This window comes from Pinus tabuliformis, chromosome 6 (assembly GCF_031772625.1).
Source record: "Pinus tabuliformis cultivar Carrire ecotype Pingquan chromosome 6, CPIR1, whole genome shotgun sequence".
Taxonomy (NCBI): domain Eukaryota; kingdom Viridiplantae; phylum Streptophyta; class Pinopsida; order Pinales; family Pinaceae; genus Pinus; species Pinus tabuliformis.
In genome coordinates, this window is record NC_142292.1 from 1,825,004,809 (window position 1) to 1,825,076,897 (window position 72,089).

A 72,089-nucleotide genomic window follows, 5' to 3' on the forward strand; every position below is an offset into this window, starting at 1 on the left:
CTCTGCTGGAATATCAAATGCTACCAGAATTTCCAGTCTGTGAGATTTTTTTGCTGAAACTTTAACTTCATCTTTATTCTTCTTTGGTTGTGCAACATGCTTAGAAGTGTCATCAGTTTTATTTTATCTGAGATTGCATCTACTTTGATGATCAGTGGCAATCATGGAATGATTAAGACTCACTTCATTATTCTGAGTATATGACATGAAGTCTTCGTAATGTCCTTGTGTAAGATAAATCATCCCTTCTTTGTCTCTAAGACAATTTATATCAGCACCTCTTTCCAACCCTTCAGCTTCTTCTTCATCTTCAAATATAACATTCTGTAAAGGAGGCTGCACCTTTTGATCTTCAGCATCTCCTCTTTCTCTCTACAGAATTTGAGGAGCATTAGGTCTTCTAAATTGCTTTCTATTTGGAAAATCAAATGAAACATTTCTGGTAGTAGATGGTCTTGATTCCATCTTCAACTTATACATATCAGTAGTCAATGATTTGACCATCTTGGTAAGCTCATCTAGATTAGGATCTATGTTAGAAGTTCCTAAAGTAGAAAATTCAACTTTTTGCTTTGTTTTTTCTCTGTCAATCCCTCCTCAGAGTCTATCACCTGCTAATATATTTGATTCTACCTCCAGTGCATTGTCCTGCATTTGTGATAGCGTAGAAGATCTTCTTTCTCTCAACAATAAGAAAAAGTTGGGATCAAAAGCACCAGCATAAGTGATTTTAGCTGAAGCTTCAGTAGGCTTGATTTCAATAGGTATCTTGGCATACATTTTATTGAATGTCTTAGAAAAATCAGAAACTAATTTTCCTTCATTTCTTTTGATTGCACCAAATTCTGTGATATAATATAAAAAGTCTTTTTGGTCACCCCATTTTCATAAAAATGTATCATCTAGGACTTCAATTCCAGTAATTCTACCAGTTGTCAAAGATCTGAACCATTTCCTTACATCACCCTCAAGACTCTGAACAAAAACTCTCATCCAAACATCTTCATGCTCAATGTTCAGATTATCAACATAAGCATAAAAATCAGCAAGATGTTCTTCAATTGTTACCTCCCCTTCACCATTAAAATCGGGCATATACTTGAGATAATCTCCTACAGGTAATGCATTCATAAGCCAAAGTAAAACTAAAGGAGCATACCTAGCAGCAACAATTGCATCCATTCGGTTAGGGGGTGGATTAGGACCTACCATGGTGTGAGTTACTAGGATTTGTGGAATAAAAATTGGAGTTACCGGGATTTGTGGAATAAAAATTTGAGGATTTTGAATAGTAGATGAGGAAGCACCAACACTCGATGTAGAGGCAGTTTGTTGACTGGAAAATGAGAGAGGTACAAATTTTTTTGTAAAATCATGAGACAGAATTTGTTATACCTTTTTAGGAATAGCTTTTGAAAAACCAAAAACGAAAGAAACAAGCTTTCACTTACTATTTTTTCTTGATTAGCTTCTCGGGATGAGGGACATGGTTTTTCAAAGGAGAATGTGGGTTTGCCCTAGTTCTAGCCTCACTTGGAGCTAGAACTTCTACAATGGAGCCACCAGGTGTAAAGTAGTCTAAAACGATAGCTGGAACTGTACACCTTAGAACCAAATTTATAACTTTGTCATTTACCCAAGGATAAACTTCAATTCGCCTCCCCGGCAATGGCGCCAAAGATGTTAGTGCAAGGAGTTACTCTTAGACTGCAAAAGGAGTAAGACTTACACATCATGATTTCATTTCAAAATTTAAAAGGGTTTTTTGAGTGGTGGGATGGCATTCTAAAGGGGTTTTGAAATGATTGAATTCTTCTTTAACTTTCATGCATTTGGAAAGTTATGGCAAGCATAAATTGTATGGTTAAGTGAGTAGTATAGGGGAGTAGAGGAAGGAGAACAGGTATCTGATACTTATCCTAAGAAAACTGAGTATCTTAAGACAGTCACCTCAACTACATAAAGCCTTATATCAAACTTTGTTTTTTGATAAGGAGAATAACAATTAGAAAGTAGGAAAAAGTATAAAGTATTTCACAAATATTTTGTGAAACCTTCACTAACAATTTCTACTTAAACTGATATTATGATTTATAGAAAACTGGATAGTAGATATGTCATCATTAGATCCTCTTAATGATTCTCACTCATACTATACAAGCTGCTATAATTTATGATTAGAAAGATTAAAACAGGTTTGACAAGGAAAACAACAATTAGGAAGTAAAAAACAAGTATAAACTATCTCACAAATCCTTTGTGAAACCTTCACTAACAATTTCTACTTGAACACATATTATAATTCACATAAAACTGGACAGTAGATAAGTCATCATTAGATCCTCTTAATGATTGTCACTCATACTATACTAGCTATTGCAAATCTCACAATTTTCCTACATTAATTCGGACTAACCGGGAATTCCGGTATCATATTACGCGAAACGGAAAGAACAACCGTCGGAATTAAATATCTACCTGAGACTGACACTGCAGACATGCTATAGGCTGTGGGAAACCCGAGTTATTTAAGATGGGTGGGGTATAGAACAATTGGATATGGCTATGGATGACATCTAGCAAACATGATCAACCAAAACGACTAATGATTACAACTTGAATTCAAATGGAGTTCATGACCTATCCAATCACGAAATCTCATGATTTGGATTTGATATTCCGCTGACATGACACGTGGATAATAAAAAACGGTTAAGTTTTTCCAATTTATTTTTAAAACGGGAAACGCTACCGGAAATTCCGTCAGTGTTGGAAAATTTAAAAAAAAAACAAGAAATAGCATAAAAACGGAAGGATTGTCCGAAAAACAGGGGAGACTGTCTGAATGAGAAAAACGGGCGCTACCGGAAATTCCTGTAGCGTTTTAATTTTTTTTTTAAATTTACAAAATTAATCCTAAAGATAAAAAATTTCAAAACCTACTCATGACTTAGCCTAGAACTGTGCTAACACAAGGAACTACTACATTCCAAAGATAAATATGAAGAAATTTGATGGTAATGATCCTATAACATGGATATTTCGAATGGAGAAATACTTTGATCTAAACGAGGTGGCATCCTTACAAAAGGTAAATATTGCATCCATGATTTTAGAAAAATAACATGTATGGTATCATTGTGTTTGTCAAATAAAAATGGATTATGTTATATCTTGGTCCATTTTTACAAAGGAGTTGATAACATATTTTGGGCATATTAAGAGCAACAAATTCTTTAGTCAATTGGTAAATCTTCAAGAAAAAGGTCCAATTACAGAGCACATCCAATAATTCCAAATGTTGAGTCTCAAAGTAAAGAATATTTCCGTGAACAATTTGTTGGACCTATTTATGGGAACTTTAAAGAAAAGCATCCAACATGAGGTGTACCTCTTTGAACCTAAATCTGTAGAGAAATGTTTCATTTTTGCAAGGAAAGTTGAGAGTAAAAATATGACCATAAAAAAATCAGCCACTAATAACTATAGCAAAGATCATGCTCCCTCTCCTAAACTAACAATGTTTAATGCTTAGCAAATGAATGAAATAAGAGCAAAGGGAATATGTTTCAATTGTGATAGGAAGTACAATAAGGGTCATAAATGCAATTAGAAGAAATAATTCTACATATACTCTCAATAGGAAAAATATGAAGAATTGGAACAATCACAAGATTTAGAGCTAGAAGACACTACTTCCAACAATATACTGTAATGCATTGACTAGCATCAATACTCCACAAAGCCTCAAGATAGGAGGATATATCAAAAAGAAAAAGGTAACAATTTTGATTGATTCAGGCAGTAGCCATAACTTCATCAATTACAAATTAGCATAACTTCTCAATTGTCTCATATATCTAGCACCAAAGTTTCAAGTAATGGTTGCAGATGGAGCCGCCATTAATTGTTCAAGGAAGCGCCATAGTATTAAGTTTAGTATGGTGGAGTGTTTATTGGATAGTCCCATGATTACAATACAATTGGTGGTTCCAATTTTGTATCAGAGTTCCAATGGCCACAATTATTGGGGATAATAACCTTTAATTTTTAATGTATCTTCATAAGATTTAATTAACAAAGGAAGGAAATTGAACTTAGAGGTATCTAAGGAAACCCTCTAAATTGATAAGCTCTAATGGAATGAAAAAAAAAACTCAAATGGGGGCACCATGGTGTAATGGCACAATTATGTTCATTAAATGTTCAAGCATCAATATCATCTATGTAAGTGGATCTCCATAATGCTATCAACAATCATCCTAGGGTTTTTGGATTAATGCCTAAGTGTCTTCCACCTAATTGGGATCATGACCATTGTTATAGCTCCAAATATCACCCTTGGTATTTGTGATACTTGGTTTATGGCCTAGAGCAACCCCTCCCTCCAAACTTGGTCCAAATATTTTAAAAACAGTATTTTACTCCCTAAACGCTACTTTTCCCTGTGATAAAAGTGTGTACACGTGGGTTAGTCTATACCCAACCTGCGTATATGTGTTAAAATACTTTAAAAATTTATATTTCCTTAATTATGGGCGGATTTCATGGGTTTTACCTGTTGATTACCTCCTAGTGCCTATGGCCCAACTGTTCCCAACTGTTTCCCAACTAAAAAACTAATTTGGGAGAAGTATAGAAAGACTTCAATGGGAAGGCCTTAAGGAGGGGAGAAATGATAGAATTACTATACTGAGCTTATCCTCTGATCAAGTCTGAAGTATCCCTGTGCTTCAAGCACTTCCCCAAGTTCAGGAAACCCTTGTTTCCTTGAGTGTTGGTATTCTCTTACTTGTTGGAGATATCATGGTATTGGTTATGGAAGGAGGCTGTTGAAGACTGGGACCGGACAGACCTGGAGGACGGTTCCACTTGGAGCCGGAAGAGGAAGACTCAGGTGAACTCTTTCCATGTTTATTATAGTTTTCTACAATAAAAAGAAACATTGTCTTGTTCCTAAGATCGACTTTTTTTATGCATCAGATGTTATTGTTATGGTTTATATATGAATGACTATTTTGATGTATAACTAACCATCTACTTATATGATATAAAGTTCATTTCACTAAAATTCTTTATCTATATACTGCTATGTGTACTCGAATTGGTCGATTTATAGGTTCAAATATCATTAGGAGTTGCAGAGGGTTTGGACCCTGGCTGGAACTGTTAGAGTCGGTCTGGTCAGCCCTTCGTCAGAGATCAAAGCTCTTTGTGCATTTCAATTTTAAGTGTCCCGCTTCATCCACTCAGCTGCATTTCGCTAGGGAAATGTCACGATCTGATGGAGAAAGTCATGCTACTCATTTCCCCTCATGTTGGGCCTCTACTGGTTTAGGTCTTGGTCCAAAATCAATGAAATTCATTATAGTCAAGGTCAGGTCCCATTTCAGGACAGAGTCATTTTTATGGTTTGATTCTAGAAATTCATCAGTTTGGTCTTTGAAAAAACATGTCCAGAAACAAGCCATGCAGGCCAAAGGGAGACCTTATACATCTATAATGCGGAAAGCTTCATCATCACCGCAAGAGACATCGACTCTTCTTCAAAACTTTGTTTTGAAGAAAAGTCAAACAATGCCATTTATAACAAGGTTTTCCAAAAAAAAAAAAAAAGTCACCAGTTGATTTTTCAGATATAGTCATGGATTTCAAAGCCAGATGCTCCATCATACAGTCCCTGCAAAGATGTGCCAAAAATTTCATCAAAAGAGCCAAAATTTTGAAGATGAAAAGCATAGTTTTTAAAATCAAGGAAAAAACAAAGTGCAAAACAAAAACATTATAAAGTGGGTTTTCATAGAAGGAAAAATCAACCCAGTTTCTCTCAAGCCTATAAATACATATTGTGGCCCAAAGCAAAGCCATTGTGCCATTGAAGACTTGGAAAGACATTGCAAAAGGTGGGAGAGTGAGATTGGTGAGCGTTCGAGTGAGTTGCGAGGCGATTTGATAAGCACGACGCATACCCCAGGTCGCGCAGCACACACACAGCACGCGGCGCACTGGCAGCCGCCTGCAGTGGAAAATTTGCAAGGGAGCGATGCATATAAGGCGCGCGGTGCACTGGGAAGAGCGCGTGGCACACACAGTCCAGCGGCCCAAAAATAGTGCCAAAACACGTCAACAGCTGGGAAAAGCAATCAAATCGACAGGTAGGGCTTGTGACATCCCCGCCCATCAAATTTTTGTCAAGAATATGCTATTTGTGAAGAGGTTGAATGAGATCCAAAACATATTAGCCATCCATGCCAATCATCCTCAAAGCAAAAATGATAATGGGGGTTTGTAAATTTGAAGAATCCACCAAGGTTTTGTTTCCCCTCGCCTTCTCCTCTCACTCCTCGTCATACTCACCTCTACTCCACCTTGTCTCCCAAAGAGAACCACCCTAAAACTGCCCCAAACCCTCTTCCCTGTTTCTCAAGAAAATTTGGGTGTTTTTGATAGTGCGCAGCGCACACACATGGTGGCGTGGCGCACTCATTGTGCGCGGCGCACTAGGAGTCGTTTCGTAGTTGAAATTTCCCACTGGCGTGACACACTCAAAGTGCGCGGCGCACTGGGCAGTGCGCGACGCACTGGGCAATGCGCGTGGTGCACAGACTTACAAGCCCGAAAATGTACCAATTTGCCTAAAACTGTATGAATGCCTATCAAACTTAAGAGGCAGACCAAACTACCTTCACTCTTGGCATAAATCTTGAGAAGAGTACCATGACTTGGAGGCTGTGAAAAGAATGCAAAATTTTCTTTTGAAAATAAACAAAGGGAGACACAAAGAAAACCAAGAAAATAGGGTTTTGCTACAGTGACCAGTGTTGCCAAAGTATCTTTCTAGCAAACCTCTATCATCTAATTCCCCTGTAGCATTTTCCCCTAATCATCACCCTAAAATCACTATAATCATATTCCTTTTTCCCCTTGCATTCCTATGGCTCAGAATTCAAACCCTACCCCATCAACCCTATACCCAAAATACTCCTAAATCCCTGATAACTTTCTCCTCTTAATCCCTATCCCTATTTCATCATTCCCCTCCTAATACTCCCTATTTTATTGTCCCCTTGGTGACAGATTTGCAGGGCAGCTATTAGTTCAGTGGGTTCAGAGGGCAGTGAAAAAATTCAGGGTGAAAACAGCAGAAATGGCATGGGGAACTTCATCAGACTATGAGGGGGAAACTCACTGTGACACAGCTTCAGGAGAATAGGCTCCCCGAAGACCTAGGAGCGGCAGACATGTCAGGGATGAACCAAACACCCTCACTGAGTTGCAAGCATGCCCTCTCGCTATGTCTTGTTTCCAGCACTTGGCATGTTTCGAATTTTGTTAGAGGGTGGCAAATGTCAGAATTCATCATGAGTTGGCCCGTCTTTTTGCACTTCACCTACATGGAGGACAGTCAATCTTGGCATTGGTCACTTTCACATTGACACCCGAAACCATATCAGTGGCAACAGGCATACCGAATGTTGGAGAATGGTGGCACAAGAAGATGAAGGTGGAGAGGGAACATTATGAGCCTTACATTATGGCCAGTTGTTTGAGTCAACTCATGAGAGTTTTCCCATTCAGATTTCTGAGAGATGATTATGCTCCGCTCATGAGACTGATCATGAAATACTTCAGTTGTGAGGGGAGGTTTTCTCGCCTTTATGCATATCACATCAGGTTTCTCATGCACTTTACCAGGGTGCGTATGATGAACCTCCCATTTTTCATTTGCAGGAACATAGAAAGGATGAGAAAGTTCATGCAGCACAAGACCCCTCGGCAGTAGCTCAACAGCGTGTATCACTTTCCTCTTATCCAGATTTTGGTGGACCATCAGCTGGGATTACAGGGCATTGCTTGGGAGGACTTCATCTTCCGTGACTTCTTCAGCGCCCCACAGGTAGTATCAGAGGAAAAACATGAGACAGGTGATCCTTCTCATCAACATGAGCACCATGAGACCACTCTGGTGCCATTTTCCATCACATATCAGAGAGGCTATCCGAAAGGCACCAGGCCTTTGTTTGCAGTAGCAAAGTGAGTGTTATCTCCACCCGGGGTGGAAGGGGCCTCGCTTCCTACATTGGCAATACAGGTATAGGTACGGGACAAGGGCAAGAAGCCCAAGCATGAGGAGGGGCCTTCAGGTGTGCCACCTGGTTAACAGGAGACCGGATCCATTCTCATTCGTGATGATGATGATACAGATACACGTCCACAAAATGCACAGCTGAAAGAGATCTTCCAGGAGCAAGAGGCAGAGATTCACTCCTTGACCCTCAAGTTGGAGATGGCCAAATGGAACATCAAGTATTTAGAGTAGAGGAACAAACAGCTGGAAGACCAGCATGTGATCATGGAGCTGCAGAACATCGGTGAGGATCACCTAACTGCCCAGCTGAGGGGGATTGAATTCACTTCATTGGAGCAACAGGTTATGGAGGATCGTGAGTCTGTTCTTGAGAGAGTTAACATGCACCTGGACAACATGCTGAACAAGGACGATGATGACAACACACTTCTGAGACACATGTCTCATCATTACAGGGCATGGAACTTGAGTTTGAGAGCCCAAATAAGGAGTTTGAAACCAAAACTGAGGAAAGCCACAAAAAGGGCAAAAGAGAAAGATAGGCTCAGAATCTTGGCTGAGGCTTCCTTGGCTCAGCAAGACACCTCATAGAGGACTTCCAGTCCAAATCTCAAAAAGTTTGGGCAAATTTTGGTCACGGGGAAATTTTTTTGGGCGAAAAACAAGGATTTTCTCCCTGTGCGCCGCGCACCTTGCGCGACGCTAAAATTCTATACCATAGATCAAGGAACGGCTTACATATTTGGATTTAGCATTGAAAAATACATCTACTGGTGTCCGAGCAAGAAACTTTGATAAGTTTTGGGTCTCCTAAAGGTCAAAAAACACCAAAAAATGGCCTCTCTGCCACTTTTTGGACACACAGAAAGAAGTCTTGGGAGAATGAAGTTTTGGAGTGGAAAATGAGCTTCAAATTCAGAAATTCCAGTGGGGTTAGAAAGTAGATAGGCCAAGATTTCCAACAAGCCCACTTGGGCACATTTTGGACACCTACAAGTGCCCCAAAATAGGCCCCAAAGTAGCGCGACACACAGAGGAAATTTTGCCCAGTTTGCTACCGTTTCGTGAAATTTCGGGTCGCGACTTCTCCAAGTGGGGCCCAGTCATCCACTCTTCGGTTTTTTGGCACCAAAGATGGCTTTTAAAGAGTTTTCTCTCCAGGTGGGCATCTATCCAAGTGGTGAAGAATGCAAAGGGTCACCACACGCCAAATGTCATGCTTGAGAGCATTGCACCTGTAGCTGACGGTTGGCTCTCCATTTCCATTTCGGAATGATTTGAGTAACTTCCCAACCCCTGGGCATTCCATCTCTTCTATACACTTTCTATATATTGTAAGCAAGTTATTTGCAAAGGGTTGGCTGGCTTGTAACTTCTGGGAAACTGTGGGAAAGAAACTTTGTTTCTGCATTGTATATTTTTACAGAGAATTAATGAAGGGTAGCGGCTCTGTTTCATGAGATTCATGTGGTTGTGAGTGTAGAAAGTGTGTCTCTTATGTTTCATATGTATCTTGTTATGTTCCATATTTCATTTCATATTCATTTCTGGTGAAATTTTTCGAATGAGATTAGGTAGAATTCAATTTTATTGCTCTACCTGTGGGAAAATTTCATGTTAGTGTTCATTCTTCTGTTGAAAAGGATTCATGTGGTCCATGCCCTTTTCACCCTCTTAATCAATCTCTCCATTCCGCCATATATTAAAACTAAATTGCTATGCTTTCCACCTACCTTGCCTCATGAAATAATCTGTCCCTTTGTGTTAAGTTCTCTGTTCATTGAGGTCCAGTGGTCCCATAACATCCCAGAAACACAGCCATTCATAAAAATCCCTCCTTATGTTCATTTTCACTTACTAGCCTAAGATAAATTGTTAGTTTGAAATTCATCTCATTCCTTTTCGTTCATCTATTCATTGAGTGTGACTCGGAGAGAGCCCTCTCCTATTCTGGTAGGGCTAGCTACCAGACTGAGCGTGGTTTGTGGTTACCCTAATTTCCACCTTCCTTAAGCCTAAGGCAGATTTAGGTGCTAACATAGTGGTGACTCCGCTGGGGACACAAGTTGAAAATCAAATCCCCTTGTTTCATAAGAATTCTAGGCTCCCGGATGATGGGCTTAGGATTGGATAGGCTGAGTAAGTTGGTTGTGTCCCATAATTCTTCTCAATAGCACGCTGGCTTCAAGACGACATACCAGAGCGAATCCGGACCCGGACCCTCCTCAAATTTATGAAAATCCAAATTTGATCCCAAGACTACTTCGTCAAGAAAGCCCCATAACCCCCGTGTTCAAATCCCCTTCATGTCCCGACATTTTTGAGTATCTTGAGGAGCTTGAGTTTGACGAACGATTTGAGGTATCACTGTTTGAATCTAAATCTGAAAAGGCTGTTGATTACACCGTCCCCGATCCATAATTTCTTGTAGACCTTGAGACAGAAAGAGCTAATAGATTGATCGATAGCTATATTGCCACACAACCCCAAACTCCAAGTGCAAGCCCCTTACAAACTGTGCATACTCCTCCAATGCCTCCAAGGCCAAATCCACCAAGAATGATGGCTGCCCATTTTTCTCCTCTTGTTCTGCCCCAAGTCCTAGATGACATGCCAAATGATTATCAAAGTAAAATTCCATTTTTTGATGGCACTCCCAACGGTATTACAGCTCAACAACATGTGGACAAAATGACAAACTTCTATGAACTTCATGAGATCGATGCGGAGAACGTGGCAATGAGGCTCTTCGTACAAACATTAACAGATGATGCGAGAAAATGGTTCAGAGGTTTGACAGCTGCAAGTATCACTACCTTGGCTGAGCTACAAAGACAATTTTTGAACAGGTGGGAAGTCAAAAAGAATCCCCTTCAAATTCTGGCCGAGTATGAACAAATCAAGCGGAATACTGGTGAGTCGGTCCAAGACTATTGTGTGAGATTTAATGCAGTCTACAATGATATCCCAGACCATCTAAAGCCACCGGTGGGACTAGCAATGATGAAGTTTTCGGATGGTTTTGATGCTGACATGGCATACCAATTACGAGAGAGAGAACCGGCTATGATGGAAGATATGCAGAAAATTGCAGTCAGTGTTGAGGCTAACCTGCTGTCCAAAAGAGCAAGAGCGAAAGCAGAGAAGAAAACCACAGTGAAAGAAGAATCTTCTTCAATGGATCAGCTGCTCAAAAAGGTGGAGCAAATGCTTGAAAGAGTGAAAATTGACAAGCCTGAGCCACAAGTTAGGAATCCTAACTTTCGTGGCCAGCAGCAGTAGCCACAATATAGGATAAGATAAAGAGATCAGTGAAACCAAGAGCATGTAGCGCAGCAGCCCATACAGACACCTTTGCAGCAGAATTTTGTGCATGGACCGGACTCAGATGAGGAAGGGAATGTAATAGGTGAAGAGAACCATCTTTTCACTCCAGATGAGCTGCCTACTTACATCACCGAAGAGGAAGAATGTGCAGTAAATTCAGCTACACACCAAGACACCGATTATATCCTAGCTAACGAAACCGTGTTGGAGGAAGAATTAGATGAGTACCAAAGAGGTTATATGAATGCCCTATCCACCCAACAACAGCAATATTCACTGAGGAACATAGATGTGTCGGTCAAAACAATTCAGAGAAAGAAGGATGGTGAGACATCAAAGAATGATTCAGCAGTTGCACAAAGGAAAGGGAAGGAGACGGTTGATCCGAAGAGCAGCAAATCAAAGTCAACAGAACAATCACAACAGCAAGTTACATCAAAAGAAAGGGAAAAGAAAGAGACTCCAGTCAAAGAGGTAGAAAAGACTCCCACTTTTAGCTTAGAGAATGAGATCTCTAAGTTAAAAATATCCATCCCTTTGACTGAAATCATGAAAAACAATAGCTATAGAGGACAGATTTCCAAAATGTTGAACTTGGACCCAAAGTCCGATATGGTAAATGTGGAGGATGATCAGCCTGAAATGATTTTTGGGCCAGCAACGAATGGTGAGTCTCCCGAGAGCAAGGTGCCACCCTTCTACATCAGTTTACGATTACATGACTTTGTGCTACACAACGCCATGTTCGATTCGGGAGCATCTCACAATCTCATGCCCAAGTCTATCATGGATAAGCTTGGTCTGGACATCACCCGGCAATATCACGATCTTTATTCATTCGATTCTAGCAGGGTAAGGTGCATAGGGCTTATCAAAGACTTATTTGTGAGTTTGGATCAGCTTCCTATGAAAAATGTGTTGATGGACGTAGTGGTAGCAGACATTCCTCCAAGGGTTGGCATGCTTCTTTCCAGGTCTTGGGTGGCGAAATTGAAGGGGACACTACAGCTGGATTTCTCCTATGCGACAATCCCGATGTTTGGACAGATGAGGAAACTATATTTGGAACAAAAGATGAACTACATGATCACAAGCAAGGAGAAACCGATCAATCATCCTGTAAACTATGTACATACAGATTTAGAGTCTTTTCTTTAGTTTTCAGATAGTTTAAATGAAATAGATAGTCAGATAGGAGAAGCAGATGACATTCCAGAGATAACAGAAAATTTTAGCGAGATTTTGAAAAAAGAAAGACAAGAAAAGCAACAAAAGATTGGGCAATCAGTTGAGGACAATGGACAGCAAAAGGATTTTCAGCACTTGCAAGAAGAAGAAGAAGGCTTATGGACCATGGATTTTGATGGAGTAGTCAAGAATTATGGAGTGGGTATTGGCATTTGGGTACGCAGTCCTTTCTCCGCCCCAAACAAAGTACCTAGCAGCGTGAGAGTTTTCTCCTACAAGTTAGCCTTCGAATGTTCCAATAATGAGGCTAAATATGAAGCTCTGATTGCTGGCTTGAAAATTCTTAGAAAGCTGAATGCAAAGAGGATTTCAATATATGGCGACTTCGAGTTAGTAATAAAATAGGTCAAAGGTGAATATCAAGCAAAACATCCTAGGATGCGGGCCTATCGAAATGCAGTTTTGGACACATTGAAGCAATTTTCTGAATACACCTTGACATGTGTGCCAAGAATCCAAAATAGTATCGCTGATGCTCTTGCCAAGGCAGCAAGCAACTTGAAGATCCCCATGAACTCCAGCAACAAATTTGAAATCCATGTCAAGCACCATCCAACCATTCCTGAAAATCAGTGACATTGGCAAGTGTTCCAAGATGATGAAGAGATTAAGGATTTTCTGCTCAACCAAGGCAGGTTCAAAGAAACCTTAATCGATGTGGAAAATGATGAAAGCAAATGGAATGGTATAGAAGAAGTGCAAATCAATCAAATGGACGTATTACAACTGAAGAATAACATCATTCCTAAAGGCTTTATACCCCTTGAGGAAATTTTCGATCAGGATGATGTTGCCCGCAAGCCAACTTTGCAGCCCACGGAGAAAGGTGTAGAAGAAGTTAACATTGGTACAACTGCAAATCCAAAATTGGTGAAATTTTCCAAAGCATTACCGCCAAAAATCAAGGACAAATATATCAATTTGATGGCTTCATTTGCAGATGTATTTTCTTGGGATTATTCTGATTTGAATACCTATGATACAAATATCATTTAGCACACCATACCTATCAAGCCCAATCAAAAACCATTTAGACAAAAGTTGAGAAGGATCAATCCAAAGTTGCTGCCATCCATTGAAAAAGAGGTAAATAGGTTGTACAAGTCAGGTATCATTGTGCCCATCAAATTTTCAGATTGGATTTCTAATTTGGTACCCATAAGAAATAAGACCGGTGAGATCCACCTATGCATCGATTTCAGAAATCTAAACAAGGTCTCATTGAAGGACAACTATCCACTGCCCAAGATGGACCATGTGCTTCAGCGAGTAGTGGGGGCATCTCGTATGTCACTGCTGGATGGTTATTCTAGATATAATCAAGTTGTTGTCCATGAAGATGACAGAGACAAAACAGTGTTCACCACTCCGTGGGGAACATTTCACTATGCCAAAATGCCATTCGATTTGAAAAATGCAGGTGACACATTTCAGCGTGCAATGGACTTGGCGTTTGCAAATGAGAAGGATGTTTTTTTGGTGTACTTGGATGACTTGACGGTGTTTTCAAAATCAGATGAAGAGCACATGCATCACCTTAAAATTGTCTTTCAAAAATGTAGGAAATGTGGTTTATCGCTAAATCCAAAGAAGAGCTTGTTCACCATGGAGGAAGGCAAATTACTTGGGCATATCATTTTGAAAGATGGCATCTGCACAGATTCAGCACGTGTCCAAGAAATTCAGCAAATCGATCTGCCTAGGAACAAAAAGGAGATTCAGTCATTCAATGGTAAGATGAATTTTCTGCATCGCTTTGTACCTAATCTTATGGAACACTTAAAAGAAATGACCAACATGCTTAAGAAGGACAACTAGGTGAAATGGATGGATGAGGCTTTAAAATCTTTCAACACGGTCAAATTGGCCCTTTCTTCAGCTCCAGTTCTAGTCAGCCCAGATTACACTCAAGATTTCATCTTGTTTTCATTCGCTTCTGAACACACTATGGCAGCAGTATTATTGCAAAAAAGGGATGATCATGAAATACCAATTGCATTCTTTAGCAGAGCTATAAGGGATGCAACGTTAAACTACAACATCATCGAGAAGCAAGCTCTGGCATTGGTGAAAGCATTAAAGGATTTCCGGGTCTACATTCTACACTCTCACATTCTGGCCTATGTTCCTAATACTGCTGTAAAATATGTTTTGGTGCAGACTGATCCGAAGGGAGAAGAGGAAAATGGATCGCAGCCTTGCTAGAATACGATGTGGAGATAAAGCCTACAATGCTGGTCAAAGGATAGGGGTTGGCGAAACTAATGGCTGAATCAAACTTGCATGCATTAGACATAAATCTGATCGCTGCCATGTCCAATGAGAATGAGGAAGGAACTTCAATTCAGGTATCTGAAATGTTTGCTTTGTCCCCATGGTATTCTAATATAATATATGTGCTGAAAAATCTATCACCACTGGCCGACATGGCTAGAAACAAAGCGAGAACACTTAAATTGAAAGCTGCCAAGTTTTGTATTTTGAATTCTACATTGTATTGGAAAGACCCCAGTGGCATTTTGTTAAACTGTCTGGTGGAAGAGGAGGCAAAGAAAGCTATGGAAGATTTCCACGGAGGAGAGTGTGGTGGTCATCTTTTTTGGAAATCAACAGCTAACAAAATTTTGAGAGCAGGGTACTACTGGCCTACTTTGTTTGCTGACATGCATAAGATGGTAAAGCACTGTCATAAGTGTCAAATTTTCGAAGGAAAATAGAAATTACAACATTTTCCACTCAAGCCTATCGAAGTGAGCACTCCTTTTCAGCGGTGGGGGTTGGATTTTATTGGGGAAATTCATCCCGCATCTTCCGGACAGCATAGATGGATCGTTACAGCCATGGACTACTTCACAAAATGGATTGAGGTTGCACCTACCAGACAAGCGATGGACACGGTAATCATCTCATTTCTTGAAAATAACATCTTGTCTCGCTTTGGTTGTCCAAACAAAATAATCACCGATAACGCAGCAGCTTTCACATCGAAAAGGATGGTAGAATTTTGTCACAAATACCACATCATTTTGGGTCATTCAACTGCATATCATCCACAAGGCAATGGACTGGCTGAATCTTCGAATAAATCTTTGGTCAAAATCATCAAGAATCTACTAGAGATTAATAAGTAGAGTTGGAACAAGAGGCTGGTTCATGCACTTTGGGCAGATCGAATCAGTCAGAAAAAGTCTATTGGTATGTCACCGTTTGAGTTGGTTTATGGAGTAGACACAGTATTCCCAGCCACCCTTACTGCCCCGGTGATCAGACTTCTTCAGGAGGCAGGCAGTGAGGAAGATTCCGTGCAGAGAAGGCTGAATCAAATGATCCACTTGCAGCAAACAAGAGAAGAGGTCTTCCAAAACACATCCAAGTTGCAGGAGAAGATAAAGAAAATATATGACAGAAAAGCTAAAGCGGAAAAATTTAAGTTGGATTATGTGGTGTTGAAGTGGGATGCAAGAAATTAAGAGAAAGGCAAGCACGGAAAGTTCAAGAATCTGTGGAAGGGTCCTTTCAAAATTGCAGCAAATAGCGGTCAAAATGCCTTTCTTCTGAAGGAAATGAACGGGGAAGACTGTCTTGGAGGGCCAATCAATGGTCGGCTGCTCAAGTAGTATCATTGTTGATCTATTAACGTTGCTTCCACTATCATTGTAAATACCATTTTTATTTCAATTTGGTTTCAGTATGTACAGTTAGTTTTTGATTTATTCCAATTGTCAAGTTTGAATCAATTTCTTGGTTACTCCAGTTTTGTAAATAAGTCAGAGTCTTGTGTTGATTATCAAAATGATGACTACATAGCCCAATGGACCAAGAGGCACTATCTAGCTCCTCCAGAGATCTGTTGTTCTTGGCACCTCCAAGGAGCTACCATCCCCCATTGAAGCCAATGTTAGAGTCGGTCTGGTCAGCCCTTCGTGAGAGATCAAAGCTCTTTGTGCATTTCAATTTTAAGTGTCCCGCTTCATCCACTCAGCTGCACTTCGCTAGGGACATGTCATGATCTGATGGAGAAAGTCATGCTACTCATTTCCCCTCATGTTGGGCCTCTGCTGGTTCAGGTCTTGGTCCAAAATCAATGAAATTCATGATAGTCAAGGTCGGGTCCTATTTCAGGACAAGGTCATTTTTATGGTTTGAGTCTAGATATTCAGCAGTTTGGTTTTTGAAAAAACATGTCCAAAAACAAGCCATGCAGGCCAGAGGGAGACCTTATACATCTACAGTGCGGAAAGCTTCGTCATCACCGCAAGAGACATCGACTCTTCCTCAAAACTCTGTTTTGAAGAAAAGACAAACAATGCCATTATAACAAGATTTTCCAAAAAAAAAAGTCACCAGTTGATTTTTCAGATATAGCCATGGATTTCAATGCCAGATGATCCGTCATACAGTCCCTGTAAAGATGTGCCAAAATTTTCATCAAAAGAGCCAAAATTTTGAAGATGAAAAGCAGAGTTTTTAAAATCAAGGAAAAACAAAGTGCAAAACAAAAACATTATAAAGTGGGTTTTCATAGAAGGAAAAATCAAACCAGTTCCTCTCAAGCCTATAAATACATATTGTGGCCCAAAGCAAAGCCATTGTTCCATTGAAGACTTGGAAAGACATTGCAAAAGGTGGGAGAGTGAGATTGGTGAGCGTTCGAGTGAGTTGGGAGGCGATTTGATAAGCGTGGCATATACCCCAGGTCGTGAGGCGCACATAAAGCATGTGGCACACTGGCAGCCGGCCTACAGTGGAAAATTTGCAAGGGCGCGACGTATATAAGGCGTGCGGTGCACTGGGAAGAGCACGCGGCACACACAGTCCAGCGGCCCAAAAACAGTGCCAAAACACTTCAACAGTTGGGAAAAGCGATCAAATTGACAGTTAGGCCTTGTGACATCCCCACCCATCAAATTTTTGTCAAGAATATGCTATTTTTGAAGAGGTTGAATGAGATCCAAAACATATTGGCCATCCATGCCAATCATCCTCAAAGAAAAAATGATAATGCGGGTTTGTAAATTTGATGAATCCACCAAGGTTTTGTTTCCCCTCTCCTTCTCCTCTCACTCCTCGTCATAGTCACCTCTACTCCACCTTGTCTCCCAAAGAGAACCACCCTAAAACCGCCCCAAACCCTCTTCCCTATTTCTCAAGCAAATTTGGGTGATTTTGACAGAGCGCGGCACACACACATGGTTTCGCGGTGCACTCATTGTGCACGGTGCACTGGGAGCCGTTTCGCAGTTGAAATTTTCCACTGGCGTGGCGCACAGAGTTACAAGCCTGAAAATGTACCAATTTGCCTAAAACTGTATGAATGCCTATCAAACTTAAGAGGTAGACCAAAATACCTTCACTCTTGGCATAAATCTTGAGAAGAGTACCATGACTTGGAGGCTGTGAAATGAATGCAATTTTTTTTTTTGAAAATAAACAGAGAGAGGCACAAAGAAAATCAAGAAAATAGGGTTTTGCTACAGTGACCAGTGTTGCCAAAGTATCTTTCTACCACACCCCTATCATCTAATTCCCCTGTAGCATTTTCCCCTAATCATCACCCTAACATCACTATAATCATATTCCTTTTTCCCCTTGCATTCCTATGCCTCAGAATTCAAACCCTACCCCATCAACCCTATACCCAAAATACTCCTAAATCCCTGATAACTTTCTCCTCTTAATCCCTATCCCTATTTCATCATTCCCCTCCTGATACTCCCTATTTTATTGTCCCCTTGGTGACAGATTTGCAGGGCATCTATCAGTTCAGTGGGTTCAGAGGGCAGCGGAGAAATTCAGGGTGCAAACAGTAAAAATGGCATGGGGAACTTCATCAGACTATGAGGGGGAAACTCACAGTGACACAGGTTCAGGAGAACAGGCTCCCCAAAGACCTAGGAGTGGCAGACATGTCAGGGATGAACCAAACACCCTCACTGAGTTGCAGGCATGCCCTCTCGCTATGTCTTGTTTCCAGCACTTGGCATGTTTCGAATTTTGTCAGAGGGTGGCAAATGTCAGAATTCATCATGAGTTGGCCCATATTTTTGCACTTCACCTACATGGAGGACAGTCAATCTTGGCCGGGGTAACTTTCACATTGACACCCGAAACCATATCAGTGGCAACAAGCATATCGAATGTTGGATAACGGTGGCACAAGAAGATGAAGGTGGAGAGCGAAATTTATGAGCCTTACATTAAGGCCAGTTGTTTGAGTCAGCTCACGAGAGTTTTCCCATTTAGATTTCTGAGAGATGATTATGCTCCGCTCATGAGATTGATCATGAAATACTTCAGTTGTGAGGGGAGGTTTTCTCGCCTTTATGCATATCACATCAGGTTGCTCATGTACTTTACCAGGGTGCATATGATGAACCTCCCATTTCTCATTTGCGGGAACATAGAAAGGATGAGAAAGTTCATGTAGCACAAGACCCCTCAGCAGTAGCTCAACAGCGTATATCACTTTGCTCTTATCCAGATTTTGGTGGACCATCAGCTGGGATTGCAGGGCATTGCTTGGGAGGACTTCATCTCTCGTGACTTCTGCAGCGCCCCACAGGTAGTATCAAAGGAAAAACATGAGACAGGTGGTCCTTCTCATCAGCATGAGCACCATGAGACCACTGTAGTGCCATTTTCCATCACATATCAGAGAGGCTATCCGAAAGGCACCAGGTCTTTGTTTACAGCAGCAAAGCGAGTGTTATCTCCACTAGGGGTGGAAGGGGCCTCGCTTCCTACATTGGCAATACAGGTACAGGTACGGGACAAGGGAAAGAAGCCCAAGCATGAGGAGGGGCCTTCAGGTGTGCCACCAGGTAAACAGGAGACCGGTTCCATTCTCATTCGTGATGATGATGATATAGATACACGTCCACAAAATGCACAGCTGAAAGAGATCTTCCAGGAGCAAGAGGCAGAGATTCACTCCTTGACCCTCAAGTTGGAGATGGCCAAATGGAACATCAGGTATTTAGAGCATAGGAATAAATAGCTGGAAGACCAGCATGTGATCAAGGAGCTGCAGAACATCCGTGAGGATCGCCTAACTGCCCAGCAGAGGGGGATTGAATTCACTTCATTGGAGCAACAGGTTATGGAGGATCGTGAGTCTGTTCTTGAGAGAGTTAACATGCACCTGGACAACATGCTGAACAAGGCTGATCACAAAAACACACTGCTGAGACACATGGCTTGTCATTACAGGGCACGGAACTTGAGTTTGAGAGCTCGAATAAGGAGTTTGAAAGCAAAACTGAGGAAAGCCACAAAAAGGGCAAAAAGGGCAAAAGAGCAAGATAGGCTTAGAATCTTCGCTGAGGCTTCCTTGGCTTAGTAAGGGACCTCATAGAGGACTTCCAACCCAAATCTCAAAAAAATTGGGCAAATTTTGGTCACAGGGAAATTTTTTTGGGCGAAAAACAGGGATTTTCTCCCTGTGCGCCGTGCACCCTGCGCAGCGCTAAAATTATAGACCTCAGATCGAGGAAAAGCTTACATATTTGGATTTAGCATCCAAAAATACATCTACTGATGTCTGGGCAAGAAATTTTGATCAGTTTTGTGTCTCCTAAAGATCAAAAAACACCCAAAAATGGCCTCTCGGCCACTTTTTGGACACACAGAAAGCAGTCTTGGGAGAATGAAGTTGTGGAGAGGAAAATGAGCTTCAAATTTACAAATTATAGTGGGGTTAGAAAGTAGACAGGCCAAGCTTTCCAACAAGCCCACTTGGGCACATTTTGGACACGTGCAAGTGCCCCAAAACAAGCCCCAAAGTAGCACGACGCACAGAGAAAAGCGCACGGGGCATAGAGGAAATTTTGCCCAATTTGCTCCCATTTCGCGAAATTTCATGTCGCGACTTCTCCAAGTGTGCCCGATCATCCACTCTTCAGTTTTTTGGCACCAAAGATGGCTTTTAAAGAGTTTTCTCTCCAGGTGGGCGTCTATCCAAGTGGCGAAGAATGCAAAGGGTCACCACACACCAAATGTCATGCTTGAGAGCGCTGCACCTGTAGGTGATGGTTGGCTCTCCATTTCCATTACGGAAATATTTTAGTAACTTCCCGACCCTTGGGTGTTCCATCTCTTCTATACACTTTCTATATATTGTAAGCAAGTTATTTGTAAAGGGTTGGCTGGCTTGTAACTTCTGGGAGACTGTGGGAAAGAAACTTTGTTTCTGCATTGTATATTTTTACAGAGAATTAATGAAGCGCAGCGGCTCTGTTTCATGAGATTCATGTGGTTGTGAGTGTAGCAAGTGTGTCTCTTATGTTTCATATGTATCTTGTTATGTTCCATATTTCATTTCATATTCATTTCTAGTGAAATTTTTCGAATGAGATTAGGTAGAATTCAATTTTATTGCTCTACCTGTGGGAAAATTTCATGTTAGTGTTCATTCTTCTGTTGAAAAGGGTTCATGTGGTCCATGCCCTTTTCACCCTCTTAATCAATCTCTCCATTCCTCCATATCTTAAAACTAAATTGCTATGCTTTCCGCCTACCTTGCCTCACGAAATAATCTGTCCCTTTGTGTTAAGTTATCTGTTCATTGAGGTCCAGTGGTCCCATAACATCCCAAAAACACAGCCATTCATAAAAATCCCTCCTTATGTTCATTTTCACTTACTAGCCTAAGATAAATTGTTAGTTTGAAAGTCATCTCATTCCTTTTCGTTCATCTATTCATTGAGTGTGACTCGGAGAGAGCCCTCTCCTGTTCTGGTAGGGCTAGCTACCAGACTGAGCATGGTTTGTGGTTACCCTAATTTCCGCCTTCCTTCAGCCTAAGGCATATTTAGGTGCTAACAGGAACTACCCAAACGAAGGACATACAGGTATGTTCATCCTCGCATAGTTAGTTTGTTTAAGCATGTTGCCTGAGTTGTATGCGTGTTTCTTGTTGTAGATTACTCTTGCTATGATAGGGTTCTGACCCAAAGCCCTAGGGGACTTATTCCCTTAACAGAATTGGCGACACCACTGGGGATAACAATCTTTTATTCCTAGTTTGGGTCGTTCAGTGTCAATCAGGGCTCAGTTCTTAGTTTGCTTGCTGTGACAGTATGCCTGCTCCTGTAGGAACTTAGACTTCAAGTCTGATCTTTTTCATCAGGCTTCATTTTTTATTTTTCTTGTAAAACTTCAAATACGCATCTTTTTCTGTTTACAAAAGTGTACACACGCTTGTTTCTATGAACTGAAACCGCGTATACGTGAGTTTATTTTGACAGAATCGCGTGTACATGCACCTGTGTAGGGACACAGTCGCGTATATAATTTTTGCATGCTTTTTTCAAATCTTTCTATCTAAAAAGATTTGTTTCTTGGTCTGTGTGGTTTCTGAGTGGTCAGTTTCTGTCTTCAGAATTTAATTATTCAGTGAGCTTACTATTTCAAATTCTCTCCTGCTTTGAAAAGTTTTGGCCTTGGTTTGCATTAGCGTGAGTTTTATGATTTGTGTTTGAACACACAAGGCTTCTTATAGAGGTTCTTGATTGTTCTGGTCTCCCAGAACAGAAGATTGTTTGCAATCTTCGTGTCAAACTTCATTATTGGTCTGCTTGCTTTGCTTCCTGTCATTTTTGTGGCCATACACTTTTCTTGCTTTTTGAAAATTTCTTGTTGATGAATTTAAAAGTTTGTCTTTCCTGATTTCTTGATCAGTTTCTCAAAGCTCTTTTTGCTGCTTTTTGATCATTTAGTGCAAGTTGAAACACTTTTTTTGTTCAAGTTTCCATTTGTGTTGAATTGGTAACTTACAAAGTTTCCTTGTTCTTTGTTTGCGGTCTTTGAGTCTTTGGTGGCATTTTGAGTGCTTTTGAAAAGTCGTTTTCATTACTTCTTGAAAAAGAAAAGTTCTTCAAAAACATTGTTTTTGCTTTCTTTTGCCGAATTTGATTTTGGTTTCCTTGGTTTTGTGAAAATGAATTGTGATTTTTCAAGATTTGCCTTGCTTATTTTGAGGAAAGTTTGTATTTGAAACTTGCATTCTCTTCAAATATTTAAGTTGGCTTATTAAAAAGTTTTAAACAATTGCTTTCATCTCTTTTTAGAGTAATCTAGAATTTCACATTATCATGTACACCTTGCATTAGGGTAGTTTTTCATTATTAAAGCATCAATAGTTTTTTAGTTTTTGTGAGTGTGAAGTCTGCTATAAGAAAAGAAAAGGAAAAAGTTTTTTCTTTATAGAAGTTTCTTAGAACCCAAGTAGAAGTTTCTTTTCATCGAAGAACAAACAAGTGCATTGCATATAAGTTGGTTTTTCATTAATTTCTTTTGCATCATAAAAACACCATTGGTTTCATTTCCATATTGTCCCTTGACTTAAAAGAACAGCCACTTAAAATCAAGCACTTAATAAAATAAACTAGAAGTTTTTATATTGTTAATCAGATACACCAACAAGTTTTAGGTTTATTTAGGGCCTTGGATTAGGTGAGAGGAGAGTAAACTCTCCAAGGCCATTCTAAATTGTAAAACATAGAAATTTGATTAAAGAGTGAAATCCAATAGCGTTAGGGAGACCAGGTGTTGAGCCTCAACCTTGCACTCATTTACATGTCCTCCCAACAGCTTTTCCCTATTCACTTCTCTCTTCTGACATCATTTCCTCCATCAACTTATTCAATTCATTGCATTATATGTCTTTTTAACATGATTTGTTGACTGTGCTAATGATTGACTGTTTGTTTAGAATTTTGGTACATGTTCAGCAATTCCGCAGCTGTTCAGAGATTCCGCAGCCTTTTTGTTGTTTGCTATACTCCACGTGTCTTCACAAGGAACGGGCCACATGGGCACGTTAGTATGGATGCATACATGGTTCGTATGCTATTGGTTGGGCCAAATCAGTCACGTATGCCCCCGGTCAACGCAGGAGTACCCACGGTCAAACAGTTAAGTTCCAGACGGTGGCACGGCTCTGCGTGAGCAACTGAGACACGGAACCACAGCTGGCACTTCCTCCACGCCACGAAGACAGCAAGGGACGGGATCTAACCATAGATTTACTCCCCATGATGACCGTTTCCTCCAAACATGCACGGAGTTGCCTGCGTGTTGCTGCGTAGTTAATTAGTTAGGACTGTAGTTGCTTAGTTTACGCAGAGGACAGTTTGTCCCTGTGCCTATAAATAAAGCGTTTGCCAACGCTTAGAGATTAGCTTTTTATTATTGTAATTGCTGTAATCATTTTGGTTGTAAAACTCTGTTTTAAAGACTGCTGTTACAGCACTTTTTCACTGTATTTTGACATGCTGGTTTAATATAAGAAGACTGTTTCTGCTCATCTCTGCGTAGCTGATCTTTAGCTGGTTGAGTGGATGGAGGGCCCCCATCTACCACAACCTATGTACAGTAGCATTTAACTTTATTTTCCTTCCTTTCTTTGTTTTCATTTTCACATGTACAATAATGTATAGTTTGATTTCTGCAGTTTTTCATTTCTTTGAACATGTATAATAATGTACAGTTTGATTTCATGCCTTTACATTTCCAGCACTTTTCAGAACTGATCAGTTTGTTTATGCAGGTGTGTTAGGAGCCCGGGATAGTGTGTTTTTATTTCTTTTTATCACTGATGGTATTTGAAGTTGTCTTGTCTTAGCTGCTGATTTTTACCTTGCTTACTTAGTCTCATTGCTAGTTTACTTTATCAAGTTTTTGACAAGTTGCTTACTAACCTTTTGATGGTCTTCTCATCATAATTGACTAACCTTTATTAGACCAAAATATCATTGAGTGGCAGCTTGGTTTGATTAGCTTTTTGACTCATATCACTGATTCCTTCTTAATTGTTTTTCACATGAACAATTTCAGCTAGAGACAGAGTGTTAAGAAAGAATGAAGTGTTATGATTTGTCATTTAAGTTTTGCAGTTAAAGTAGTGTCTTTCACTTTCCATTGAGTTAACATAGATGCTATTTTTTTTCTTATCAGCAGCATAGATAGTGGACTAGTGCCATTAGTCACTTTGTTTAATGCTTTGCTTTCATTTGAATTTTCAATTTCATTGCAAGTCACTTTTCAAGCTTTCTCTTTAAAAAGTTCTAGAAGCATTTAAAAACCACCATATGCACACACAAGCACTCATTTGTTTATAAATCCATCACTCCATCTTAGGAAGCTAAGTCAACCACAAACATCATCTAAAAACGACAAAAAGAACTAGGAAAGGTTGCTTAAGTACATACTGTACATCTCACTTCATCAGCTTACGAGCCCCGGGTTGACAATTAATGATAGCAATTTAGACAACACTAAATTGACCAAACATTTTGGCGCCGTTGCCGGGGAAGTGAAATTAGGTAGCCAATCCTAAAAAAAAAAAAATTTAAGAAAATTTCAAGAAAGGGAAATTGATAACCTCTCAAAGTATGCTCTCCTCTTGCACCTAGAGTGATCTGGAGGATCAGAAAAGAGAAAGTTATTGGTTTAATAGTTTCTTAAATATGCTCTCTTCTTGCACCTAGAGTGACCTGGAAGATCAGAAAAAGAATTATTAACCTGACTTGAAGAAAAAATAAAAATGACATGCATAGAGCTAGAGATTCTAGGGGAAGGTTTTTAGCTAGAGCAAAGAGTTCGATTTTTACGAGTCCATCTACTTCAAGGGATAGACGAGAGACACCTCCCTTATCTCCAACTGACACTCCTAGCCCTAGGGTTCCCGGAATTCAAGAAGCAGGAGTCGACTCTCCCATACCTTCCATCGAGTCTGAATTAGAAAAAGATCCTTTCCTTCTTTCTCCAGAGAGGAAAATTATAATTGAAGAAGTAGAAACACCTGAAGAAGAAGGAGGAAATCCTTCTCATACACCCTTAGTAGAAGAACCAGAAGACTCTGAAGTCTCTGGGGAAACTACCATGGCAGAGGAAGAAGCACCTGGATTTGGTAGAGGTAGAGGTAGAGGAGGAGGAGGAAACAATGGAGGAGGTAGAGGTAATATTGGAGGAAATAGGGATGGGGATAACTCATTCGGGTTCCCTATAGTCGATGAGGATTCCCGAGCCACCATGAAGAACATCTCACCATCTGTCCTCCCGAACTTTCATGGATCAAGGAATGAGGACCCTGAAACATTCTTATTTGAGTTTGAAGTCGTATGTAGAACCTATGACTATTTAGATGACACTCAAAAACTCAAATTGTTCCCTTCCACATTGAAAGGACAAGCTTTGAAATGGTTCATGGGGTTAGTCACTCAGTCCATTAGATCTTCGAATGATATGAAACAGACATTTTTGGATAGGTACCTAGACTACTGTATGCCCACCAATCACAAGGATGAGGTATTTAAAATGGTACAAGGAGAAGATGAGAACTTGGAGGAACTGATTGAAAGATTTCAATATAATTTGAAAAGAGAAAAAATGAGTAACTTGGATGAAGAGACCTTGAAAGCCCTCTTACTAAAAGCCATTAGAGATGAATGGATAGATCTTTTGAATATGATGGGGGAGGGAGATATATCTCAGCTTCCACTTTCGGATATAGCAGAATTATGTGTCCATCTCTCAAGGGGCAAATCAAAAACTCAAAAAGGGCCTAGAGATCCTTCTCTCCTCAGGGTAAATAAATCTGCAACTGGATCAGTAAGTAGGGCTGAGATCGGCAATATGCTTGATGAATTCAAAACTGATATCTTAGGGAGTCTTAGTGAACAATTAGACACCCTTAAGATCCACAATAAACAGAAAGAAGAAGCCGAGGCCTTGGCCATCTTTTGCCCGAAATGTAGAAAGAAACATGCTTTAAGGGAATGTCCCTTGGAAGCACAAGTTGTGGAAACATGTGTAATTTGCTCAGAAAACCATGAGACCAAGGATTGTCCTTCAATCCCTGGGCTCAAAGTAGTCTTTCAAGAAGATCCAAATACACTTGAATCTCTCTGTTTTGTTGCAAGGAGACCTTGGCAGGGGCAACAAAATCAAGGGTTTAACAACTCTATGAATTTTCAACCCCAACCAAATTGGAATCCTTGGCAACAACCTTGGCCTCAACCACAAAATCCTTTTCAATCATGGATGCAAAGCATGCAAAATACTTATGGGAGATTTGCTCAATTCTATCAATATCCTCCAACTTTTCAGAATCAGCAAGCTCCACAACTTCCAAATCAAAGTCAACAACTATCATTACCATTCCCTCAACAACAACAACCTTCTCCACAAAATCAAAATTCTCAACTCTTGCTCCAATCCCAACAAAAGTCAAATCAACTTCCTTCTCAACCATTACCAAACCCCAATAATAGGAACCCTCAAAATGCTTACATGATGGAAGGTCAACCATTCCCTACCTATATGATTGTTCCTCTCAATGAAGTACAACTCAGATCAGGTAGAATCCTAGATCAACCTTCTATAAATGTTCAACAACCAAGCATTTCTGAGGAAGAATCTCTTAGAGCTAATAAGGGTTCTGAAGCATCCCTTCAGAACCCAAATACTCAAAAAGAAAAAGAAAAAGAAAAAGAATCAACCCCCACAACTCCCATAGTTGAGAAACCTACATCTGTGGCGACACCTCCTTTTCCTGAAAGGTTACAAATCGACAAAGGAGTGGAAAAGCAAATTTGGTTGCCTGACTATAATTTTCTAGATGAATTGAAGAATGTCTGTATCAAGATTCCCTTGTTACAAGCCATTAAAGAAATTCCCATTCTAGCCAAAACAATAAAGGAGTTGAGCCTTAAAAGACCAGGAAGGAAACCAAGAGATACCAGAAGGATCCACCTGGTAGGAAAAATTACAGACATTATGATGGGAAAGATTACCATGCAGAAATATGTAGATCCCGGTAGTCCAATTGTCAAAACACATATCAATGGGGTAGAAATACCAAATACTTTGATTGATTTAGGGGCTGCTATCAACATTATGAGTAGACAGACCATGGACCAGTTAAAACTTCCTAACCTTCTCTTTACACCTACTTTACTGCAGCTTGCAGATAGATCAATCATTAAACCTGATGGTGTATTGGAAGACATTCCAGTCTCCCTAGACTCTTGGGAATATCCAGTTGATTTTATGATTTTAACTCCCAAGAACAATCTAGGAGGACATCCTCTTATTTTAGGAAGACCTTGGCTGGCCACAGCTGATGCTTTCATAAGTTGTAGGTCTGGGGATATGTATATTTCTGATGGCAATTCAACAAAGAAGTTCAATTTGTATCCTCCAGCGAAAGCAATTACAGAAATAGGAGATAATGAGTGGGTTGATGATGAAGATACTATACAACCTGTCTTTACCATTTCTGAGATTAGTGAAGATAGTCAAATTCTGAATACATTAGAAAATTTTGAACCATCTTCAGAATATGACTCTACACAATTTCAGTTGGATTCTGACATAGAGTGTCTATCATCTAGACAAATGTCTCTTTTCTCTATGGAAGAATTTGGTAGTTCTACCATTGAGATCTTTCCAGGAAAAACATTAAACATTAACAAAAACCTAGAAAAATCCCGACAGGAAGAGCTAACCAAAGTCTTGCAAAGACATTCTACTGCTTTTGCATGGGAGTATACCGACATGAAAGGTATTGACCCTAAGACTTGCATTCATCACATCTACATTGAGGAAAACAGTAGACCAATCAGACAACCTCAAAGAAGGATGAATCCAAATCTTAGGGAGATAGTGAAAGAAGAGCTCCAGAAGTTACTCAATGTAAACTTCATTTACCCTATTTCAAATAGCTAATGGGTTTCTCCCTTGGTTATAGTACCTAAAAAGAATGGTAAATGGAGGGTTTGCATTGATTATAGAGAATTAAACAAAGCAACCTTGAAGGATCACTTTCCTTTGCCCTTTATTGATCAAGTATTAGACACTTTAGCAGGTAAAAAGTTTTTCTCATTTTTGGATGGTTTTAGTGGTTACAATCAAATTCAGGTAGCACCTGAAGATCAAGACAAAACCACATTTACTTGTCCTTGGGGAACTTTTGCTTACCGAGTACTTCCTTTTGGATTATGCAATGCACCCGCTACATTTCAAAGGGCTGTACTAGGAATCTTTTCAGATCTAATTCATGATTGTGTAGAGGTCTACATGGATGATTTCACAGTTTATGGTAACGCATTTGAAGAAGCATTAGAAAATTTGGAAAAAGTCCTAATTATATGTAAAGAAACAAATCTTTCATTAAGTCATGAAAAGTGTTTTATGATGTTTACTGAAGGAATTGTTTTAGGACATCATATTTCAGGAGATGGAATTAAAGTTGATAGATCCAAAGTGGAAGTCATCTCCAAGTTACCTGTTCCAAATTGCCAGAAAGATGTTAGAAGTTTTCTTGGGTTTACTGGATATTATAGAAGATTTATTGAAAACTTCACTAAGATAGCATCTCCTCTTTTCAAATTACTTACCAAAGACTGTGAGTTCAAATGGGATCCTGAATGTCAGTCTGCCTTTGAAACTTTAAAGACTAGAATATCTGAAGCACCCATTTTAAGAGGGCCAAATTGGAAACTCCCTTTCCACATTTCTACTGATGCTTCAAATACAGCTCTAGGAGCTATCTTGGGACAAAAAGATTTGGTCCCTTATGCCATTTATTACACTAGTAAAAATTTGACTCCCACTGAGTTAAATTACACTGTGACTGAAAAAGAATTTCTAGCCGTTGTTCATGCAATTAACAAGTTTAGACATTATATAACCGGCTATGAAACTTTTGTCCATACTGATCACTCTGCAATTAGATATCTCATGAACAAACCTGTTACTAATGGCAGAGTTACAAGATGGCTTTTACTTTTACAAGAATTCAACATTACTGTGTTAGATAGACCTGGGAAACAAAACACAGTAGCTGATTTCTTGTCTAGAATCCAAAACACTAACGAAGATTCTCCTGTAGAAGATAAGTTTCCAAATGAATACTTGTTTGCAGTAACTACCAAGACTCCTTGGTATGCAGATATTGCTAATTATCTAGTTACAGGGAAGCTACCTCTACACTTATTTCCTAATGAGAAAAGGAAAATCATTCAGGAGAGTTCACATTATTCTTGGATTTCTAATGAATTGTTCAAAACAGGGCCAGATTGTATGATTAGAAGATGTGTTCGGGAAGATGAAATGCCTGACATCCTTAAGGCATGTCATGATGAACCATGCGGCGGACACTTTGCTGACAAGAGGACAGCCTATAAAATCCTTTCTTTAGGATATTATTGGCCTTCTCTCTTTAAAGATGCAAAGCAGTATGTTAGAAGGTGTGACAGCTGCCAAAGAGTTGGGAGACCAACTCCTTCAAATGAAATGCCACTACAGCCACAGGTATGCATCGAACCCTTCGAGAAATGGGCTCTAGATTTCGTTGGACCTATTAATCCACCATCTAAGCAAAAGAAGTATATATTGGTTTGCACTGATTATGTTACTAAATGGGTAGAAGCCAAGGCATTGCCTTCTGCCATTGAAAATTCAGTTGTTCAATTTCTTTTTGAGGATATTTTTACTCGTTTTGGTGTCCCAAGAGAAATTGTGACAGATCAGGGAAGCCAATTTACATCTAAATTGATGGAGAAGTTGATGGAGGAATACAAGATCAAGCACATAACTTCTACTCCATACCATCCGCAATCAAATGGTCAAGTGGAATCTACAAATAATGTTCTTGAAGGCATTATCACCAAGACTATTCATCTTCATAGAAGAGATTGGGCGGAAAGGCTTCCTGAAGCCTTATGGGCCTATAGAACTACATGGAGGAACACAACAGGACATTCTCCCTATGAACTTGTTTATGGGAAGGAAGTCCTGCTCCCCATTGAGTTCCAAATCAAGACCTTCAAGATGGCAGTTCAATTGGGGATGAGCCTCTCAGAAGCCCAAAAACACAGAATGGACCAGCTAAATGAGCTAAATGAAATAAGACAAGATGCAATTCTAAGGACCGATCTAGTTCAGCACCAAAGAACTAAATGACATTGGGCACTATTGTTTGATTCCAAGTTTAAGGACTTCAAAGGAAAATTTCAAACTCATTGGCTTGGGCCATATGAGATTGATGAAGTCTTTAAAAATGGAGCAGTTCGAGTGAAGACCATTGACGAGCTTCAGACTCCTCTCATTGTGAATGGCCATAGATTGAAAGTCTACCACAAGCCACTCTCAAGGGAGGAATTTGTTAAAATTTTCCAAGAAGATTCTGCAATGAGGCTGGTGGAGAAGAATCCTTCTCCTCCATCAGCCTAGTTTTTGTTCCTTTCAGTCGAAAAAAAAAAAAAAAAAATCTCTTGTATAAGCCTGAAAACCAATCTTGGATTGGCAGTCTTATGCAGAAAATATGAAGTGAAAATCAGGGTCACCTGACACTTTATATTTTCCAAAAAAAAAAATCTCTCTCTATCCATCTCATCCATCTCATCCATCTCATCATTTTCATTCCATTTCATTTTCTTCCAGTCCATTCATTCCATCTCATTTTCACCAAATAAATTCCCTCTCAGGACTATTCCATTCAGTCAAGTTGTTTTAATCCTCTTTGTGCAGGCAGAAAAGTGTTGCTGCAATTTCCACAGCTAGGAGCGAATTCCGCAGCTGATATCAAGATTCCGCAGCTAATACACTCTGTTCCTGCAACAAAAACAAACTCTGTTTCAAAGAGAAAAAAATCTGCAGTCAAAAGCACCAGCATCATTAAAGAGCAAGGACACATGGCATATACAAAGGCAGCAATAAATCAAAGGTTAGCATCATAATTAACAAAGGGATCAAAATGCAAATACATGAAGGTATGTTTTAAATTTCTAACTAACAGTTATATCATTTATGTATGGTTTTCGGATTATGGTAGGAGGCACGTAATGTAATGATTGACAAGACTCCCGTCCACTCCTCATCCATTATGCTGCGTAATCCACCTCACCATCTTCCTAACGGTTCCCTAATTGCTGTTGATTTGAACTCAATACGGCCTGCTCTCTCATTAATCCTTCGTAACAGAGTGACGTGTACTGTTGTACCACGGCTCTCCAATTAATCATTCCGCAGCCAGGTGTACACAGCCACCCGACGTCCATGGGATTCGGCCGTTTCATTTTTTAACACCCTTCTACGCATGCATAACCCCATTTCCATTGTTGTTCACTCCCTCGATTCCATCGATTTCACTCTCGTTTTCATTCACTCTGTTTCACCGCAAACATACTCTGTTTCACCGTGAGCATATCCGTTCCATTTTCCTCACCTCTCCACTCAAAACCCTGACCACCAGTCTCGTAATTGCATCACTGCTGAGCGTTCTGTTGTAGCCGTAATACCAACTGCTGAGCATTCTGTTGTGACCGTAATACCCATTGCTGAGCACTGTTTTCCCGTGTAGCTCTCTCTCCAGTACTCAAACAGCGCTGTCAGAGCAGCAAGAGAGCTGGTAACCGAAATGGGCAAGTTATTAAGAGCAGAGCCGGAAGGTTCTAAGTTTCTAGACGGTTACCCACAAACGAAGAATGCCCTGCAGAAGGCCAAGTGGTTAAAATTTATTCAGAAGTTCAAAGGATATCACAAGGAAGTTACCAAGGCCTTTGCTCGGTCGTTTGATGGAAAAAAAAACACTGTGGAGATTGGAGACCTACAATTCACTGTCACAGAGAGCAGCTTGGCTCAAGCAACTGCTTTGCCTCGTACTGGGGAACGTTGGTTCAAAAATCGAGCTGTTGAAGGCCAAGAGTGGAAGAACATATTGAAAAATCCAGGTATGGATACCACTATCTTCACCAAAGGAATACCTGTAAGTGTCATTAAAAAGGAATGGACTGCCTTACTTTTGCTAGTTCAGAAATTTTTAACATGTGAAGGCAGATTTGGTATAATGTATGTTTATCATACAAAGATAATGATGCATTTTATGGGTGAACATACCATCAATCTTCCTTATTTCTTGCTAGCTAGTCTAAGAAAAATGAGTGCCACTGTTCAGAAACACGTGGGAAACATTGAGCCCCACCTATATCACCATGGACTCATTAAAATCTTGATTGAGGAGCAGTTAAAAATTAGAAAGGATACATGGGAGAAATTCCTTGTTAGAAACCATTTTCAAGAGGCAGCAGAAGCCTCTAGTAGCTCTCCTAGGGTGCCAAAAAGAAGTAGAAGAAAAGGGAAAGAAATGGTTACCCAAGAAGAGACTGCTGCCCAAGACACTGCTGTAGAAGTTGAAAAAACTGCCCAAGAAATTGTTGCAGAAACTCTTCAAGAAATTGCCCAAGAAACTGTCCAAGAAACTGTTCAAAAGGAAAAGAAAAAGGGAAGCAGAACAAAAAGACAAAAGGGGGATAAAGGGAAAGCCATTTTACAAGAGTCATACCCTTCACCTGAACCCTCAAGTGAAGAAGAAACCCAAACATTAGCTCATAGGCTTGCTCAGCTTCATGAAACTGCCATCTTCAAAAAGAAACAAAAGCAAAAACAGCAAGAACCAAAGAGTACTAGCCTGCAAGTAAGAAGAAGTAGTAGACTTATAGGGAAGAAGAGTGTGACTAAAGAGAAACAGTCCCATTTCATTGATTTGGGCACACCTGAGAAGACTCCAATGCAGCTAGATATTGAGCTAAGTCCTCCAAGAGAGGAAAGTCCTTTCCAGCAAGAGAGAGAAAGCAGTTTTCAAGGATTTGAATTTAAGCCAAGACAAACACCTGACATTGATCCTGTCCAGCAAGAAGCATATGATTATCTGGAAATATTAGAGCAATCTGTTGCTGGCCCTAGTACTGTCTTGCCCCTTGAACAGCAGGTTCAATCTCTGAAGCAAGAAGTATTTGAGCTAGAGGTACTAAATCGCCACATCAAACAGGAAAACGAAAAATTGAAGGAACAGGGCAACGTGGACAAAATGATCCACGATAACACTATGCTTCATTTGGGTCTTTGGCAAAGAAAGAACAGGAAATTGAAGAGGAAATGCAAGAAATTAACCAGGGCCTTGGTCAACTTGAAATTCAGGTGCTTGGTTAGGAAACCAAGAACAAATTTGGCAACAGGAAGGAAAAGGAGAAGGTTGGATGTCTTGGCAGAGGCATCTGAACATGTGAACTGAAATATTATGACAAAGTTTTGGTTGCATGAGGACATGCAACACCCTCGCAGTGGGGGTATGTTGAGCCTCAACCTTGCACTCATTTACCTGTCCTCCCAACAGCTTTTCCCTATTCACTTCTCTCTTCTGACATCATTTCCTCCATCAACTTGTTCAATTCATTGCATTATATGTCTTTTTAACATGATTTGTTTACTGTGCTAATGATTGACTGTTTGTTTAGAATTTTGGTACATGTTCAGCAATTCCGCAGCTGTTCTACAATTCCGCAGCTACTCAGCAATTCCGCAGCTGTTCAGAGATTCTGCAGCCTTTTTGTTGTTTGCTATACTCCACGTGTCTTCTCAAGGAACGGGCCACATGGGCACGTTGGTATGGATGCATACATGGTTCGTATGCTATTGGTTGGGCCAAATCAGACACGTATGCCCCCGGTCAACGCAGGAGTACCCACGGTCAAACAGTTAAGTTCCAGACGGTGGCACGGCTCTGCGTGAGCAACTGAGACACGGAACCATAGCTGGCACTTCCTCCACGCCACGAAGACAGCAAGGGACAGGATCTAACCATAGATTTACTCCCCATGATGACCGTTTCCTCCAAACGTGCATGGAGTTGCCTGCGTGTTCCTGCGTAGTTAATTAGTTAGGACTGTAGTTGCTTAGTTTACGCAGAGGACAGTTTGTCCCTGTGCCTATAAATAAAGCGTTTGCCAACGCTTAGAGATTAGCTTTTTATTATTGTAATTGCTGTAATCATTTTGGTTGTAAAACTCTGTTTTAAAGACTGCTGTTACAGCACTTTTTCACTGTATTTTGACATGCTGGTTTAATATAAGAAGACTGTTTCTGCTCATCTCTGCGTAGCTGATCTTTAGCTGGTTGAGTGGATGGAGGGCCCCCATCTACCACAACCTATGTACAGTAGCATTTAACTTTATTTTCCTTCCTTTCTTTGTTTTCATTTTCACATGTACAATAATGTATAGTTTGATTTCTGCAGTTTTTCATTTCTTTGAACATGTATAATAATGTACAGTTTGATTTCATGCCTTTACATTTCCAGCACTTTTCAGAACTGATCAGTTTGTTTATGCAGGTGTGTTAGGAGCCCGGGATAGTGTGTTTTTATTTCTTTTTATCACTGATGGTATTTGAAGTTGTCTTGTCTTAGCTGCTGATTTTTACCTTGCTTACTTAGTCTCATTGCTAGTTTACTTTATCAAGTTTTTGACAAGTTGCTTACTAACCTTTTGATGGCCTTCTCATCATAATTGACTAAACTTTATTAGACCAAAATATCATTGAGTGGCAGCTTGGTTTGATTAGCTTTTTGACTCATATTACTGATTCCTTCTTAACTGTTTTTCACATGAACAATTTCAGCTAGAGACAGAGTGTTAAGAAAGAATGAAGTGTTATGATTTGTCATTTAAGTTTTGCAGTTAAAGTAGTGTCTTTCACTTTCCATTGAGTTAACATAGATGCTATTTTTGTTCTTATCAGCAGCATAGATAGTGGACTAGTGCCATTAGAAACTTTGTTTAATGCTTTGCTTTCATTTGAATTTTCAATTTCATTGCAAGTCACTTTTCAAGCTTTCTCTTTAAAAAGTTCTAGAAGCATTTAAAAACCACCATATGCACACACAAGCACTCATTTGTTTATAAATCCATCACTCCATCTTAGGAAGCTAAGTCAACCACAAACATCATCTAAAAACGACAAAAAGAACTAGGAAAGGTTGCTTAAGTACATACTGTACATCTCACTTCATCAGCTTACGAGCCCCGGGTTGACAATTAATGATAACAATTTAGACAACACTAAATTGACCAAACACCAGGAAAGCTCCATGACTGGGAGTTAAGCATGAGGGTTTCTGAAGATAAGGACGATAGATACCCCTCTCTTACTTGTCGGATCTTACCTCACGACTGTTCCGCTCGGCTTCTGATACGAGTTGGTATCTTTAGTTGTCTATCCTATGGATCTACACAAGTGGTTGTAGAGAGGAATCTCGTGGCACCTGAGGTTGACGTTGCATCAAGTTCAATGGTACTTATGGAGGGCACCCTTGAGAAGCTTGGGGGCTTGCACCGGCAAAGGCTGTTGTCTGGAGGTCAGCATAACTACCTCTGATACCTTCGCTAGTAGACCTGGGGCATAATTACCCCAGTCTATTTTCGGAAGGCCCTTATTATTAACTTTCTTGTATTTTGGTGTCCGGTTCTAATCACCTGGAGCAGAAATACTTGGAAGTTGTTTGATTGTTGAATTCTTTAGGGACATTTTTAATGTTCTGTGCTCCTAGTCAGCCTAGCTTTCAATTTTCTTAAGTATTTAAGTAGATCTTATAAGAATAATTCAAAGTGGCTGACCAACCACCTCGGAGGTCCCATATACTTCTTGGGCTTTCACCCGAGAGTCCAGAGCCTTCTCCTAGAAGGCGTGGGAGCAATTATGCCAATGGTTTTCAACTAGTGGCAATAGGGCATCGAAGATTGATCCTCCGCTTGGGGGCATTAGTTCATAAAATAGACCCGGTACTACTACAGAGCTAGAGAGGAACACACTAGTTCTTTCTCAAGTACTCTTCCAGTCGGAAGATAGTATTGAAGTGGAAGAGCTTTCAGAGTCAGTTGTGGCTCCAAATTCTTCTCTACCTCCTGATCATGCAGACTTATTGTTATACATTAGAACTCCGACTCATAGGCCTTCAAACCTGGGTCCACACACATCTATCCCTTCGATGACCACTGCTGGAAGCATAGCATCCACCATGAGTGCTGCAAGTATGCAAACTCCCATGTCAGTGCAAGGGGGGAGGAACTATTTCCATCCCATCTACATCCTTATTTGGGTCTACTACTAGCACATCCTTTTTTGGGTCTACTTCCATTCCGTCGACGAGTGGAAGTTCTCAAGCCAATGCATCCAATTTTGGATTCTTCCCTTTTGGAATGCCCTCTCAAGGTATTCCTTCAGTTCCATTAAATGTACCATTAACTGCCTCCACATCCATGATGAGTGGATCAACTTCTTTTTAGGGTTTCCCATTTGGAAGTGGTCATATACCACATTCCAATCCGATAGTAGGGTCTATGCGTTTTCCTTTCATAGGTCAAGGTAGTAATCCCTTCCAAAGTTGGACAAACCCTGCAGTTAGTGGGATAGGAACTGGGAATCAGTTTTTCAGCCAACAAGGGAATGTGTCGTATTCCTCAGTCAATTCATTTCAAAGTTTTCCACCATTAGCTAATGCTTGAAACCCTTACCTAGGGTTGTCAGCTCCTTACAATAATTCCTTAGGGGGAAACTTTACCAGTTAAGGAGGTTTTCTGGCTGGAGTTGGTCAAACTCTGAGTTTTGTTGGACCATAAGGGTCACCTTTCGTTTCAGTAGGTTCTACCAGTTACTTCGGGCAACCTCATGCCTTTCAAAATCTAGGTCATTCTTCAAACTTTTGGGAACCCCGCCTGTTAGCCTCCTATTGCAATAGCTGTTCATATTTCATGATTGACAGTTGAAAGTGCCAAATATGTCATCTTTTCATGCCGCAAAGGTTCCATATTTCCAAGAAAGAGACCATGAAAGTGTGATGGTCTAAATGCCACTGCAGTATTCCATTTTTTGAATAGTTTTCAAGTCAAAGGAGGGCCAAACAGCTTAATCTTGGCCTTCTTAGGTTTCAATTGCTTGTTTTAGAATATAGAGAATGAATATCTATCCAAATTGTTTAATCTTGGCAGATTTGTAGATAGGTAGAGAAGCAAGGGAGCTCAACAGCTTAATCTGAGCCCCTGGAAGAAATAAGGATCGATTTAGATAGGAGGATAGCCAAAAGAAAAGTTGAAAAGATGGGTTTGCTAGTTCAAGTGCACCCAAACCAAAAAGAAGAAAAAATGATAGGTAAGTAGGCTGGGTAGGTAGTTTTGAGGTTGCAGAATGTTGATTTGTGATCAATTTTGTGTTTCAAAGTGATATTTTACTTCAGATCACATATATAAGGCAGTTTTCCATTTGGAGAAGCTCAAGCGAGGCATGTCTAACTTCCTCTTCTTCCTCTTCCACAAAACATTCACTAACTTCCCCTAAAGAGGTCAAGATCTGCTTGATATCTCTTAGATTCATCATTTTTCGTATCATTTCCCTTAGTAAAGATCTGCTTTTCCTAGGAGTGCTCATATTTCTTCTACAAGTTCTATTTCCCCTTTATAGCCTAAGATTTCTATACTTAGCGCTTTCTTCACACTTTCATGTTAACTACTAACTCTATTATGTAAATCCCTATCTATTTTCCCTTCCCCTTATTAAAAATATGTATAAAAACCCCCTAAATACATATCCACTCCCCCTAGTTGAAAAATAACCATAAGTTCGCTTGGGAATTGCTAAGTTTGCCTTAAACTTAGCAAGAACCCTCATTTTTCCCCTCTAAACCATCTTCCAATGCAAAGGACCCCTTCCTATGCATAAAATTCCCCTCCAAATGTATAAAAATCACCTTTTGGCCTTTTTTCTACCTTTTCCAAGGCATAAACCCCTTTTTTAAGGCCTAAAACCCTTCTCAAAACACATAAAATCCCTTCAAAGTGCCTTTGGACTCCTTCCAAGGCATGAAATTCCTCTTTTTTGGTTATCGGACCCCTTCCGAGGCCTCAAGAATCCCTCGTTTTGCTTAAAAATCCATCTCCGATCTATAAAATCCTTCCCCCATCATCATAAGCCTTCTTCCGATTTCATAAGTCCTCATTTGTTCCCAAAAAATCCCTTCACCATCACTTCGGACTCCTTCCGATTGTGAAAAAAATGCCTCCGATCGCTTAAATCCTCTCCCGATCGCAATTGGCCCTTTTTCGATGCATAAGGCATGCCCCCGATCAAAGTTCCTCCCCTCCGACGACGATATCGCTGTCGAAGGTTGCAGTGAGAATGATGGCCTTTATATAAGTCCCCGATTAATTCTTCGCCGATGTGATTTCGGCGATCGGCGTATCGTAATGTTTTGTGCCATGTTTATATGCCCGTGTCCCCGCCGATAGCGAAATGCCGACTTAATCACAGCCGCCCATTCGGGCCCGCTCATTCAACGGCCCATATTCAATTGCGCCCCCCCCCATTTCGCTCACCCATATTATAAAGCCTCCATTGTATCCTCCAATAGTCGATCGCCGATAGCGATATCGGTGATCGGCCCATCGGAATTCCCATATATATATGGCGCTCCGCCCCCCGATAGCGATATGCCAATTCAATCCTAGCTGTTGGATCTGCCTTAGTGCGATCCAACGGCCACGATATATTTAAAGCTAAAGTGATCGCTCCCGCCCCATTTTTGATAAAATTTCAAGTTTTAAGGCATTTTCGCCTTATGAAGGAAAAGAGGCATTTTTTCAATATTTTCACAGCTGCGCCCGTGTACGTTCTGGACAAGGAAAACTTGATCATTCTACATCATTTTTTATCGCTCCAAAGCACAAAATTGCTCCAAATGCAGGATTTCGGCCTCGGCAAAGCTATCAACGTCCATTCCTCCTCCTGTTTTGTAGTTTTCTTCAGATATTGCATTGATTTGATCGGCCATTGCCGATACTCGTCCAAAGGCCACGGAAATCATTTGCAGCAGTTATTTTTGCCTTGAAAAGGCAGAAAAGGGGCTATTTGACAGTTTCAAGCATATCAAGGCAGAGAAAGCGGCCGATTAAAGTGTTAAAGAGTATCAGAGGATAGTTAAAGCCCAGATCCAATTAAAGAGTATCAGTGAAGCAGCAAAGAGTATCAGATCGACAATATCAATGCAGGTGAACATTAAAAAGACGCAAACAAAGTCAAGTAAGTGCCAAAACAGAGTTAAAGCCATTTAAAGCTGAATCACATCAGATTTAATTGGATTCAGAGCCATTTAAAGGTGGCAGAGCCGAATATAAAGAAGCAGAGCAAGTGTTAAAGCACAATTATGATAAATGGCCAGCACAAAGCTCCAAAATCCCATATTAACTCATTTTGTAATGCTGCTGCCTCTAGCGCAGCTTAGATGGATATTTGTTGCATTTATTTCAGTAGAGATTAGGTTAGAAGCACGCATTTCCCTCAGATCTATTTAATATCTGCTGTAATAGATATTTTGGGATATTTTCCCTATATAAACCACCCTGATTCATTGTTTGAAGGGTTGGTTGGTTGATAATCCAGAGTTTGTACTTGTGTTGTATATTTGTGAACTTCTATAATCAAAGATTGCTGAAGAGCCTGTTGATTGACTTTCTGTTGGATGTTTTAATGGCTGAAGAGTGACTACAGGATTCTTGTGCTCCCACATGGCTCAATAAGTCTTCCTTGTCTCTGTTTTTCAATTTATATATGTTATATCATCTATGTGCCACCATCTAAATTGCAGAAAGAAAGACTAGCTTAGAATTTGCCTAGCAGCACTCTATGCTCAGTTTTTGTGATTTCTATATGTTTTCTTCTGATTTAGGCATAAATATGAATACCTCATGGCTCATATTTTCTCTATTTCATCCATGTATGACTGTTATTTAGGAATTCTTGACTGCTCCTAGATAAATTTCATTCACCTTTCCCTCTGTTAGTTAGATGAAAGATACTTAGTTGCCTTTCATTTCTGACTTCCATTTTCACCCTTATTTCAGCTTGAATGTTGTTCTATGCGTAGCTATCCTACTCTGTATTCCTCTTATGACCAAGAAAACGCACCAGCAGCCCTAAACCACGACTCCATGCCCAATGGTTCGAACTTCTCACACTATGCATCCCAACTCTACTTGAAAGCATCATCCTTCCTACCAAAACTTAAACAAAACCCAAGAGTATCATATCTAGCCTAAAATCAGCCCTAAACAAAGCTAAATCATAAAGAGAGAGCCCTCTCTGATTGCAGGTAGGCTAGGACCTGCAATCCAAAGATTGGTTTGTGGTTACCTCGGTCGTATCCCTTAAGGAGCCAAGGGACAACCTGAGTGTTAACATACTGGCGACTCCGCTAGGGAAATTTTGAGAAGAAAACTCGTAATACAAGGTCAAATCCAGAACCAAATCCCCCAGCTTTTTTTGATAATCCCAATTTAATCCCTAGAAACCTCAGCAAACAAAAACAAGAAGATCTTACTGATTCTAGTCCTAAAACAGTTCAGCCAAGCTGTTTTCCAACCCCTGTTAAAGTTTTTTTTCGTTCATCCCCTACTTCCCCTTGTTCATCATCCACCCCTCCAAGCACCTTTTCCACACCTCCATTCACTGCACATACTACCACTGTTATCATAGCTGTTCCAGTTGTTCCATTTATCCTTGCCGTTCCACTTATCCCTGTAAACATGGCTAACAGATATGCACCTTTACAGTTACCTGCAAATCCAGGGGCTATGCCTCGGGATTACCAAACTAAAATCACATATTTTGATGGTACTGGTTCTTGCACAGCCCTGCAACATACCAAGAAAATGCAGGACTATTTTGAGAGTTATGAAATAGATGATGATTGTGTAAGAATGAAGATTTTTGTCCAAAGTTTGAGTGGAGATGTAAGGTCTTGGTTTAGAGCTCTTACTGCAAATTCCATAGCTGACCCAGAGGCCCTTTACCAGACATTTCTCAATAGATGGGAGAAAAGGAAAGATCCACTGCAAATCCTATCTGATTATGACACTATCAAAAGAGGCCCTCAAGAAGCTGTCTTAGACTATTGTGCTAGGTTCAACAATATTTACAATGCTATTTAACCTTAGGCCTCCACCTAATATTGCTTTATACAAATTCCCTAATGGATTTGATTCTGACATGGCATATCAATTGAGGGAAAGAGCCCCTCAAACCTTAGAAGAGATGCAGAATATAGCTGTTAGTGTGGAGGCAAACCTGATTGCCAAACGAAACAGAGCAAGAGCTGAGAGAAGAACTACTTTTAAAGATGAACCTTCAGCCTTTGAGCAAAAATTGGATACAATCATCAAAGGTATGGAGAGCTTTGAAAATAGAATGGGAACTATTGAAAGAAAAACATCATGGGAATGAAAACAAGGTAATACTATCAGAAACCCAAATTTTAGGAAAAATCAGAACCCAAACGTTGGAAGGGCTAATCCTGACCATGATATAAGACCTCCTTTTCATGAAAACTATGCTGAAGCATCCACATCTAATGAGCCAACAGAGGACCCTCACATCAACTTGATGGGTTTGAAAAATGAACAACATGTTTTCCTAACTAAGGAAGAGCAAGATGACCATGATATAAATCAATTTCAGACTAAGTCTGGTGAGTCTTTTGACTTTAAACAAGGTTATGATTTAGCTGTTTATGAGGTCCACAAAAAATATAAGCTGACGACAAGAACCATAGATGTGCCCGAAAATGTTAAGCCAAATGATACCAAGCAACCTAAGAAGATCAAAGAAAAGGTTGCCCTTATAGAAAATGCTGATAAAAAAGTCCCAAATCCAAAAGAAGTAACCATAGAGGATGTCACAGATGTTCAGCCCTCTAAAAATCAGTCTTTTATATTTTTTCCCTCAAAGGAAAATGTAAACAGCGCTCCTAAAAGCCTTTCCAAATCAGAAATAGTTCAAGAAATCAATGAAGAACAAGAGAAAATTGTTGATACTCCAATGGAAAAAGGGAAGCCTGCCTCTCACAATACTAAAACCCAATCGGATAAACCATTTGATTTAGAGGCAGAAATTTCCAAACTTAAGATATCCATCCCTTTATCTGAACTTGAAAAGCATGATATCTATAGGCAGCAAATCAAAAGATCGCTGCAAATGCCAGAGAATAGGGATGATGTGAATGTGTTAGATGATCAACCTGAGCTCCTTTCTGGCCCTGAAGTGGATGGCAAATCTGCTAATGGAGCTGTCCTACCCTTTTATGTGAGTTTGCACATCCATGATAAAGTATTGCATAATGCTATGTTTGACTCAGGTGCCTCACACAACCTTATGCCCAAAGCTGTAATGGAGAAACTAAACCTTGATGTTACAAGACCCTACAAAGACTTATTCTCCTTTGACTCAAGTCAGGTCAAGTGTTTAGGCTTAATCAAAGATTTATGTGTGTCTTTAGTCCAATATCCCAACAAAACAATACTAATGGATGTGGTGGTTGCTGACATTCCACCAAAGTATGGCATGTTGTTATCAAGATCTTGGGGAGCCAAACTCCAGGGATCTTTACAATTAGACCTCTCTTATGCCACTATTTCAGTCTTTGGGCAACCAAAGAGATTGTATAGAGAAACACTTATGAAATATGTGGTAAGTAGTGAGGAAAAGCCCCAAAACTTTCCAATTTACTCAATCCATTCTGATATGGATTCATTTATTTTGTTTAATGATGATGTGTCTCCTCCCACTGATGATAAGCCTTTGGCTTTAGAAAGAGAAACATGCACAAATGAAGAAACGATTGCCCATACCCAAGAAATTGTCAAAACAGTCAATGCAACCAGCACACAAGAGGAACTCAATAAAACATAAAATTCAAATATGCCCATTCCTAAAATGATTGAAACTCTCAATACTAGGCAAGAGCAAGAGCAACAAATCCTATGGTATTTAGAGTTTGATGGTTCAGTTAACAAGCTAGGAGCAGGGGCAGGAGTATGGATCCAAATAGCCTAAACAATCATGCAGAGGGTCATGCCTATAGATTGAATTTCAAGTGTACCAACAACATGGCAGAGTATGAAGCCCTCCTCTTAGGCCTTAAACTGTTCAAAGCTCTAGGAGCTGCAAAAGTTTCCATTCTAGGTGACTCCGACCTGATCATACAACAAATGAAATGCAACTTTGTCACTAACGACAATAGGCTAAGAGCTTATAGGTCTGCTGCCATAAAAATACTCAATTCCTTCACTGAATCCAAGCTTGCCAAGATTTCTAGAAGCCATAACATACATGCGCACAGCCTAGCTACTTTTGCTAGCACTTGTAAGCTGCCTTTTGAGCCCAATCACCACTTTACTGCTGAGATAAAGCACAAGCCTGCTGTCCCTAATAATGTCAAAGACTGGCAAGTCTTTGAAAATGATGCACAGATCAACAATTTCTTGACTTTACAGCAAGAATTTTCAAGTTTAAACATTGATGAAGATGCCATGGATGACCCACAACAGCAAATGAACGAAAATCAACAAACTATAACAGTTGAAGCAGCAAATCAAATGCTGCACCCAACCATTTTTTATGAGAAAAACATGCAAGAGCTGAAGCAAATGCATTTAGAAGAAATAGTTGAAACAAAGGCCGAAATCATTGATTTAAAAGACAATTTTCTGCCTGCTGGCCTCACTCCATCAGAAGACATCTTTAATGCAAACGATGTCCCTAGAAAGCCAAAGATGCAGCCCTTAAACGCTGTTGTGGAAGAGTGTAATATTGGGACAGCAGAGAAGCCCAAAATGATTAAACTGTCCAAGTCTTTGCCTGTTGTTCAAAAGACAAAATATGTTGACTTGTTTAAAGAGTTCCAAGATGTATTTGCCTAGAGTTATGAGGACCTCAAGTCCTATGACACTTCAGTGATACAACATACCATTCCCTTACATCCAAATCAAAAGCCCTTCAAACAGAAACTAAGGAGAATCAACCCTATGCTTCTCCCTTTAATTGAGAAAGAAGTAAAAAGAATGTTTGAGGCTGATATCATAGCACCCATTAGATTTTCAGAATGGGTATCCAATCTTGTTCCCACAAGGAAGAAAATAGGGGAGATTAGACTATGTGTGGACTTAAGAAATTTGAACCAAGTCTCCCTTAAAGATCACTACCCACTGCCAAAAATGGGCCACATTCTACAAAGAGTAGTGGGGTCATCTAGAATCTCTTTGCTAGATGGATTTTCAGGTTTTAATCAAATACTTGTTCACCCAGATGACCAAGACAAGACAACCTTTACAACACCGTGGGGAACATTTAAATATGTGAAAATGCCTTTTGGGCTAAAGAATGCAGGTGCTACCTTTCAAAGGGCCATGGACATTGCATTTGCCAAGGAAATCCATGATTTCCTAGTGGTTTACCTTGATGACCTTACTCCTTTCTCAAAATCTGATAAAGAGCACCTTAAACACTTAAGGCAAGTATTCCTAACCTATAGGAAATATGGCATTTCCTTAAATCCTAAGAAGTCTCTATTCGGCCTAGAAGAAGGCAACTTGCTGGGCCATATCATTTCAAAAGATGGTATTAGGATTGATCCGGAAAGGATCCAAGCCATTCTTCAAATCCCCTACCCAAGAAACATCAAAGAGTTGCAAGAATTCCTAGGAAAGATCAATTTCCTAAGGATATTTATCCCAAACTTTGCCGAGCTGACAAGAATGCTAAATAACTTGCTAAAGAAGGATTCCAAGGTAAAATGGACTTTAGAGGCCAAGAAAGCCTTTGAGGGCATAAAATCTACCTTAACACAAGCCCCAGTCCTCACAAGTCCTCAATTTGATAAAGATTTCATCATTTTTTCATTTGCATCTGAACATTCCATAGTTGTTGTCCTTTTGCAAAAGATGATCAAGGAAATGAAAAGCCAATTGTATTTTTCAGCAGAGCCCTTAGAGATGTCCCATTAAAGTACCAAATCATGGAGAGACAGGCTTATGCTCTTGTTAAAGCAATTAAAGATTTCCGAGTTTACATTTTATATTCACATGTGATTGCCTATGTTCCAAATTCGCTGTAAAAGACATATTCACTCAAGAAGGATTAGAAGGAAAAAGAGGCAAATGGATTGCCAACATCCTTGAGTATGATATTGAGATAAAACCCACCAAGCTCATAAAGGGACAAGGTTTAGCCAAACTACTATCCGAAACAAATTTTCAAGCCTTAGACATTAATGAACTGGACAATGAACCAGAGCTGGCGACTCCACAAATCAATGAAACCTTCTTGCAATCCCCATGGTATGCTAATATTTGTTTTATATTGTTAAACCTGTTTGCACCCCCAGGGTTTTCCAGTACCAAAAAGAGATTTTTAAAGATGAAAGCATCAAAGTTTTGTGTCTTAGATGGTGCCCTGTTTTGGAAAAATCATGAAGGAATATTGCTTAATTGTTTAACTATGAATGAAACTAACAATGTTATGAAATAATTCCATGCAGGGGATTGTGGAGGACACCTATATTGGAAGTCCACTGCTGATAAGATTCTAAGGGTTGGTTTCTATTGGCCCTCTTTGTTTGCTGATGTGAGAAAGTTTGCTATTTCATGCCACAAATGCCAAATCTTTGAAGGCAAAAGAAAGTTGTTGCCCTTGCCCCTTAAGCCCATTTCAACCGAGAAGCCTTTTCAACAATGGGGTCTAGACTTCATTGGAGAAATCCATCCCTCCTCCTCAGGCCAGCACAAATGGATTCTAACAGCCACAGATTACTTTACCAAGTGGATTGAAGCCATCCCATGCAGGCAGGCCAATGACTCCACCATTATCCAATTCCTAGAGACCAACATTCTGTCCAGATTTGGCTGCCCTGAAAAGATCATTACAGACAACGTTGCTGCCTTCAAATCCAAGAAAATGATCAGTTTTTTCCATAAATTTCACATTACCTTAGGCCACTCCACAGCCTATTACCCTCAAGGTAATGGCTTGGCCGAATCATCCAATAAGACCCCCATTAACATCATCAAGAAAGTACAGGAGGAAAACAAGAAGAACTGGCACAAGAAGCTTGTAAATGCCCTATGGGCAGACGGACTGTCAACCAAGAGATCCATTGGAATGAGCCCTTATGAGCTAGTATATGGCATGGAGGCTAGATTTCCTTCATCTTTGGGCATTCCTATTATCAAGCTGCTACAAGAAATTCAAGTTGAACCAAATGATATTCAACAAAGAATCAACTAGACTATCCATCTTCAGCAGACAAGAGAGCAAGTGTATGACAGAGCTCAAATTTTACAAGAGAAGCTCAAGAAAATATTTGACAAAAGAACAAAGGCTAAAGATTTCTACATAGGCAACAAAGTTCTAAGATGGGACTCAAGAAGGGAGGACAAAGGGAAACATGGCAAGTTCGATTTCCTTGGAGAGGCCCCTTTATTATTTCAGCTGTGCAGGGCAATAACACATATTTCCTCAAATCTGTAGAGGGCAGCACAGCTGAAGATGGCCCTGTTAATGGCCGAATGTTAAAACATTACCATGATCCCTTTTAAGGGATATAACGCAGCTGTTTATATATTTTGTACATTAATATTTGTATATATCAGCACTTTGTTTTTATTTTGTATAGCAATCCGATCGTTAGAGGAGCAACAACAAAGTTTTGTGAAGACACGACCAACGCAAGTCCTCCATTTTTTAAGCTCTGTCTCTGCATTAATCTCAGCAAAACAACAAGAGCAGCATTGTCATATCACAGTGATTCAGTTAAAAAGAAGTTGTTTACAGCTTACAATTTTTGTCCAATAGTATCAAAAGAAAGGAGTATTTTCAGTTTTTACATCAGCACTTTTTCAAGACATAACAAGGGAAATACTCCAATTTTGTTCCATGTTTTGAATCTATTTCAAAAGTTGTGCTCAGGCAGAGGTGCATGTAGTAATAAGCACGCAGAAGAAAGCAGCCAGTGCTATACATTCACAACAATTTAGTTCATGAGAGTGTTGTGTGCAGGCCTCAAAATTTCAGTCATTCAGCAGCCAACAGAGAAGTGTTTCAGTCTACAGTAACAATAGAAGATCAAGGCAGTCTGACCTGATGTTCCTGGCTTTTCACAAGGAAAAGCCATCCCCGAGTGGAGCCACTGTTAGCCTCCTATTTCAATAGGTGTTCATCTTTCATGATTGACAGTTGAAAGTGCCAAATATGTCATCTTTTCATGCCACAAAGGTTCCATATTTCCAAGAAAGAGACCATGAAAGTGTGCTGGTCTAAATGCCACTGCAGTATTCCATTTTTTGAAGAGTTTTCAAGTCAAAGGACGGCCAAACAACTTAATCTTGGCCTTCTTAGGTTTCAATTGCTTGTTTTAGAATATAGAGAATGAATATCTGTCCAAATTGTTTAATCTTGGCAGATTTGTAAATAGGTAGAGAAGCAAGGGAGCTCAACAACTTAATCTGAGCCCCTGGAAGAAATAAGGATCGATTTAGATAGGAGGATAGCCGAAAGAAAAGTTTAAAAGCTGGGTTTGCTAGTTCAAGTGCACCCAAACCAAAAAGAAGAAAAAATGCTAGGTAAGTAGGCTGGGTAGGTAGTTTTGAGGTTGTAGAATGTTGATTTGTGATCAATTTTGTGTTTCAAAGTGATATTTTACTTCAAATCACATATATAAGGCAGTTTTCCATTTGGAGAAGCTCAAGCGAGGCATGTCTAACTTCCTCTTCTTCCTCTTCCCCAAAACATTCACTAACTTCCCCTAAAGAGGTCAAGATCTTCTTGATATCTCTTAGATTCATCATTTTTCGTATCATTTCCCTTAGTAAAGATCTGCTTTTCCTAGGAGTGCTCATATTTCTTCTACAAGTTTTATTTCCCCTTTATAGCCTAAGATTTCCATACTTAGCGCTTTCTTCACACTTTCATGTTAACTACTAACTCTATTATGTAAATCCTTATCTATTTTCCCTTCCCCTTATTAAAAATATGTATAAAAACCCCCTAAATACATATCCCCTCCCCCTAGTTGAAAAATAACCATAAGTTCGCCTAGGAATTGCTAAGTTTGCCTGAAACTTAGCAAGAACCCTCATTTTTCCCCTCTAAACCATCTTCCAATGCAAAGGACCCCTTCCTATGCATAAAATTCCCCTCCAAATGTATAAAAATCAACTTTTGGCCTTGTTTCTACCTTTTCCAAGGCATAAACCCCTTTTTTAAGGCCTAAAACCCTTCTTAAAACACATAAACTCCCTTCAAAGTGCCTTTGGACTCCTTCCAAGGCATGAAATTCCTATTTTTTGGTTATCAGACCCCTTCGGAGGCCTCAAGAATCCCTCGTTTTGCTTAAAAATCCATCTCCGATCTATAAAATCCTTCCCCCATCATCATAAGCCTTCTTCCGATTTCATAAGTCCTCATTTGTTCCCAAAAAAACCCTTCACCATCACTTCAGACTCCTTCCAATTGTGAAAAACATGCCTCCGATCGCTTAAATCCTCTCCCGATCGCAATTGGCCCTTTGTCGATGCATAAGGCATGCCCTCGATCAAAGTTCCTCCCCTCCGACGGTGATATCGATGTCGGAGGTCGCAGCGAGAAAGATGGCCTTTATATAAGTCCCCGATGAATGCTTCGTCGATGCGATTTCGGCGATTGGCGTATCACAATGTTTTGTGCCATGTTTATATGCCCATGTACCCACTGATAGCGAAATGCCGACTTAATCGCAGCCGCCCATTCGGGCCCACTCATCCAACGGCCCATATTCAATCGCGCCCCCCCCCATTTTGCTCGCCCATATTATAAAGCCTCCATTGTATCCTCCTATCGGTGATCGGCCCATCGGCATTCCCATATATATATGGCGCTCCGCCCCCTGATAGCGATATGTCGATTCAATCCTAGCCGTTGGATCTGCCTTAGCGCAATCCAACGGCCACGATATGTTTAAAGCTAAAGTGATCGCTCCCGCCCCATTTTTGATAAAATTTCATGTTTTAAGGCATTTTCGCCTTATGGAGGAAAAGAGGCATTTTTTCAATATTTTCACAGCTGCGCCTTTGTGCACTCCGGACAAGGAAAACTTGATCATTCTACATCATTTTTTATCGCTCCAAAGCACAAAATTGCTCAAAATGCAGGATTTTGGCCTCGGCAAAGCTATCAACGTCCATTCCTCCTTCTGTTTTGCAGTTTTCTTCAGATATTGCATTGATTTGATCGGCCACTGCCGATACTCGTCCAAAGGCCACGGAAATCATTTGCAACAGTTATTTTTGCCTTGAAAAGGCAGAAAAGGGGCGATTTGACAGTTTCAAGCATATCAAGGCAGAGAAAGCGGCCCGATTCAAGTGTTAAAGAGTATCAGAGGAAAGATAAAGCCCAGATCCAATTAAAGAGTATCAGTGAAGCGGAAAAGAGTATCAGATCGACAATATCAAAGCAGGTGAACATTAAAGAGACCCAAACAAAGTCAAGTAAGCGCCAAAACAGAGTTAAAGCCATTTAAAGCTGAATCACATCAGATTTAATTGGATTCAGAGCCATCTAAAGGCGGCAGAGCCGAATATAAAGAAGCAGAGCAAGTGTTAAAGCGCAGTTATGATAAATGGCCAGCGCAGAGCTCCAAAATCCCATATTAACTCATTTTGTAATGCTGATGCCTCCAGCGCGGCTTAGATGGATATTTGTTGCATTTATTTCAGTAGAGATTAGGTTAGAAGCACTCATTTCCCTCAGATCTATTTAAGATCTGTTGTAATAGATATTTTGGGATATTTTCCCGATATAAACCACCCTGATTCATTGTTTGAAGGGTTGGTTGGTTGATAATCCAGAGTTTAGACTTGTGCTGTATATTTGTGAACTTCTATAATCAAAGATTGCTGAAGAGCCTGTTGATGATCTTTCTGTTGGATGTTTTAATGGCTGAAGAGTGACTACAGGATTCTCGTGCTCCCACATGGCTCAATAAGTCTTCCTTGTCTCTGTTTTCCAATTTATATATGTTATATCATCTATGTGCCACCATCTAAATTGCAGAAAGAAAGACTAGCTTAGAATTTGCCTAGCAGCACTCTATGCTCAATTTCTGTGATTTCTATATGTTTTCTTCTGATTTAGGCATAAATATGAATACCTCATGGCTCATATTTGCTCTATTTCATCCATGTATGACTGTTATTTAGGAATTCTTGACTGCTCCTAGATAAATTTCATTCACCTTTCCCTCTGTTAGTTAGATGAAAGATTCTTAGTTGCCTTTCATTTCTGACTTCCATTTTCACCCTTATTACAGCTTGAATGTTGTTCTATGTGTAGCTATCCTTCTCTGTATTCCTCTTGTGACCAAGAAAACACATCAGTAGCCCTAAACCATGACTCCATGCCCAATGGTTCGAACTTCTCACACTATGCATCACAACTTTGCTTGAAAGCATCATCCTTCCCACCAAAACTTAAACAAAACCCAAGAGTATCATATCTAGCCTAAAATCAGCCCTAAACAAAGCTAAATCATAAAGAGAGAGCCCTCTCTGATTGCAGGTAGGCTAGGACCTGCAATCCAAATATTAGTTTGTGGTTACCTCGGCCGTATCCCTTAAGGAGCCAATGGGACAACCTGAGTGTTAACACCGCCCAATCTGGGTGGAATCCCCAAGGTCCTTCATGACTTCCTTTTCTTGCCATGCTTAATCTGCCAGACTTGGCTAAGTTGACGAACCATCCAATCAGATACAATCCGGCTTGGCCTTCGGTCCCAACCAAACTTCCATCGAATATTCCAAAATTCGAAGGGAAGAGTGGTGAAGACTCGGGCGACCTTGTAACCATGTTCCATTTGTGGTGCTCATCTAAATCTCTGATCGATGATTCGATTAGGTTAAGATTATTTCAGCAAACCTTAACTGGGAATGTGGCTAAGTGGTATATAGAGTTGTTAGGGGGCACCTTTACATCTTTCGCTGATTTGGCTAACATTTTCTTAAACCATTTTCAGTTGCCTATTTGTTACGAAGTGAGAACTGAACTTTTGGCCAATTTTCATCAGGACATGGCTACTCACATTTCGGATCATATCCAAGAATGGAGATGGAGAAAGAGGCTCATCAAAGCAAAAATTCCACCTGAATTCCATATCAAATGGTTTTTAAAATCATTACAAACCGAGATCTCCAAGGATGTTTCTATATCCGGCATTTATTCAAAAGAGCAAGCTATCTTTCATGCCCAGCAGTTAGAACTGATATATTCTCAGTCTGAAACTCTTCAGAAAATCTTGCCTGATGCTCCTAGATCCATTGTTGATATAGCCAAACCAAAGCCAAGCCCTCATGCTAATGGTATTGTTGGATCGATTGATGCAAATGCGGTGAACCTTTTGAGCCAATTGCAGTAGTTCTCTCTACAAACTGCTTCTTCGAATTAGGCTACACCGTCTACTCCTTCGCCTTCCCAACCTTCTTTCGTAAATGTCGTTAAGGCTTCTAACCCCAAAGGAAATAAAAATTTTGATGGGAAGAAGAAGGGACGAGGTAAAAAGAAGAATCATGATGGGAAGGGTAATGCAAACAAGCCTGGCAATGGTGCTGGTGAGGGTGGAAAAGAGTCTAAGAAGAAAGTTAAATTTCCATACAAGTTATGTAGTGGAGATCATTTGACTCGTCTCTGCCTGAAAATTCAAGATGCTCAACGCTTGTTAGTGCAGCAAGGGTCTTCTAGCTCCCAAGCTATCTTAACTAACGCTTTCCCCCAAGGACAACATCTACTTGCTGGCGTGAACTCAAATCCTAGTACCTCTATAGGGGGCAACCAAGAGGGGGACAATTCCTCAAATGTTTTCATGATGAGTTCTAATGTCAATGTGGCTACACGGTCACGGGATTATGGTGAAGCAGAAACATCTAAGGATAAATCTATTCCCGGAACTACGGATCCACTTCATATTGAGCGACCCTCTGTCGAGTCTATACCTCGGATACCAAAAGGTTTCGCCAAGCACGCAACCATCAACCCTAATGCTAGGGCAACCCAGAACTACTCAATTTTCGAGGATCTGGCTTAAATTCCTTGTGCTATGTCTGCTTTAGAGGTACTCCAGTCGTGTCCTGCTCAACGAAGTGATTTGCTTTCAACGATTGGGGCAGTTGATCCAAACAATTCTTTAGTGCTTACATTTGATATGCTCAATGTCAAAAAGAGACTTCCTCAACATATGGCTTTTCAATTAAAGTATACTTACTAGAAAACTAATATTTTTCGAACAGTTATAGATGAGGGAGCTTCCACGTGCGTAATGTCAATGTCATGTTGGAAGGCCATTAGATCGCCTTCAGTTGTTCCTTCACCCACTCTCTTGACAACATTTGACAGACATTCTCATAGGCCACACAGGATTATCCCGGCCTTTCCTATATGTGTTGGAGGAAAGGTCATTAATATCAAAGTAGAAATCGTTGATGCCAACCTCGATTACAATCTCCTCTTAGGATGGAATTGGATTTATGAAATGGATGACGTGGTTTTGACTCTATTTTGTGTCCTTTGTTTTCCTCATGAGGGGAGAACTGTTAAAGTTGATCAATTGGATTATTCTCCAATCGACCCTCGTGCAACTTCGGATTCTACTGTTCCATTGGTGGATAACCCCCATCAACTTATCGAGAATCTAGGAGTTGGGATGTATTCTTCATTGGAATTTGATCTTCCCACTCCTATAGCTAGAATCAATGCCTTTTTGTCCTCAAAAGAGTCTTCACGGGAAGAGTTCTTACGGACTCATTATTTTTCAGACCCTTGGACCTTTCCTTTGCCTACAACCACATTAGATGAAGGACAAGTTGGTGGAATGGAATTGCCTATGTCTATAGCAGAGCTTAGATATCAGTTTATCTTTAACTGTGCAGATGACCACCCTACTCCTTTTTCAGAGGAAGAGTTAGATGGTGATGTGGCCCCAGCTTGGACCCTTGACTCTACTTCTGCTATGGATTGCTTAGATATGGTTTTACCATCTGAGGAAGAAATCTTAGAAGAAATGATGGGTGTATATTAATCTTGGGAAGATTTACACCATCGTTCATATCTCCTTCCCAATTGCAGGAAGTCAAATCTAGGTTCTTCAATCTGCTTACTAGCGATGTTTGTATGGTTTCAAACCCTTTGGCTCCAACACACATCCGTGTCGAAGGTAATATGCCAGTCATTTCAAAAACCATACCAATAAACATTTCTAGGAACCCTAATGTGATAGAAAATGTCTTCAGCGGAGCTGAGTGTTCCCCTGAAGAGATTCAAATTTAAAACAACCTCTTTAAAGAGTTGCGGGATGTATTCACTTGGTCTTATGAAGAAATTCCTGGTATTGATCCATCCATCATTCAGCATGAGATCAAGACATATGAAAATGCTAAGCTGATTCGTTAGAAGCTTCGGCCAATAAATCCTAGGAAAGCAACAGCTATTAAAGCTGAATTAGAAAAGCTACTCAAGGCAGGTTTCATATTCCCCGTTCCTCTAACAAATTGGGTTTCTAATCCAGTCTCGGTTGATAAAAAGTAAGGAACGATCCGTGTATGCATTGAATTTAGGGATTTGAACAAAGCTTCTCCGAAAGATAATCACCCCACACCGTTTATTGATCAGATAGTTGATGAATGTGCGGGTAATGATATTTTCTCCTTCATGGATGGATTCTTCAGTTATAATCAAATATCTATCCGTCCAGAAGACTAGCACAAGACAACTTTCATATGTCCCTGGGGTACCTTTGCATACAAAAAGATGCCTTTTGGTCTTAAAAATGTTGGAGCCACGTTTCAGCAAGCCATGTCTTACGCTTTCCATGACATCAAGCATGTCATCGAAGCATACTTGGATGATTTAGTTGCTCGTTCTCGAAAGAGGATTGATCATCCTAGTCACCTTCAGTTAGTTTTTTAGAGATGTCGATTTTACAAGATCTGGTTGAATCCAAATAAGTGCATTTTCATGGTTACATCTGGTCGGTTGTTAGGGTTCATTGTATCAACTGAAGGGATTCGAGTTGATCCCTTCAAGGTGGAGGCAATAATTTAGTTACCTCCCCCATCTTCCATCCGACAACTTCAAAGTCTTCAGGGGAAGGCAAATTTCTTGAGACAGTTTATAGCAAACTATGCTGAGATAACTAAAGGATTTATGCGTTTGCTGAGGAAAGGAGTTCCATTTTTATGGGATGACTTTGTGCAACGATATTTTGATGCCTTGAAGTAGGCATTAATCTTTGCCCCACTTTTGAGTCCACCGGATTATGGTAGAGATTTCCTTTTATATGTTACAGTCGTAGTCTCAACCATAGGTATGGTTCTGGTTCAGGAAAATGATGCTCTCACAGAGCATGTGATTTACTACTTGAGTCGGGGCTTGGCAGGCCCTGAACTACTCTATTCTCCAATTGAGAAATTGACCTTGGCTGTTGTCCATGATGTCCAGCGGCTTCGTCGTTATATTCTGCTACACAGAAAATTTGTCTTAGCGGTAGTCAATCCTTTCCAATTTGTCCTCAGTAGGCAAGTGATTGGGGGAAAATACAATCAATGGATTGTTATTTTACAAGAATTCGATCTTGAGTTCTTGTCAGCCAAGTCTAAGAAATCATTGGTTTTTGCAGAATTAATTTACGAGCTGCCTTATGGAGATGATACTATTTATGAGGAAAGTTTCCCAGATGAACATCTATTCCTCATCTCTTCACAAGACCCCTGGTATGTGTTTCAGGTAAAACTAGTGTCAATTCTAACTGCTAGTCCCACTAAGATGGGTAGCTATCTTAGAAACAAACAATGAAAGCTTTTCAAGAGTTCCTTTAAGTGTGATAGATGAGAGGGAAGAAAAGAGGACCATCCTGGATCTTTCGCTTTGATCCTAGCTTGATTTCTCCTTTCCTTGATAGAATTTGCCACTCCTCTCCTACTTGTCCCGCTTCAAAGAGTACCTGTAGAGTCAAAGTAATAGCAAACCATCAAAGCATCTCCATCTAAAACATCATAAACAATGCGGAATTAGAAACACTTTGACCATACAATTGCATTCATAAACACACAATTATATGGAGGAAAACTCAAAGAACTTTATTAATAGTAGTGAAAGAGAGGATTACAACCCAGCTATCTGATCCAGCATCATCCTCCCAATGTAGAAGCCCTCTTCACCTCATGAACAAGAAAATCACCCAATGATGCAATGTCTCTTCTCACCAACAAACCAACAACACTTCCTTACAAATTACAAAATTCCAACCTCTAGATCTCTCAGATGAGGGATCCATTTATATATGTCTTGCAAGGGTGTGAGTTAGCTCTGGGTTTTTGATTAGTGTAATTCCACTGATAGTTCTTGGTTCCACTTGGATATTTCAATGATCTCTTACTCATCCTTGGGCGAATTCAGAGAGGCAAGTGTCACAGGAGAAGTTTATGGAAGATTCCATGATCATCCACCTTGCAAACTATCTCTGCCATTTGTCTATTCTCACTCATTGCACCCCATAAAAGGCCATTTCAATATGCATCGCACCTCGCTAGTTTGGCAGTCAGTATGCATCGCACCTTGCCCATGGAGCAGTCTGTATGGTCCAGTTTTGGCCAGTTCTGAGTAGTTTTTCAGGTGAAACTTCTGGGAAATGATGTAATCAGTTGACCATGATCCTTTAGGGTATGAAACGACACTTTTAGGGACTTAAGGAGCCCTTAGTTTATGGACATATGAGTTTGGGGTTGCAATGCCCAAATATGTCTATAACAGCTGCCCCCTAAAGCATGAGGTTGTAAATCTTCTGATGTCAGGTGAAATGCTTTATCATGAGGATCTGAGGTATTCATACTGGAAGGTGACCTGTATAAGATACAATACAATACATCATCATCATATTATTTTCATGATCTAGTTGAGGTGAGCATTCCCATGCTCAGCTATGTAAATTCATTTTCATGTACATAGGAGAGACAATCGTTTGGTTTAGCAAACTGGTTCTTCGCATGAATAGTCATCTTCCCTGGCTTACATGACTATCTGTGCAGTTTTTGTGTACAATTGACGTCTTTATTTTCCTGAATATATCGTAGCCCGGATGGATGAAACTAGATCTAGGGTCTTCAAAACTCGTCCAATCTTCGCCCAATGTACAATTCGATCCATGTGAAAAAGATGTTCTAGAGTCGAACATGGAAAGACATCACCTGATTACTAGCCAATGATGTGAGTTGTTAATAGATGCAGGAGAAATCAACGATAATCATGATGACTCTCAAGGTACTACAGTACAATTCTTGTGGTGTGAATATATGAGCCAATGTTTAACACCACACAAATTCTTTCGGTCGAAGGTCATTTATGTAAACCTATCGCTGAAAGTGAGAAACTTGCCATTGAGGCATGCAAGCTTCAAAGTACTGAAAGGGTTTTTTCTAAGTCAACTTCTTGGATAATGAGCTGATGTCGACAAGAAGTGACCTATCGTAGGAAGGCCTTGATGTATCCCACATCTATGACGCGAAACGGAGCAAATGATTTTTGTGGAGGTGAAAACAATCTGATGATATAGGGTTCAGGAATAGCGGTCATGAAAAATGAAGCATGGATGTAATGTAGTGGATGAGGCATTTGCTGGATGGTGAATTCTTTGAATGAATTCTCTTGAACATATTGGCGATAGTGATATGGACTTGGTAGCGTTAACCCCATGGATGGTACGGAGGACCAATGGTGATGGTGAATGAAAAAACCCAACCCAGCTCAATCACAATGATGGAGCGAAAGTGTCATGTTCAAGAGCGACCTGCTACCAATAAAGTTCTTCAAGTTTTCTTCCCATTTTTTCCCAGTAATTGCTGACCAGTACCTCTTTATTTTTCACAAGCTTGAGGAGGATAACATATGCTTGGTCTATAATTTTCCCCTCAGGCAAACCTATCGCTTTGTGTTTAGTGAGCCTAGCGTCAGTGAGACTCGTTCTTGTCTGGGTGGACAGGTTTGTCGCTATTGTTTTAATGAGTTTAACAACAAATATAACTCAGCCCTTTTCATGTTTAAAGAGTTTCAAAAGGGAAGAAAAGGAGACTCCAATAGTCCTTTTTCGTGGCATAATCCCTTAAGTCCGAAAAAGTGTAAAATGATACGAAAGGGATGACTTTTCGATAGTTTTAACGAGCTGACAAAGACAAGTGCTCGACCTTTTTGTTTAATAATCCCTCAAGTCCAAAAAAATTAAAATATATGAGAGGGATGGCGTTCCTCTTACTTTAACGAGATGGAAAGGCCAATAGCTTGACAATCTTTTTATATTTAATGAGTCTAAAAAGAGTTTAAAAGAGACTTATTTTTTGAGGAACGAGTGGTATTTCTAGGTAGCAGCTGGTTCTAGGTAAGTTTCAAACTTCTCAAAACATGGCAATGTGAAGAGGGTGGCAATCAGAATCACTCATCAGAGATGTTCCTCAAAAAGGTAAACAATCAAGTGGAAGCATATGGTTGGCCAAACGAATGGAGTTGACGAAAGGAACACAACCAAAGTTTAAAAGGGCTGATAGCAAAGTGATCACAAAGGTTATTTACCAAAGGCGGGTTTATTTTTTAATGAGCTTGAACCTTGTGCCAACATGTGCTCAGTGCAGGTTGATTTTTTAATGAGCTTGAACCTTACAGGAACATTTCTCTTACCAGTCATTTGATAATGTCTCTTGGTAGATTTATTTTTTAATAAGCTTGAACACTACTATAACATGTGCTCATTACCTTTTCATGCAAGCTAGAAATGACCGAGCTACGAGGTTAAAGGGTTGAGAACCTACAAACTAAGAAAATCAAAGGTCGTTTTTCACTTGTATGCAAAGGTTTGCATGCCCCCAGGTCTTTCAGTAGAAGGAGAGTTTCTAGGTTACCAAATGGAAGTCCCTGCAGTTAGGCAGGATTGTTTATGTCATCAAACAAAAACTCTTTCTTTGCTTTGTCCATCAAAATAGACGAAGGTGATTGCTATGAGCTTCCAATCACATAACATACGAAGGTGAATGCTGTGAGCTTCCATTCACAATCGTACAAAGGAAATAATTATGTTAGATTGATTACATAACCTATATGGGAATGTTATTCGGTCCAAGTATTATGACCTTTCAAGATAATCTCTCTTTTCCTCTGGGTTCGCTTGCCGGAGCAGACTAGGGTGCATGCCCCCTAACTTTCATCACACTCATTGAACTACTCATGGTAATTAGGTGTATGGAATGAAGGTTGAAGAGACATTGTGGATGTGAAGAGACCATTTAGGGATGATGGTTGATTCATAACTGGGTTTGAACCAGGAAATGAAAGTTGGTCGACAAGTTGTACCAGTCTGCCTTCATGTGGAAAACACATCACTCGAATGAATGTGGAAACAATGGTTTCCATGTTATATATATAATCACGTCCAAGGAGTATATTGTAATCTAGTGGACCTTGGACTACCATCACGTTCAAATGAATGGTTTTCTTTCTCAAAGTTATCGACAACTTTGTAAGGATCCCTAACGACTGACTGGTTCCTTTGTTGAAGCCCGACAAATGTTGTTTTTCAAGCAAAAGCGATGTCAAACCAAGCGCTTTCCAAGCAGTTGAGGAAAGGATACTCACTAAAGCCCCTTCATCTATGATAATGCCAAACACGATCATTTTTTAACTTGTACTATGATTCAGAATGTTACTTTAGATGGAAGGCGGGGTTTTGCTAGTTGTTTCCAATCAAATAAAATGACTAGATTGCTTGGAGGAGGTACCGGATAAATGTTCGGATAAGTTTCATGAACTAGGGGGGTCTCTTCCTGCTGTGAAGGAATGGGTGGATTGCCCCCAAGCTCATTAGACTCTGTATCAACAAAAATAATTTGAACTATGTCATTCTCATTCTCTTTGGAAACTATATCATCAGAAGGTGGGTCTTCTGAAGGCAAGACTGTGTCGACTGCCATTTCGACCAGTTGACTTTGGTCCGGTATGGACTCAGAAGGTTCAATTTCAATGATAGGTGATTCAATCGTCAATTGAGTTATGTCAATAAGGTTTTCAACTAGCGAAGGACTTGGCAAGAGTTTCTTGTATCCACGTGGAAGTTGCTGCGGTGAAGTAGGATGGTTATCCAAAATGCTTTTGGCTTCATCCTAAAAATGACAATGGTGAAGAGTATGATCACCTTCACATAACCTACACGGAACTCTGACTTTTCCTTTTTGTCTACTGACTCCATTTTCACTAGTAGATGGTGCGCTATCAACCTAACTGTCAGGGGTTGATGACACCGAATGGTGCAAACGGGGAGACCATTCTCTCAAGATTCGCGGATTGCAAGAGAAATATCGATGGTAATGTCTCTCCTTGCAAATTACGCATGGAGTTTTTGGTCTGGAAACTTTAGTGTGCGGATTTTCACCAGATGATGCATTGTTTTTCCCTTTTTTAGTTGGCTTCTTCTTCTTCTCCTTCACTTTCTTTTTCTTCTCAACTACTTGTTTTGTAGTGTCACTAGTTTCACCATGTGAAGAGGAAGAATGGGAAGGAGAAACAAATGAAGTAGAAGGTGAAGGGGTAACTTCAGTATCATCTGGTTGCTAATTAGATTGTTGAGGAATTATGGTGTTTTGAATGATAGAGGTCGAGAAAAGCCATATCGGCAGGCCGATTATGATTCCTGGAAGGGACAATGTAGCCATATATGGAGAACCAATATCTCCCCAGGAGGAGAAAGGACTAGGATTCCCTCCAAGAGGGATTCCTTAATTAGTAGACTCCATTATCTCAACCTCAGATCAACAAAGGAATAGGGATGTTATTCCGATTAAAATAAATTTTAAAGACACTTTGACGCAACTTGATTTTTCAAGTTTTAAGAGTCGAGAAAAAGCTAAAGGTGACTCTAGTCGCCTTCGATTTTTAATGAGCCTAAAGTGACAAGTGCTCAAATGGACCTTTTCTTTTAAGGAGTCGAAAAGGAACAAAAGTGACTACTTTGGAAATCTAAACAGAGGGTTTACCAAATCGATCGTAAAACTGCAAAATACACCTTGGTTATAAATGATAGAGAAATTACCAAGGATTTATGTACGACAATCAATCTTCCTGAATGTTGTGTTCAATGCATTACAATCAATAGGACAGAAGACACAGCTTCCTAAGGATAAAGGATATCAGCCTATTGTGGTCTCCCAATATATACTCGACGATACAGGGAGCACAAGTCCGTACCATCACTTGTCGTATCAAAGAGGAGGAATCACCCAACCTTCGATGAAAATGATAGTTACTAGGTTTTACGACACCAGAACACGTCTCTAGCCTAGACTTCTAGATGTGTTGTGTTAGGTTCCAAAGCTTTTTATGTTCATTGAGGTTTATTTTAGAGTTGATCTTACTTAGAAGTTTGTCTTTCAAGATTCACCGCATGATGTAGATATGAAATTCCTAAATATGCAATCTAAAATGATAAACAGTCATTTATGTTATTTTAGCAATGAAAATCCTAGCTACAAAGGAAAGAAGATAATGATTTTCTTTCTGGAGAGAGCATAGAGCACACACTAAATGCACTTTCCTAAATAAAATTTTGCATGCAGTCAAAATGTAGATGCACATGCATGTATTTGTTTTATGCTTTCTTAATGTGTGAATGCCAAAAAGAAAGTTAAGTATAGATCTGAACTATTTTCTTTCAAAGCGACATTTCAAACAATTTCTTTTCAAAACAAAAGGAAGACTAAGACGACACTTTTCGATTTCAAATTTAAAATTGTTTTCGACACTTCAAATACTAATAATTTCAAATCAAGTACAATGACAAAAGTACAATCAACTATCTAGAAGAGGAAGACTTTACGACACTCTACTTTTGATTTAAAATGACAATCACGACACTTGCATCAAAAACAACAGTTCGATTAGGTTACTTTTGACAAAGGAAGACTGTAAATGATTGACAAATACACAAAAACATTTACAATTCCTAACTGATGGAAGCTGAAATATGTGAAGGAAGAAGGTTTCAACAAGAAGGTACTGATCATGTACAGCAAAACAACTGAATAAAGCTGAAAACAAGGAGGAAAAAAACCAAATTTCAGAGAAGAAAGCAATATCACTCAATCATTGCACCTACAACACAGGGAAACAAGGATGCATCTCACCTACAACACACAGGAGGTGCGATGCATCCAAGTTGCACAGTTACAGATAGTACGATGGGCCAGGGAGCGAAACTGAGCTTGGTTTTTGTTCAAAGTTTGCAACTAAGTTCAGTGATTTAGGCTGAGTAATGATGGACAATAAAAACAAAGCATAGGAGTAGGATCTAATGAGGTTTTGAGCTACCACAAGGGCACTTAGAGTGTTTTGTAAGTCAGATGTTCAGTTCATAAACCAACCCAGAGATTGACTGAAGCAGCATTCATCTACTTCGCAATTGCATAGAAAAGGCGTTTCGAAGGCTAGCTGGCTAACTTCAGGCTACGTCTATAATTTATAAAGCAAATAATAAACGATGAAAACATACTATTCGTTCCCCAGCAGAGTTGCCAATTTGTTTCAGGGAAAACTAGTGTCGATTCGAGCTGCTAGTCCCACTAAGATGGGTAGCTATCTTAGAAACAAATAATGAAAGCTTTTCAAGAGTTCCTTTATGTGTGATAGATGAGAGGGAAGAAAAGAGGACCAACTCGGATCTTTCACTTTGATCCTAGCTTGATTTCTCCTTTCCTTGATAGAATTTGCCACTCTATCCTACTTGTCTCTCATCAAAGAGTACCTGTAGAGTCAAAGTAACAGCAAACCATCAAAGCATCTCCATCTAAAACATCATAAACAATGCGGAATCAGAAACACATTGACCATACAATTGCATTCATAAACAATAAGATTCATAAACACATGATTATATGGAGGAAAACTCAAAGAAATTTATTAATAGTAGTGAAAGAGAGGATTACAACCCAACTGTCTGATCCAGCATCATCCTCCCAGTGTAGAAGCCCTCTTCACCTCATGAACAAGCAAATCACCCAACGATGCAATGTCTCTTCTCACCAACAAACCAACAGCACTTCCTTACAAATTACAAAATTCCAGCCTCTAGATCTCTCAGATGAGGGATCCATTTATAGATGTCTTGCAAGGGTGTGAGTCAGCTATGGGTTTTTAATTAGTGCCATTCCACTGATAGTTCTTGGTCCCACTTGGAGATTTCAATGATCTCTTACTCATCCCTGGGTGAATTCAGAGAGGCAAGTGTCATAGGATAAGTTTCTGGAAGATTCCATGATCATCCACCTTGTAAATTGTCTCTGCCATTTGCCTATTCTCACTCATCGCACCCCATAGAAGGCAATTTCAGTATGTATCGCACCTTGCCCATGGAGCAGTCTGTATGGTCCAGTTTTGGCCAGTTCTGAGTAGTTTTTCAGGTGGAACTTCTAGGAAATGATGTAATCAGTTGACCATGATCCTTTAGGGTATGAAACAACACTTTTAGGGAATTCAGGAGCCCTTAGTTTATGGACATATGAGTTTAGGGTTGCAGTTCCCAAATATGTCTATAACAGTATGGAGATATCATCATCTATCTCCAAACTTTGAAGTTCCCTCCTGCTTCCTCCAAGGATGAACGTCGAAAATTATGTCACCTGGCTAAGAAATATGTCATCATTGGTGATACATTATATCGCTAAGGGGTTGATTCAACCCTTAGGAATTGTTAACCTTAGAGGAAGCAGATTCTGTGCTTAATGATTGCCAGAGAGGAGCTTGTGGTGGTCACCTATCTAGGCTTGCAACAGCCCAAAAAATCTTGCATGCCAGCTACTTTTGGCTTTCACTTTTCAAAGATTGTATTGAAGCAGTCAAACATTGCCACCCTTGTCAAGTCTGTACTCGAAAGATGCGGGCGCATCCAACTCCTCTTTTTCCTGTTTTCACTGTCGGTCCTTTTACAAAGTGGGGTATTGACTTTACTACTTGTAATCCGCCTTCAGTGGCGAAACACAAGTACATTATAGTGGTCGCAGACTACTTTACGAAGTGGGCTGAGGCCATGCCTACTTATAAAAACAATAGTGAGACAGTGGCATTGTTCCTCTTCAATCAGATTATTTCTCATTTTGGTATCTCGAGAGATATTGTCACTGATCATGGCAGTCATTTCCAGAACCAACTGATGTCTGAATTTGCTCTTAAATTGGGCTTCTAGCAAGAGCATTCATCTCTGTATTATCCTCAGACAAATGGGCAAGTTGAAGCGGTGAATAAGTCCCTCAAGACAATCCTACAAAGTAAAATTGACCAAAATCGCTCCAATTGGCATCTCATTTTGTATCCGGCTCTCTAGGCATATCGAACATCGATAAAGACTGCCACCGGTTTTACACCTTTTCAGTTAGTTTACGGGGTGGAATCTATTTTTCCTGTTGAGTGGAAAATTCCATCCCTTAATTTGACTGTTGAGCTCCTTCCAGAGACCTCTAGTCTCGAAGAGCGCCTCCTTCATTTGGAACATCTCAATGAGCAATGTCGAGATGCCACCATAATAAATGAGGCTCATAAGAAAAGCGTTAAAACTCAGTACGATAAAGTTGTCCATCCTCGAGTTTTTTCTGAAGGCGACTTTGTCTTGGTATATGACCAAGATAAAGATGCCTTGGGGGCAGGAAAATTCAAGTTTATGTGGTATGGTCCCTTTATAGTGAAACGATTTTTAGAAAAAGGAGCTTATGAATTAGTCGATTTTGAAAGGAACAAGTCGGTGGAGCCCTGAAATGGGCTCTACCTCAAGAAGTACTTTGCTTAAGTTATGGTCGGGCAATGGCTTCTTTGTATATTTTGTATTTTGTACATATTTTATCGGGAGTTTTTGTCATATCGACACTTTTTTCATCTGCCTTGGCAAGTGTTGATGGATTACTTGGTCTATTTCGGATTCGCCAATGGTGCTAGTTGGCACACTCGGAATCTCGCTTCCGTAGCTTGGGTAATTTATTATCCATCTGGTCAATTGATGGTGTGAAGGGGGGTATGTATTGGTTCTACATTAAATAATATTCCCAAATATACTGCAGTCATTAATTTACTATGTGAAGCTATTTCTCATGGAATCGATTCGTTGGTAGTGTATCTTGACTCACAGCTGGTAGTGTCACAATTGAATAACATTTATTGGTTTCGGGATCCTTATTTATATCGTCAATTTTTGAGAGTGAGGGTGTTGCAAAGATCATTTGTTTTTATTACTTATTTGCACATTCCACGATTTGAAAATTCATTAGCAGATTCTATCGTTAATCAAGCATTATATTGACATATCATTCATTCATCAAGATAAAAACAAAACATCAAAAATTTGGAACTGTATATATATATATATATATATATATATATATATATATATATATATATATATATATATATAATATATCATAAAGCTACCAGTGTGTACATAAAGTGTATCAAAAATAATATACAAAATTGGGACTAAATGCCCATAATCATGTCCAGTCTATTTATCGACCCGGCTCAAGATGAGTGGCTAAGAAAGTGACCACTGCGTTCGCCACACGCCGAAGAATGCAAACCCAGTCTTGTGGTACTCCTACCATGCGGCACTACATCTCCCCAGGTAGGTCTTCTATGGCCACCATCAGTACCTGGTGAGTTAACCTCACCAAGTTTCCTTGGACTACATATAAGACCCTCTCTGTCTCAGCAGCCACCTCTTCGACACCTCTTCTGCGACACCTATGCCGCAGAAATCTGTCTGGTCGTACCGGACCCACATCTGGAACATGATCATTATGCCAATATTTTAATCCCATTAAAAATATCTTTAAGTTCATTTCCATATTTAAAAAACACAAAAAAATCTTACAATTGATAAAATTTTAAAAATGGTTACCTATCTCTCCCCATGCTGCATTTGGCGGCAGCACCAAATCTGGATCTCCTCTGAAATCCATGCCAACATAGGGATAGATGTCCACAACGATGATTTTTTGTTCCCACCAGGAGAAGAACTCATCATCGAAAGCATTCCTCGACACGTCCCCGCCTCCAAGGAATTTCATTAGGTCGGCCCACCTACCCATTCGAGGATCTCGGGGGCTACTGATAGAGACTAATACTCTGGGACGCAGCCCAGGAACCTTCTCGAAGAAGGAGCATAAAATGGTCCCATATCCGAAGTTTTTGGTCTGTCCTTTCTGAATGGAGGACAACTGGCTCTTCATATTGGTAAGAAGAGGTGTACACCAATCAAAAACAGTGGTGAGACACTCCACGACCAAGCTCATGGATACTCGTGACGCTTGGTGCAATGAGGCTGATCCGTTTATCTTGGCTATGGTGAACAGTAAGATCCTCAGGGACAAGCTCTCCACATGTTTTATTGGAATCTGGCTTCCAATTTTTTCCAGATGCCCAGGACAGTATATATGTACGTAGTCTTCCACTGAAAGACTACCTCATGTATGGCCAATCGAATGTACAACTTCTCCTCTCCGGGAGAGACCAGTGATAAAGTAAATATCCTCTACCTCTATCCTCAAAGGCATTTGATCAATCATAAATGCATCATCTTCGATACTCCAATAGTAGATTAACATTTCAAGCAAACAGGTGTTGGCCTTCATATTAGGCATTTTGAAAAATTTCAACAAACCACATCCCCTCAATGCATCTAAGGCCTGTTGATCATTCATAACTTCATTATCAATGGGAGTGTGCTCCCTCTCTCTCCATGTGATTGTCATCCTGAAAGAAAATTAAGTTTCAATCGTTAAATTTTTGTTTTGAAATTTCAAACCGCGTATACGTGGGTCCCTTTCACACACAGTGTAGGGCCTTCGTATATGCGGGTCTTTAATATGCAACCCACATACACACCGCATTGAAATTTTTAACATAAATTCCTACGGTAAAACCTCAATTAAAATTTCAAAAAACAATCATAAAGTAATGCAAGCTTGAATTGGGGTTACCTGATGATTTTGATCCAATTTGAACGGTCCAATTCTTTGGGGGGAATTTTTCTCTTTTCTCTCCACAACTTTTTCTCTCAACACAAATGGTACAAATGGTGAGTCAAAAAGTCATTTTATAAGCTTTGAAAATGTCAAATTTTTTCAAAACTTTATTTTTTTTTTCTTTTTTGTCTCATGAATCTTTTAACTTGTGAGCTTGGATTGTCAGGAATAGGTTGTATTTTCAGGACATTTTGGACGCTTCTTCAGAAATTTCACATCGGTTCCATGACTGCTGACCCGTCATGGCAGGTATCGTTTACTCACTGGCATATAGGTTAGGGAAACCATTTTTTCCATTACATTTTGCATACTAGCCTCCATTTGTCGATACACTTGCCATAAGGTCGATCCCATCGTGTTATGGTTAGTAAACCATGTTCACTCGCCAATTTTTAAATTGTGACATGATGGTAGAGCCATCCTTTACATGGGCATCATAGTTAGCACCTCACTGACATTGGTTGCCCATGTTGTTTTATTGAGTAGGTGTGGGAGTCCTCTCTAGTCCTGCCATGACTTGTGCATTGAAGACTCATTCCTCTTTGCTTCTTCGCTTCGTTCTACCCTATACCCTAGAGGCTCCTTTGTGTTGAGTTGTACTACTACATTGCATTTTGACCATTTGCACCTTTTGGCCTTGAGCCGGCTTCACTTGGACTCGTGTTTAAGCCACTTTTTGACCATGTCTTCTGCAAACTCAAACTTTCAATCCCTTAGCTTCTGCAACTTAACACGCCCTCTGACCCGTCGAAGGAACATGCCTTTGAGTGTCCTTGACCAACTTTGCCTCCCTGCATTGAGCATAAGATTGTTCCCATCCTAGGAAGTAGATCATCTGTTTTGCTGACACTCATTCTTTCCACTGTACTATAGATTTCTTTTATTCCTTTTCAAGCTTAAAGAAATGACAAAAAAATTATATATTCCAAAAAGAGAGGGAACGTGACAACATTTCCATATATTGTTGGCAACTAGAGTCAGTTGTGTTGCCCTTGAATAAAGCACTCAAAATAAAGTCTCTCCTCCATTTGGGTGGGATTTAGTTTGACTTAGGTACGCCTTAACCTTGTTATTAAGTCAGTTCTCCTCCAATTGGTTATCTCTTCCAATCATATGGAGAGTTGATTCGTGCCTCCTGCATGACGAACTTATACAAAGTTATCATATGCTACCACATAGTCATCATTGAGTCATGTTTTTGTTCAAGGGAAGTAAGCCTGAGTTAGCCTCTCTATGGTGTCTCTTGACCTACTTTTCAATTGGCCATCCCTAGTTGTCAGTGTCTTGTTTGTCATCACATCAGTTATATTGGTCCTTTACTCATGCCAGTTTGAGAAGGTCTCCATTGACTTCTTGCTAGTGGGTCTTGTCCTTATCGACGATGACATATTGCTCTGAGGGCAGACCTAGAGCCACACCCTGGCCCTATTTTCATTATTGATAGGTCACCTTGTGCTCAACATCGATCAATATCATGGGTCTTTGACTGAGTGGTTTCCCTTGTGTTCGACACCAGCGTACATTATCACACATTGGGATTCGTGCAGTGCCTTGGTTTCCATTTGACCCTATTGGAGATTCCTCACCTCTGTGTCAGCTTCCATTATTGGTTGGTTCAGAGGTTTTCTATTGTGCGCTAGCTACATCTTGTGTATGCTGGAAACGTGCTTCGGTCAGGTTACTACATCTTTTTTCGTCCGATTCCTTCCACATTATTGGCCTACGGGTTACACTCACACTAGATTGATGAAGGATGCCTTAATGCCTTCCTTCTAGTAGATCTTTTCCTATCAACTATGACTCATTACTCTAGGGCAAAGATCTAGAGTCCATTTGGCAGTACCTTGGGGTTTGCAGTCATCAATGGCAGATCCTTCGCTATCGATAATGGGAAACCATCATTGTCCCCTGATTGGTAGATTCTTCTAGGTGTTCGACCTCAGCTCATCTATTTGCACTTGTTAGATTGTACTGGGTACCTTGAATCCCATTATCATTATCAGTGAGTAGTCTCGCGTTTGTTAACGGTATACATCAATGACCGGTAATCAAACGATTTCTCACATCGTCGACTTCAGATCATTTATTCCCATTGTGTAGAAATGTACCACCATGGTCGATGAAGACCTCGGGTTGTATCAGCATTCTTTGGTTCACTTGTCAGTTTCTCCTGTTGCTGTTAGTTGACACCATTCCATATTATATGTTGTAGTCCTTCACAGCGACATCTTATATGCTAGCATCCAAGTTGCGATGTAGTACCATCTTATTCCATCATGTTCATTTGGCACTATTGGGATCAGTTTTTGACATCAGTGATCAGCTTCATTGATCATCTTCTTATATGTGATATTCAAACATGTACTTGTTCGATCACGATCAGATGATCCATTATGTACTTTTAGTTATTTATACTTGTATACATAGTGGATCCACTTGTACTTGATATGTAGACATGCTTTACTTTCTTTGAGCATGGGTATGCCCGCCTCAGACAGTTGTTTCTTTCTGATCTTCTTTCTTATAGCTTGGTAGGCTGAAATCTGGTGAAGTCCTTCTCAGTTTTTGACAGGTTTCCTTTCCATATACTTAATACATTTCGGCCATCATGTACCCCTTCTGACCTCATATATTAGGGGGCATCTGTTATAGCTCCAAATATCACCCTTGGTATTTGTGATGCTTGGTTTATGGCCTAGGGTAACCCCTCCTTCCAGACTTGGTCCAAATATTTTAAAAGCAATGTTTTACTCCATGTACGCTACTTTTCCCTTTGATAAAAGCATTTACACGTGGGTTAGTCTATACCTAACCCACGTATATGTGTTAAAACACTTTAAAAAATTAAATTTCCTTAATTATGGGCAGAGTTCATGGGTTTTACCTGTTGATTACCTCCTAGTGCCCATGGCCCAACTGTTCCCAACTGTTTCCCAACTAAAAAACTAATTTGGGAGAAGTATAAAAAGACTTCAATGGCAAGGCCTTAAGGAGGAGAGAAATGATAGAATTCCTATATTGAGATTATCCCCTGATCAAGTCTGAAGTAACCCTATGCTTCAAGCACTTCCCCAAGTTCAGGAAACCCTTGTTTCCTTGAGTGTTGATATTCTCTTACTTGTTGGAGATATCATGGTATTGGTTATGGAAGGAGGTTGTTGAAGACTGGGACTGGATAGACCTGGAGGACGGTTCCGCTTGAAGCCGGAAGAGGAAGACTCATGTGAACTCTTTCCATGTTTATTATAGTTTTCTACAATAAAAAGAAACGTTGTCTTGTTCCTAAGATCGACTTTTTTTATGCATCAGATGTTATTGTTATGGTTTATATATGAATGACTATTTTGATGTATAACTAACCATCTACCTATGCACTAAAATGCTTTATCTATATGCTACTTTGTGTACTCGAATTAGTTGATTTGTAGGTTTGAAGATGATTAGGAATTGTAGAGGGTTTGGACCGTGGCTGGAACTACCCAAACGAAGGACATCTGGGTGTGTTCATCCTCGCATAGTTAGTTTGTTTAAGCATGTTGCTTGAGTTGTATGTGTGTTTCTCGTTGTAGATTACTCCTGCTCTGATAGGGTTCTGACCCAAAGCCCTAGGGGACTTATTCCCTTAACAACCATATTATTTATTTGCACCTGGGAAGTGTGACAAATATAAATGAAGATGGAACAATAATTCTAGAAGTAGAAAAAATCCTTGAAACAAGGATTAAGTAGCCAAGTAACCCAACAATTATGGAGTACGTCATCAAAGAGAAGAACTTACCAGTGGAAGAGATGACATGTGAATATGACTTATTTTGACATAATCACTAGTAGTAAGTCAAGAGTTGAGGACAACACTTGTTTGAAGTGGAGGGGCATGTTAAGCCCTATTTAATCCCCATGTTAACCATAAAACCCCTTACTAAGCCCTAGATATTGAGGTCTTACATTTATATTATTATATTACTATGTACGCTACAACGCCTCATGGTCCCATTTTATTATAATTGTACCCATGTATCTTATATATATACTAAGGAGACCTAGTTTTAGAATCATAATATATTTTCTTGGACATTATATTCATTGTAAAATGAGTTTTCCACTTTAAAGAGGATGGTAATTATTTTTTTCTTATGATTCTTAAGGCGCAAGGATCATAACAAAGAAGGCTAAAGAGAATGTTTTGGTTGATTCCTTATCTAGATAGTTTGAAGATGATGTCTCACTCCTTTCCTTATCATTACCAAGTCAAATATGGATTAAGGAAGCGCAAAAGAGATGGCTAGCAAATAATATTTTAAGGTAACTCATCCAAAAACTTCAAATGGATCCCAAACCCCCTTAACGTTACATGTTAGCAAGATACATTATGGTATAAGGGATTCATTATTTTGGAAAAATATTGAAACATAAAACAATGAGATTTATAGGAAAGACACTCATCACCAAAAATACCTCTCTTTAGCTTCCATTGAGCCTATGAAATAACTAAGTGTTCATTCTTTTAGGAAAGCAAGAACATATATATCTAGAATTTTATAGCATCCTATGATGTTTTTGAAAGAAACAATGGGGAGACAATAAATTTACTAGGCTCATTACAACCTCTAGCAATTCCAACATAGGTTTGGAAAAAAAATTCAATGGATTTTATTGTGGGACTTCCAAAAGCATGCAATAAAACAATCATTATGGTCGTCGTAGATTTTCTTTCAAAATCTAGTGATTTTTGTATCCTGTCTCATCCTTTCACTTGTTCCTTAGTTTCCCATCCCTTCATGGATTGAATATTTAAGCTAAATGGTGTACCAACTTCAATCATTTCATATCAATGCCCCACATTTACAAACAAATTGTGGAAGGAGTTATTTAAACTCCAAGGTACACAACTAAATATGAGTACCACATATTATCCTCAAGAAGATGGTCAAACATATGTGGTTAATATGTGCTTGGAAGCCTATCCCATATAATTTTATTTTAAAAGGTTGTACTAATGGTCATAATGGCTTATGCTTTCTAAATGATGGAGAAATACTGTTTGTCATTTAGCTACCAAAATTACATGATATGTAGTGGTTTATGGCCCAAACCCATATGGCCATGGAATCCTATGTATTGGGTACATCCAAGGTTCATGCATTAGATAAAATGCTTCACATTAGAGAATCTATTATATGTATCCTTAAGAACAACATGGTTATGGTGTAAAATTGAATGAAGCAACAAGTTGGTCAACTATATCTTAGATATTTTTTGTTGAAGAGGATTAAATATTCATTTGTTTGTATCCTTATAAATAGAAATCACTCAAAGATAAAGTTACCTAGAAGTTAGCTCCTAAGTTCTATGGGCCCTATCATATTATACAACACATTGGTCGGGTTTCCCATGAATAGGGTCTTCCAACCCACTCTAAGATTCATCCAATTTTTCATGTGTCTTGCTTGATTAAAGTTGTGGAACAAAACTACTAAATGCATACCAACCTACTAGAACATGATGAAGAAGATTTCATGTGGCTCTATCCAAAACAAATTTTGGATACCAAATAGTACCAGTTGTGCTAGCACATTATTAATGAAGAATTGAACTATTGGAATGATATGCAACCAAAAGATGCCACATGGGAACCAATAATGATTCTTCAACAA